This window comes from Peromyscus eremicus, chromosome 15 (genome assembly GCF_949786415.1).
Source record: "Peromyscus eremicus chromosome 15, PerEre_H2_v1, whole genome shotgun sequence".
In the NCBI taxonomy this organism is placed as follows: Eukaryota; Metazoa; Chordata; class Mammalia; order Rodentia; family Cricetidae; genus Peromyscus; species Peromyscus eremicus.
In genome coordinates this window covers 28,504,593-28,573,973 of record NC_081431.1, presented here as the reverse complement: position 1 = coordinate 28,573,973, position 69,381 = coordinate 28,504,593, and the positions used below count along the sequence as shown (strand labels likewise).

Here is a 69,381-nt window from a genome sequence, read left to right as displayed (position 1 = left end):
GGGACTTCGGGGTGAGCCAGGCCAGAGGCCGCTGTAACTTAGCCTGTCAGCCCAGACCCGTCCAGTGCCTTGCCGGTTCCAGCCTGGGTTTGGGGCAGAAAACGAGCAAGACCATGTTGGCGAAGGTGGGACCTGTGCTGTGGATGCTCTGTACAAGTGAGTAAGCCCCCTCCTGCCAGCTCCTGGGGGACAGGTGAGATGTATCATCGCTGAGGGAGCGGTGCCCTAGTGTCCCTCACCTCCCCTGGTCCCACTGAGCAGAACTGTGCATTCTGTTGTTTGGGGGCAGTTTCCAGGCCTGTTCCAAGATTAACACGGTTCTTATCTCAATTAGTTAGTAAACAACCCTCATCCCGTTGCTGGAGCAAGTAGCTCCAAGGGTCGGAAATATCTGACTAGGGAGACACAGTATTTGTAATCGGGGATTTTTCTAAAAAGTCCAGGATGTGGCTCTAGATATATTCATTATCTGGGGCAGTGGTTCTCAACCTTCCTAATGCTTCGACCCTTTACTAGAGTTCAGATACTCCCTACCCTGCCCCCTCTGAACACTGAAGTCTCAAGCAGAGGAGCGCCCCGCCCCCCACAAATCAGCGATCTGTGGGTTTGCAGCTGAATCTAAACTAAGTGCTAAATAGCAAAGTGGTTGTGTGGAGATGGGCGGGCTGGGTGAGGTTTGGCACAGAAGTTCCAGCATCGGGGTGTCTAGGCACTGAGAGCAGCAGACAGGGGATGGGGAGATGAGACGTTTAGTTCGGAGACCCCTTAGTCCCTTGTGTTTGGCCATCAGCTTGCAACCCAGAAACTGTTGCTGGCTTCCAGGATCCAGGAACCATGGGAGGAAGTGAAAGCTGACAGAGAGAGACCCAGAAGCCCCAAGGAGCCTGGGACACAGAGCCCAGGGGACGTTGGTTTAGCTCTCTCTCTTCAGAACTTCCTGGCAAGCCCGGAACCACCAGGGACACCACCCAGCACAGTCCTTTCAGGCCTCCAGGCTTCCTCTCCTGTCTGTTACTAAACCAGGCTTTGGGGCAAAGGACAGACTGCTAGGAAGGATCAGATCAAGGGTTGGTTTGAGGGAGAGTTAATCAGTCTAGTTGGTTCACGTTCTTTGGGCAGGTCCATTTTCCTGAGGCAGATGGCACCTTATCATCAACCTAGATGGTCTGGCCACTCACTCCCTCATCCACTCTGCTGTTTTCTGGGCACAGGGGTTGGGTAGGTGCCCTAGGGATGGGGAGTCTGGATTCACCAGCCTCGGCCACCAGCTCTGAGTAGAGGATGTTAGCCTTAGGGGAGGGATGCTGAAAGGAAATGGCCACCCACCCCTACCTGGCTCAGGGATTCTCTGACCCTCTCCCGAGCCAGGACTTTCCTCTATACCCTGCACACACACACACACACACACACACACACACACTTTCCTCTATACCCTGCACACACACACACACACACACACACACACACACACACACACCAGCATAAAACCCTGTGTTCTGTAGCCTGGCACTAATCCATGTGTGCATAAAAAGAATTAATATTGGCTGAGGGGAAAACCGAAAACCGAGAACACAGTCACTTACCCAGCTTAGCAATGAGAGGTGTCCTTAATTCTAAACTGCCTGGAGCAGGCTGGTGGCCGCCTCCTGGAGTGTGAGGCATGTGACCCCTGGGTGAACCCAGCCAGCAGAACTAGTTCTGGGGGGTGTTTCCTGACACATTGATAAAGTATATACTCTGTCCTCACCCCCTTCCCCTCTCCCTCCTGCCAGCTCAGCTCCGAATCACATGCCCACCACATTTTTCTCCTCCACGACTCTAGAGGAAAGGTTGGTATGATGGGGCAGAGGATGCCAAGAGCCGGAATAGTCATTGCCAATCCCCAGTACCATTACAGATGAAACCAAAAAGCCATCAGGCAGTGCTCTCGACTGGGCCTTGAGGGAGGGCATCACTTCCTGCTTTGTGTAAGGGGAAGCCTAGGCAGGAATCACAGAGGACCCTCTTCTTCCCTCCTCTCCCTGATTGTGCCCATCATAGATTGTGCTGGTGGTTGGGAGAGACACTGAGCTGATGAGGTAGCCCCAGGCTCACCAGGGAAGTGGAAGACACCACATAAGGTTATATGGAGGTGGTATAAGTTGGCACCTTAGAATTCTTTTCAGATTTATTTTACTTTTTTTTTTTTTTTTTTTTTTTTTTTTTTTTTTTTTTTTTTTTTTTGGTTTTTCGAGACAGGGTTTCTCTGTGTAGCTTTGCGCCTTTTCCTGGAACTCACTTGGTAGCCCAGGCTGGCCTCGAACTCACAGAGATCCACCTGGCTCTGCCTCCCGAGTGCTGGGATTAAAGGTGTGCGCCACCACCGCCCCGGCGATTTATTTTACTTTTATGTATATGAATGTTTGCCTGCATCTATCTATATGTACCACATGCACGTCTGCTGGATCCCCTGGAATTCCAGTTATAGACAGCTGTGAGCTACCAGGGGGGTGCTGGGAATCTAACTTGGGTCCTCTGCAAGAGCAACGAGTGCTCTTAACTTCTGAGCCCCAGAGGGTTTGGGTTTTTTTTATGACTAAAGAGGCAGGACGGTGACTCAGTAAGTCAGAGTGCTTGCTGTGAAGGCGAGAGGACCTGAGTTCAAATCTTTAGCACCCACATAAAAAAAGGTTGGGACGGGTATCATCACACATGCCTGTAGCCCCAGCATTGAAGAGCGGAGACAGGCAGATCCTGGAGCTTAATAGGCAGCCAGCCTAGCTGAGACAGGGGGCTTCGGATCCAGTAAGTGGCGCACGCCTTTAATCCCAGCATTCGGGAGCAGAGGCAGGTGGATCTCTGCGAGTTCCAGGACAGTCAGGGCTACACAGAGACACCCTGTTGCAAAAAAAAGAAAGAAAGAAAGAAAGAAAGAAAGAAAGAAACCCTGTCGCAAAAAAAGCCAAGTGATAGGGGAGATATTCACCATCTTCCCCAGGCCTTTGCATGGGCATACACATCTATGTACACATGTGTTCACACACACACACACACACACACACACACACACACACACACACACACAACTAAAATTGGCCTGTTTTCATTATCATGTGCTGATTTTCCTAAATAGAGTCACTGATAAACTACAGCTTCCCATCAGGTAGATGTCCCTCCGCATCTTAACGCTATCACAGCTGGGGACCTGTTTTGTCTGGCTGTAGCATGGGCAGCAGGGGCAAACTGCCTCACCTTGTGACATCTCAGTGTTGTAGTCTGTAAAACACAGAGGCTAATTTACGATTCAGATGCCCACCGTACCTGCCCCAGGGTTCACACAGGCAGAGACCTGAGAACCCAGGCCTGCATGGAATCACTGGATGGACGCGGTACTGTTATTGTTGATATTATTAGAGAGAACAAATGCAGGAACAGAAGTCAATGAGACGCTAGTGGCCCATCATCTAAGAGCTCTGATCTGACCAAAACGAGCCAGGAAATGACTCAAAAGTCACTGTGGATGAATTCTAAGTTACCACCCAAATAGCCACCCTGTGCCTGTTCATATTACTGCCCCCTTCAGGCTGCTAGAAAAAACCTCTATTTTGTGCACAAAATTGAGGCTCTTCCAGAAAAGATGTGTAAGAAGGATTCCAGCAGGAACTCTCCAGAGGGAGACGTCACTGGTCAATTCTGCCAGGAGCCAAGACCTGGCAGTATAAAAACATATGCACAAACGCGCGTGCACGCACATGCACAGACACACACAGACACACACACACACACACAGAGAGATACACACATAGAAACAGACACATATACAGACACACACAGAGAAACATACACACACTGAAACACATAGACACACAGACACCCCCTCCTGCACAAACACATCAACACACACAGACTCCACAGAGACACACATAGGCATACACACAGAAACACACACTCAGATACACATACCACACAGACACACACATACAGATATACACACATACACAAACACAGACACATACAGACAGACACACACATATAGACCACACACACAGACACATACACATAGAGACCACATACACAGACACACACCTTCCCAAAGTACAGTGAATATCTTTGTTGTTTCTATGTTAAATTAGACCAATACTGTTTTTCATAGAGAAATAAAGAAATCTGTTATTGCAAACTATCATACCAGATGAGAAAAAATGTTCTCTGTGTCTCTCTCCCCTGACATTAAAAGGTTTCAATAACCCTCTGGGTGCTGGGCCACAGTGGGATTTTGGGAAGTCTGTTTTCAAGTTGCTGGTTCATTGAGGCTGTTCTCCATGTTAGAATCTTTTCGGGGTATGGCCAGGAGTGATACAGTCCCCAGCAGGGTGAGTTTTCCTAACGGTGCTGCTTTCTGCTTGCCACTCTGAAGCGCCACGTTCTGGATGACTCCACAGGCTGGGAACTCCTTGGTGTCTGTTCTGATGGTGCTGAGTCTGAGTTCTGTGTGGTTGCCTAACCCAGGATGGGCAGGTAGAGGGCACAGCCTCAGGCATGAATATCTGTTAACAGTCAAATCAGAGAGCACCCTTTTTGTGTGCAGCAACTCTTGACCCCAAGAGCATGCATGTGGGCCAGAGCCAGGGCAGTGCAAGCGAGAGGCTGGAATCCTGTCTTCCATCTGCTCAGGGTCCTGGGTCTAATCCTTAAGGTCCACCTCCCACCTGATGCCTGGGCATCACCCGCTGGCGCGAGGCAGAAGCCAGTGCTCACAGGTGGAGCACAAAGCTGCCTGTCAGAGATGCAATCGGAATTACAATGTCTCAACTAGGCTCAGTCTCAGCACCAGAGGGGACCTGTGAGGTATGGCCAGCTAAGAGGGATGTGTTCTGCGGTGGAGAGTGGCAGGGTAATGGCCATCAACTCTGACCCATTTGCATCCACCAGGTTCCTTTGTATTTTCCATAGCAGAATCCAGGCAGACTGGCTGTGTGCTTCTCCATCTGTTGACAAATCACCCACATGGTTCTGAGATACAGCCTGGGTTTACAGCTACAAACTGCAGCGTAAGGAGTATATTTCATGATCAGTGGCCCCGGTACCCCGAGTGTGAATTTACTCTCAATTTTCATCATCTGGCATTATCCCTGAGAGTTGCTGTCCAGTTCCTGGTTTGGTGTCTTGACTCAGGGAGGCCCAGCTGCCTGCATCCTTACACTCCAGTGTGCACGCCGGGTACCTGGGATCTTATTAAATGCGTACTGATCTGGAAGGCAAGGGTGGGGTATGAGGCTCTGTATTTCTAACAAGCTCCCAGGTGGGGGTGAGGTGGGGAACTGTTCGGGGACCACGGTTTGAGAAGCAGAACTCTTCAGATTCCAGACCAGGGCTTCTCGAAACCCAGCTGTGATGCTGGTCACCGGAAGGCCAGTGAGCCTGGCCCCGTGCATGTGAGCATGCCTGTACCCTAAGCAGTGTGTCACGCTGCCAATCTCTCCCTCCTTCCTAAGAGGCTGGGTTCTGAGACACATCCCCGCCAGCTTTCCTCCACATGGGGCCTTGGCCATCATCTCACGCTTCTTCTGGAGCCTTATCCTCCTCTGCCCCTCGAGTGTCAGAGGTCCCCACACTCAGTTCCCCCAGCATCCTTCTGTGACTGCATGCGTACCCAAAGCTTTAGCTGTTCCTCGATGCCAGCTGACTTCAAAATGCCAGCCTTCAACCCCACCTCTCCCCAAGCTAGCGTCCTGTAAGACCAACAGGCGTATAACTTCCTGACTTACATATCTCAAAAGACTTGTGACTCGCGGGCTAAAACCAGACTCCTGATGTGAGCCCGCTAGCCTAAATCCTTAGTGATCTCTGTGTCCGAATGTGACACTCTGTCCATCCAGGAACAGAAGGCAGAGACCTAGCAGTGGTCTGCTACATTCTCTACTGCAATATAAAAAAAAAAATCACCTCAGATTTACTGCTTAAACCATGCTGATATTTCATTTGCTCGCAGACCTGGACTTGAGACGGGGCTTAGCAGGTCTTTGCGATGCGCAGCTTGGCTGGGGTGACTTCGCTGGCGGTGGAAGGCCTCTTTTCATGACGGGACCCCTGAGGCAGGCAGGCTGCTTCTGTTCCCTGTGCCTTTCCACAGTGCACAGCCGGAGCTTCCCAAAAGCTGAGGCAGGAGGCCAAGGAAGTGGGAGTACCTAGGACCCCAAATTTGCCACAGCAAACCTGCCACACTCTGCTTCTCAGGTGGGCATAGAGTCCAACTTAAGGGAGAGAGGAGCCCAATTTCTTCTTGTTGTTGTTGATGGCTGATGTTTTTCAAACAGGCCCTTGCTGTGTAGCCCAGGCTGACCTGGAACTTCTAATCTCTATGCCTCTCTCTGTCCCCAAAATGCTGGGATCACAGACATGTGCCACCACCCCTGGGAAATCATTTCCTTTCCCTTTCCTTATTTTCTCCTCTCTCTTTGTCCCTCCCTCTCTCCCTCTCTATTGTGGTGCTGGAGGGCCTTGTGAGTGCTAGTGAGTGTTCAACCACTGAGCCACACCTCAGCCAAACCTTGATTTTTTTTCTTTTTTTCCTTATTATTATTAAGACATTTTCTACTTATCTCACATACCAACCATAGACCCTCCAAACCTTGATTCTTGATGAGAGCGGCTTCTAAGAATTTTGGGACTATTATTAACTGCCAAGTCACCCTTGACGGCCACTGCCCTTTTACCTAAAACCAAGTCTGCACTCACGCTGACAATGTTAGTTCTCTTCCACCATAGCCTGAATCTGTTCATTTTGCTTGATCTCCTTTACCCACTGGGGTCATGGCCGTCTAGGCTTGGACTTGACTCACGGTTATGTCGATGGTGACCCTAGAGTTGCTTTGTAGTGGCTATTTGTGGGGTGGCCACAGGCAATTGGCTGAAAGGAAGCTGCCCTCATGGACCCAGTATTTGTTGGCTTCTGGGTTTAACTTGAGTGATAGTGTGTGTGTTGGGGGGAGGGGGCAGTCTACAGAAGGATTATCCCCAAAGTCTCACCCTTCGGTCATGTTGCTACCCCCTGGCTAGTTCTCTGACCCTGACCACCTCACACACATCCTCCCTTCTCCCATTTCTTCTTGTTGGTGCTGCTTATCCTCTAGGCTCCGTTCAAGACAATGGCTTGTGCTCCTGAGGCCTTACTCCTTACTCCATTCTTTCACTCTGTGTGTGTGTGTGTGTGTGTGTGTGTGTGTGTGTGTGTGTGTGTGTATGGAGGGGGGCCTTGTCAGCATGGTGGTTTCACATTTGTTTTGAGATTATTTATTTATTGCCCTCTGACTCACCCAGAGAACTGAACCCTGAAAGAGCAGAACTGTGCCTGTCTCTGCCACCACCGTCTTCCCGCCCCTGGCAGGAAGCCTGCAGCCCTGCTGGATGCTGTTAATGAATGCACATCTGCCCTCTTGCCCCTTTCCAGCCAACAAGCCCAATGGCCTTCACTGTCTCCTCCGCCTCACCAAGCTTCACTTCTTTCTTTTTCTTTCATGTACATTGGGGTTTTGCCTGCATGTATCTGTGTGAGGGTGTCAGAGTCCCTGGAACTGGAGTTACAGGCAGTTGTGAGCTGCCCTGTGGGTGCTTGGGAATTGAACCCGGGTCCTCTGGACACGCAGTCAGTGCTCTCAACCTCTGAGCCATCTCACCAGCCCCAAGCTTCGCTTTTCTAAGTTTACTCCATCCTCTCCAGAACTGCCTGTCTTGAGTCTGTCCAGAGTCTGATGCCCGAGAGGGACTAGCTAGAGAGCCGTGCTCCTCTTGCTGCTGAAGCGTGGCTCGGTGTCTGCACCTCCCACAGCACCTGCATTTCAGCTGAGTTTTGCCCCTCTGCTCAGAGTAGGAATTCCAGTTTTCAGATGCGTGGTTTATGGAGACATACTGGACTTGGAGGTGAACGCAGTTCCCAAGCTGTCTTGTGTTGGCAATGCTCGGCTTTGCTCCCCTGCTGTCTTCTCCCTGCGTTCAGTGCCACTTTCCCAGGTCTCCCTGTCCTCAGAGCAGCCCTCTGGGAACCTGCCTCCCTCCTCAGAGGCTTCCTCTCTTTGCCACCCGCCCAGTGACCTTTGGGACACTTCCTTGTCTTCTGCCTTGGTGAGTCAGGCATGCCCCAGACATCTGACATGGGCAGACACAGACATGATTCTAGGCAGGCACTTCCGGTTAGGACAGTCCCCCAGTTCACGGGAGGAGATGTGTGAAAGCCCACCAGCTTGCTAATATGTGCCCCGTGAGGGAGTGGGTAACACACCTGAGTGAGCTTCATCCTCGTGTGTGTCCTGATCCATTCCCACAATCCTGTGCTTTCCCAAGCCGGCTTGCTGCCTCTGGTCTCTCCTCTCTATCTCCAGTCTCTTCCTTTCTTGAAGCTCATTTCCTGCAACCCGTAGGCTGCCCGAGCCTCCCCACCCTCGGTCTGGAGGTGACTACAGAAACCTTCTCCAGATTCTTTGTCTGGCTTCAGTCTCCTGGGTCGGGCGAGCTCTCGGACACAGTAGCTGCCTGGACTGCCTCCATCTCCTCACCTCCACTTGGCTTTGCAGCTGGAACAGTGTCCCGACGGTTCACTGCAGGAAGCTTAGATGGAAGCACACATAGGCAGAACCCCCGACTGCCCTGCGACACCCAAAGTCCAAAGACAACTGTTACTGATGTCGTTTTTCTGCTTTGCTTCCTTTGAGAATTCACCCCGTGTCTGTGGTCATGTGGGATGGGGATGGTGTGGTGTCTACAATTTTCCTCCCGCTTCTTCTCCTTATGCGCATGAGTCCAACACAGTGAACGGCATCCCTGGAGGGCTGTATCCAGTTTCACCTCCTCAATAAGCTTTCCCATTAAAATCATTTTCCTGATTCCCCTCTCCCCCCTCCCCACTCTCTCTTTCACACTTACGCTTGACACTCTATTAGGCTCCATTAGGGTACTGGTTGACAGTGACATCTACTTGCTTCTTATTAGGGATTATGCCACAAGCCACTCAATCAACAAGGTCCTAATTAGTACCCGGCTCTGCGCAGACCTCTTGGGCACTGAGCCAGTGAATGGCGGTACTAGAACAGTCTGAAACAGAGAGTCTGCTCAGAGGAGAAAGCCACCTGGTAAAGAAGGCGCTTACACACAGACTTTTACCAACATGTGGATTGTGCTCAGAAAAATGTAGCAATAAGGGCTGGATGTAGTACAGGGGCCTCCAGAGATGATGGTCTGTGGACAAGCCTGGGGGTTCTGCAGGGCCTGGCATTGGACTAGGGTTTTAGAAGAAATGTATTCAGTTGACGTGAATTTATAGGTTCCTAAGGGTCTGTGCTGATCCAACAGTTCAACAAGCACGCTAGAGCTCTAAACAACGTCCCGGATGTGGCCTCTCTGTCCTCTGTCCCCAGCTGAGCACTTGGGCTGCGGCTATGGAGCGGGTAGGACAAACTTTCCTGCCTGTGGGAATTGCCTCCTTCTCTTCAGAGACCCTCTCATTCTCCTCTCCAGAACATGTCTGCCCGGGCTGGACGGGTCCCTTCCAGCCTTCAGCATCCTCTCTCCCTACGAGACTATGTGGTTTGTCTGAGCAAATGGATTTTTTTCTAAGTGGCCACGTTCCTGGCGGTTTCCCCAGGGCTCCCATAGTGCACCGCGTGCGCCTCCGGCAGCCAGCTCCATCAAGCATTTCATTATCTTCCTGGGATGTATCACTTTCCGTTTAGTTCTCCAGAGACAGCTTGTTATCTTCTTAACAAACCTTAATTATTTACAAGCAATCATTGAGGCCTCAAGCTGGGTCTCCACACCCTGGCTCCGCAGGGAGACCTCTCTCCACTTAGGGCATCTTTGCTGCCTGGACTTTCCTTCTTTGCGGGGGAGGGACTCACTGGGTCCTTCATTTTATATTCATGCAGTTCCTTTTTCTTTAAACAGATGCCTTTTCTATTTATAATTTTTTTAAAACTGAATGGTAGCATGAATTGAGTCATGTGTTTATTACTTTATACTGCTGGGGATCCTGCCTGTGGCATGGTAGGCAAGATTACCACCAAAGTGTGTCTCTAGTTTTATTTGGGGACAGTTTCTAGTAACGTAGGGACAGGTCCTTCCACCAAGTGTCTCGAGTTATGAACCCACCCTTTTCTTTCTTTCCTTTTTTTTTTTTTATTTTTTCGAGACAGGGTTTCTCTGTGTAGCTTTGCGCCTCTCCTGAAACTCACTAGGTAGCCCAGGCTGGCCTTGAACTCACAGAGATCCGCCTGCCTCTGCCTCCCGAGTGCTGGGATTAAAGGCGTGCGCCACCACCACCCAAACCCACCCCTCTTATGTGAAAGTTATCTATGACTCATCCACCACTGTCAAAGGACACTTGCTGGAGCTTGGCCTGTGCCTTGGGGCCTTTGCCGAGCCCTGGGGATCTGAAGTGAAGGCAATCCCAGACAATGAGAGTTCTCCAGTTCTTGCTTTGCATCGGGGTAAAGGATGGAAATTCCCTGGCTGGCCCGCAGTCCTCATGTGTGCCTCAGGAGAACCAGCAGGACTTTTGTGTGGCAGGCGACAGAAAGGCAACATCTCTGCTTAGGAGAGTTAGGACATTTTCTTCAAGGCGATGCCCGTTTTCCAAACCTTTTCCATGAACTGCTGTAATGCAGGAAAAGTCTCGTGAGTCTCTCCTTGCAGATAAAAACACTTTTTCAACCCCTGTCAACTTGGATGTCCCTGGGGGTTAACACATTAACGGATTATTAGTTCTAACACCTTACAACAACCGTGTTAGTTGGCCTCTGTCAGTGTAACAAAATGTCCAGGGGAAAAAAAATCTACTTAAAAGGAGGAAAGATGTATTTTGGCTCAAGGTTTTTAGTCCATGGTTGATTGGATCCATTCCCTTTGGGCTCAAAGTGAGGCAGAGTATCATTGTGTGTACACACAGTAAGAGCAGGGTGGCTGACCTCATGGTAGATGATGAAGGGAGGGAGGGAGGGAGGGAGGGAGAGAGGAAAAGAGAGAGGGAAACAGGACAAGATGGACAAACTCCAGTCTTTAGGAGCATGGCCTCAAGGACCCAGTCTCCCACCTCTGACATTTCCTATCATCCCCCAATAGAACGTCAAATTATGCCCTTATCAATAAATTAATCTATCCATCAATGAGGTCAGAGCCCTCATGATCCAATAGCTTCCCCAAGGCCCCACCTCCGAACACAGCTGCACTGGAGACCAAGCTTTTGATACATGCATGAGTCATTGCGGGAGATTTCAGATCTGAGTCACAACAGCAACGTACTCTATCGGAGAGGTGTGCTCCTTGAGCAAGGCAGGAAGGGAAGTACAATGGGAAGGAAGACAACGTCTGGAGGCAGGAATCGGTGAGGAGCTGTCACTTTTTGGGAAGTGTGGGCTCTTGGCAACTGAAAGGGTGATATTAATGTCAAGGAGGGGGTTGGAAGCGTCTAGAAATTACTTCTTGCCCAGTTTTCTAGTCAAGGGTTAGACGTCTCACCTGCCTTTTTTTGTTTAATCTCCTGAGTGAGGGTGCAAAGACCCACAGAAATGAAGAGTTGAAGAACTAATAAGAACAAGGTCAACAGGAGGGAGAGAAAGGGCCAGGGTTTATTAAATTATGACAAGGCCAGTAAGATGTTTTGTTGCCGATTATGTCAGAATGGAGAACACTGACTGTATCAGCAGAAAGGATAAAGCTGGTTATGGTGAAGCCCACAATGGCAAAAAGTTCTGGAACACAGGGGAGCGTCGCACCCAGAATTATGGAAAATGTAAGCACGCCCCAGGGCACACAGTCTTTAAAAACTCTTCTCAGGTTTACAGCTAACATCCAAATTATGCTGTACACTAGCCAAAGGGTTTTATTATTATTATTATTCTTTATGAGCCTTTCCTTATTCATTTCTATCTCTTCCCTCATACATCTATTAACATGCAATGATTTTAACTCCCTGCTAAAATGATTGCTAAAATCGATCTCTTCCTTAGCTTCAATCATTAGCGATGACTGCTGCTTTCTGTCAGCTAACTTGTGATGGTGGGTGGTTGTCTCTTGTGAGGAACTTCTAACAAAGATGCATCCCAGCAGCAGACTAGGAGATGACAGCGTACAAGTGGTTCAATAAGGAAAAAAGTCCGTAACAGTCGCTATCACGTATGGAGCACTGATTATGACTTAGGAGCCATTAAACCAAAGACCCGTTTCCCATCCCTTAAGGCTCACACAATCCATCTGTCAAGCGAGGGCTCTGGTACAGGTGGCTTCCATAAGCTGCTCGGGGCTACACCTTGGGTGGAGGAAGGAATTCTGAGATACCACAGCTTTGGAAGCTGTGTCTTTAAGCTGTCTACTGCTGCCTAGCATGGACGCGGAGAGTTGTGTTGTGAGAACAAAGTGGTGAGCTGTACCAGGCTTTTTCTTTTGGGCCACCAACCAGCTCCCAAATCACGACACAGAGACTTGGTAGTTTTGAATGCTTGGCTTTGCTTAGGCTCGTTTCTGGCTATCTCTTTTAACTTAACTTAAAGATAAACTTCTCTTTATCTACCTTTTACCTCAGGGCTTATTACCTTTCTTCTGTATATCTTCCTTTCACTGCTTCTCTGTGTCTGTCTGTCTGGTGTCTGCCTGGCTTCTCGCCCTGGGCATGTCCCTCATTCTCTCCTCCTTCTCTCGTTCTTCCTTTTTTCTTTCCTTCCTTCTCCCAAGCCTAGATTTCTCCTATTTATTCTCTCTGCCTGCCAGCCCCACCTATCCTTTCTCTGCCTAGCTATTGGTCGTTCAGCTCTTTATTGGACCAATCAGGTGCCTTAGGCAGGCAAAGTGAAACAAATGCAACGCATCTTTACATAGTTAAACAAATGCAGCAAACACAAAAGTGACACACCTTTACACAGTTAAAGGAACATTCTGCATAAACAATTGTAACACGTCTGACCTAGTTAAAACAATATTCCACAACTGTGAACAAACAAGAATAATCAAAGGGGTGTTACTGAGTTAGAAAATAAAAGGGGGAGCTGGGAGAGGAAAGATATTTGTCTTGTTGGGAGGAGGATGCACAGAGTCCCTGATTAGCCAGGATGCTCTGTTCTGATGAACAGGCCTCACCCCTGTCAAGGATGTGGAATACCTCAGAGCTGTAAGGTATTTTCCAACGGCAGGTTTGGTTTCCAGGCCTGGTTCTTCTCCTACATAAAGCTCAAGTTCATTTCTCTTCTGCTGGAAAATGTTCTGCCTGGAGTTTGACTAAGTGGATTGCATGGAGGCTGGAGAGGTGACTGGGCAGTGAGGAATGCTTGCTGCTCTGCCACAGGACTTGAGTTTAATTCCCAGCATCCACATAGGGTGGCTCACAACGGCCTGTAACTCCAGCTCCAGAGGATCCAACACCTTCCTCTGAGATCCATGGTCATTCGGTCCCATACACAACACCCCATCACACACACAGAGAACTAAGTGTATGTATGCATCTAGTATATGCCCATAAACCCTGTCCTAGTAAGAAGGCCTTCATGCATTTCTGGCTTGCCTCCCACAAAAGAGCGGGCTTCTGGTTCACCTGGTTCACCTGGTAGACACATACTAGACTGTAGACTGAAGAAAGGATGTAAGAGTTTCATTTACAAGGAACAGGATGAAGGAAAGGATTCTGTTGGAGGTTGGGGCAAACAGTATCCCTGCCACCTCGGGCCTAGGCAATGTGATCATTTTGCCCTGACAGTTGGGCAGGCAGAAGCACCAGACAAGTGCTGACATTTGTCAACTACATCTAGGTAGAACAAATTGCTTAACTCCTCTGAACTGCATGTTCAATTTTGTCATCTGAATACTAGAGACAACATCAAAGAGAATATAAGAATAAATGAGCCGGGCGGTGGTGGCGCATGCCTTTAATCCCAGCACGTGGGAGGCAGAAGCAGGCGGATCTCTGTGAGTTCGAGGCCAGCCTGGGCTACAGAGTGAGTTCCAGGAAAGTCTCCAAAGCTACACAGAGAAACCCTGTCTCGAAAAACAAACAAAGTAACTAACTAACTAACTAACTAAAGAGTAAATGAAAAATACTTATACCTGTGCCACCAAGCTGTAGTTAATGTAATGTAGGATGGATAGGAGCTGGGAATTACCAATTATTCTCCTCTTCCTGACTGTTGGCTTACTGTCCCATTCATGACTTAGCCATGAGTGAGTGGACAACTCGATGCTGAAGGAATAGCTTAATGATTTGGCTCTCTTTGATTGGTGGGGAGACAGAGTGTGCTACCTGGACTCCACCAGTGCTAGCAGTTGCGACATGCAGCTCATGTATAAGACAAGAAAGAATCATTATGCAGGCCATGAAGAGGCCCGAGAAGTCACCTTGAGGACAAGGCTCCAGGGAAATGGGTCCAGGCAAGAGGTGAGGTGAAGATCAATGGCAGTTGCCATGACTACCACCAGCCACCCAGGGAATGGCATATAATCATGCTCTCTGAACAGGATGTAGAGCGGCAGCTGGGACCTGGTGGGTAGAATCAGAAGTCTTTTCCAGCAAACAGTCTCCTGGTGCAGGATGCATTGCTAGTAACGACAACGAATGTGTTTTCTGATAGATGAGGGTAGGGGGAGAGACTTCTGGGGACATGGAGGAGCAGTTGGTGAGACATGGCCATGTGGGAGACTGCTCAGGAGCAGGCTTCAGATGCCCAGGAAGCCAGGGTTTAAATGACTTCTCAGTGGCATCTAGCACTGGTGCCTCCTTGCTCCGACTACGTCAGGAATTTACAAATGCCAAGGAGGATGAGGCTGGCTTTTGGAAGCTTCTTTCCTCCCCTTCCCCAGTATCTGTTTCTCTGATTTTACAAAATGACCCCAGGAGTTCTTATCGTCCACCTCCCTTGTTGGGCAGTGCCCACTCTGTAAAAGCAGTTGACTCTCACTTTAAGTACAGTACTTTGAGTGAAACCTGCATACCAAAGTATGGACAGCCCCATTCCCTGGAGGTGTTTGAATTTTCAAGAAAATCTTGTGTTCTTGCGTTATTTCTGTTGCTCTAACTAGTATCCCGACAAAAAGCAACTGAAGAACAGGTTTACTTGACTTTACAATACCTAGCTACAGTCTATCATTTTGAAGAAGTCAAGGCAGGACTCAAGCAACTAGTCACAGCATATCTGCATTCACGGGCAGAGAGAGAATAAATGTGTTCTTGTACAGCTTGCTTGCACAGCTTACCGCCTCTGCTTCTACAGTTCCAGGACCCCAGCCTAGGGAATGGTGCTGCTTATAATGGGCTTGGTCTTCCTACCTCAATGAACAATCAAGACAGTTCCCCCTAGATCTACCACAGTCAAAATGGATCTGGAGCATTTCTCAATGATGACTCTTCCCGGGTGATTCTAGGTTATGTCAAATTGACAGTTAATAACCAGCACACCCTGTTAATCTGAGAACAAGACTTCACAGTGGTGTCTTCAGAACTAGGCAATGGAAGGCTATCTTAGCGGAATATTTTCTTTCCTTATGGGGCAACCTCATCCCAGGAACCCTCAGAGGAGACTTGTTCATACTGCTACCTTCAAGCCCACCAACCCACCTGTGCCTTTAGCCACATCTTGTCACAGCAGGTGGATGGCTTGGGGTGGTTTCTAAGGTCTGTTTCTCTTCCCACCTTACTCTTTTGGCTCTTTTTTTTTTTCAATAAACATCCTCAAAATATTTTTAAATTGTCAGATACACCATTTCCTCCCCGAAGACACAAACCTGACTTGGTCCTAATGCTTATTTTTGCTGTCATGGGCTCCTGTCCTTTCCGGAAAATTTGTCTACTTACCCTTGTCCTGTTGGCTCCGGATCTTCTTCCATTTAAACTGCTCATGCCAAGTTCATCTTCACGTTGCCACATCCAACTGCTGGCCTCTGGAGCTCCCTGTATAAACAGATCATTGACATTTGAGCAATTGACCCCCTGTCTTAGTCACTGTCCTATTGCTGTGAAGAGACACCATGACCAAGGCAACTCTTATGAAAGAAAGAGTTTACCTGGGGGCTTGCTTACAGTTTCAGAGGCTTAGTTCACGGTCATCATGGCAGGGAGCATGGCGTCATGGTGTCATGGCAGCATGGCAGCAGGCACTGGAGCAATTACTGAGAGCTACATTCTGATTCATAAGGAGGGAGGGAGGGAAGGAGAGAGAGAGAGGGGAGAGAGAGAGAGAGAGAGAGAGAGAGAGAGAGAGAGAGAGAGAGAGAGAGAGAGCGCACCGGGCCTGGCTTCGGCTTTTTGAAACCTCAAAGCCCACCCCCAGTGGTACACTTCTTCCAACAAGGCCTCCTAATCCTTCTAATTCTATCAAAGAGTTCCACTCCCTGGTGACTAAGCATTCAAATATATGAGCCTATGAGGCCGTTCTTATTCCAACTGTTTGGGTGGGAGCTCCACCTCAACCCCTGGCACCCTGGCATCCCTATACCCAAAGAGTCTGGAATATTCTGGTGGAAGATCCACCTCAATTCCCCTCCCCCATCTCTTTTCCTAAACCTGCCCCCCTCAAAGCCTGCCAAACACAGCTCCTCCCCCAGAGAGGCTCAAGACCACTCCTACAGGGTATATAAGCTGCATCCTAGAAAACAGACATGTGGTCTCTCATCCTGTCCCCTCTCTTCAGGGCTGGGAATCGCCCAGGAACGCTTTACCCATTAAACCAGGCCTTTTCCTAATTTGGTCTGATTTGGATTGCTGCATCGGCAGAGACGCCTGTCAGGGTGCAAAAAAAAAAAAAAAAAAAAAAAAAAAAACTTATCACAAACCATCACAACCGGCTTCATGTTCAGGAGACACCCTTTTCTACTTGACCTAGGAGAAACTTCTTCTTGTGTGTCTGCTGAGCTTGCTCACCAAGTATTAGCCAGGTCCCTAGAGTAGCATCCCAAAAGAACCAGGCAAAGCTTATTCCGTTACATAATTTAGCTTGGGAGCCATGGAATGTCCCCACACCAAAGTCAGAGACCACCCAGATTCAAAAGCAGAGACTCCACCTCACAATGGAGGAAACGCACCATCACTAAGTAAGAAGAGTGTGTGTGAGAGGAAACGGTGGTGCGGCCATGCTGGTTTTTTTGTTTTTTGTTTTTTTTTTTTTTTTTTTTTATTAGCTTTTTTCTGATAAACAAAATGTTCCCAGGAATACTCTCTTTTACCTTGATTTAATCTTGCTCAGAAAGTGCTTCATGACATGCGAATGTTCCATTAATATTTGTTAAGTAAGTAAAAACACAAGTCATGGTTACAACAAAAAAGTGTTTATCAAGAGCTTTCGGTGCTCGGCACGAAGTAAAACTTTTCAGCCCTCAGCAGCTGAGGAGAAACCCGAGGCTAAGGGCAGTCCACACAACTAACAAGGGCTATGTCTGAGACTGGAAGCCTGGCAGTCACCAGATGCAGGGAACTTCTTCAGGACACTTCAGGGTAGGGAGAAGGCAGACCAAGGCACTGGAGTTCCCCCCTGTCCTGGTCTTAGGGATAGCAGCTAGCATGCCCTGACCAAGGTAACTGCCGTAGCAGCTTTCCTGGGCCACAGAACTTCTCTGAACATCCTTGCAGGGGTCTGGAGACAGCAAGTGTGTACGTATGCCTGTGTCATTTGCTTTCCCCTTGCATTCCAGTCTGGGTAGCTGTCGATGCTATTTCTGTGGAAACCACGCAGGATATTCTTCAGGCTGCTCGAGGAAGTAGTGTCACCCTTCCGTGTACCTACGGCACTTCCGCTGCAGACCGTGAAGGATTTATTCAATGGGATAAGCTTCTCCGGAGTGAAACGGTAAGGCTCCAGGATGAACTGGGGCATTGCGGGTCATGATTATCGTCTGACTGTGACTGACCTCTTGACAGGCACAGACCTTAAATCCTTCCTTCCATCACTCCCTCTTCTCTGCTCTCTGGGTTGAGATTCAAATTTAGAGTATATGCATCTGTTCCTGCACTCTACCACTGAGCTGTGGACTCCATATCTTATTTCAAAAATATTTTATGAAGATTACACATGTGTGTATATATATATATGTATGTATATATAATTGTTTTTTTCCAATATTTTGCCACCACAATAAATATTGTTATAGGTGATATATATCATCTGATAGATTATCCTAATGAATTTGCAAAGCCATCAGACAGCTAATTTAAGGAAGCCATGCAGACATTTGCCCAATCCCAAACTCTATACATCTCAGTGAACTTCTATACAGTCAGAATGGCCATGGACCTTCGCTTAGGGTTTTAAACTTTAACTATCAATTACATTTGCATTTATTTATTACCCTAGTTAGTATTCTATTGCTTTGATAAAGCGCTAGGACCAAAAAGCAACTTGGAGAGGAAAGGTTTATTTCGCATACACTTCTGCACCTCAGTCCGTCATCAAAGGAAGTCAGGGCAGGAACTCAAGACAGGAACCTGGGGGAGGGGGTTGGGCAGGAACTCAAGATAGGAACCTGGGGGAGGGGGTTGGGCAGGAACTCAAGACAGGAACCTGGGGGAGGGGGTGGGCAGGCACTCAAGGTAGGAACCTGGGGTGAGGAACTGAACCAGAGGCCATGGAGGAGAACTGCTTGCTGTTTGCTCCTCTTGACTTGCTCAGTCTTCATTCTTATAGTCCCCAGGGCTACCTACCAGCTCGGGGGACGGGGCATCATCCACAGGGAGGGGCCCTCCCACATCGGTCATCAATCAGGAAAATGCACTACAGAATTTTATGGAGGAATTGTCTCAGTTGAGAGCCCCTCTTCCCAATGACTCTGTCTTGTGTCAAGCTGACAGAAAACTGACCAACACACTTATCTACCACAGATAAAGAAAAAAAAAAGGAGTTGAAACTAAAAAAAAAAAAAAAATTAGCTTTACCTCTTCTTGTGTGACTTATATGTCCTTTTGCCTGAATTCTGTCCTTCCTTATCACCTACTGCTACTCCCCTTAGTCCCCTTCCTGTAGTCTAACCTTTAGGGAAAAAAACTTTTAATAACATATCTGCCAGAGATAATCATCGGGTCCCCAGCCACCCAGAGAAAGAGGCTTTAGCCTTGTCCCTGACAGAATCCCAGGACACCTGCGTCCTGGATGACAAGATGGACAAGGAGGGAGTCAGTCTTATCTCTAGGTACCAAGGGCCCTGATGAGCCACAGGCCCCCCAGCCGCCCCCTCTCCTGTCTGCTCCAGAGTGAAAAGAGCAATGTCCTTGTTGCTGTCTTGAGCTTCAGGAACTGAAGGGCACTGTGCCTCCCACCCGATACATCTAGCGAGCTGGGTGTAGTGTCTATGGCTAACTTATTCGGAATACTGACATAGACATTGAGGTTATTTATTAGCTACTGGATACTCTACTTCCGAAAGGATTTGAGGCAGCTCCTTCAGGACCAATGACCAATGCAGAGAAAGGGATTATTATCTGTGAGTCCTAGGAAGTGGTGTGGTCAGGAAGAGGCCTAGGGACAACCTTAGGATGTCTTGGATAAGAAGATGTTATGGGGTGGAAAATCCAGTGCTAGCCAGGGTCAGGAAAGAGCTGAGCATCCACAGACTTCATAGGCCTAGACACCACCTCATCCTCGCCCTTCCTTTTGCCTCCCTGTCTCAGGCGGCCATTCTAAGACGGTTGTCAACCCTATCAGGGCTATCAGGTGTGGTTGGACAACTTGTGTCTTGCACAAGGGTATCCAGCTGAAGGCACTTGTGCCCCAACAGCTAAGCCATGTGCCCTGACTTAGGCTGTGTCTGTTGGAAAGCTGGAGTGCCTTGTTCTAATTGGGAAGGCTCAGCTTGTTCAGGATTAAGATGTGGCGCAGCATCCTTACAGCCCCCTCCCTGCCCACTGCTGCCCATTGTCTCTCCTACTCCTGAAGTCACCAGCATTTCACACTAGCAACTACTTTCCATTCTCAGAGACCCTCCTCCCTTGGCTTTTGGGGGCTCTTGGCTTGGTGACCTCTTTATCTCTCTGAGCCCCACTTGACTCTTGGAGTGACTTGGGGACTTGCCATGTGTTTCAGGCCATGTCTCGCCCATGTGTCAGTGAACACCTGAATGCCACTGGCTCCCAAACTTTCATCCCCAGATGTATTACCAGCTGAAAGTTTCTCCTGAGTTCTGTTCTCAAAAGAAAGAATTCAGCCAAGAAACATACACAGTTAAAGCAGAAGTTTATTTAGCAAGGCAAAGCATGCACCCCAGACAGAGACTGGAGTGGGCTGACCTGGTGGGGAGAGGGTAGAAGCCACTGGGTTCTGCATATAGAAATGTAGCGGTTTTATGAATATATATGAGGTTGGCCACCTATTCATTGTGAGACAACATGACCCCCTTTTCCTCTCAAATCACAGTGGACTGGATTTTGCTTTTGAGGTATTTCTTCTTATGATTCTTTTGAAAGGTCCACTAAGTGTGGGGGGGGGAGGGGTCAAATCCACAGCGCAAAGGATGTGATAACGACGCTCGGGTCATTTGAGGATGCAGACCCTTTATAGGTGTACATGGGTGGCGGAGAAAGGTCTGGGGCCTTGGCTTCTGGGACATCAGGAGGAACTAACTGCATCCTCCAGTTTGTTTAGCCACAAAGAGGCATTCTAACAGCAGGAGACACAACTAACCATCATATCACGTGGTTTCCTTGCTTCCCCACATCTGACTCCTTACCTATCTAGTTTCAGTGACATTCAGCCGACCCATCTAGCCATATTGAATTCCTCCCCTTGGGTGTCCTACAGACACCGTAGGCATCCCACATGTAAGCAGAACACATACTTTGGGCTTAAACACTCTCTTTGCGTGGGTTGCTTCTGTTGGGGAAGATACCACCAAACGGGCATGCCTAAACCCTTATATCCGGGATTAGCTGCTCTCTACCTCTGTATCCCAGGCCCATCCCCAAATTTCAGGTGCCCCTTCTTCTCACTCCTCTGCCTCATTCTACTCTCTGTCTGTGTTGCCACAACCCAATGGGACAATAATCAAAGTTTGTCACCACGGTCACTCAGCTGATCTCCTTCCTGGCTCCTTCTGAACCTGTTCCCTTTCTCCTTCCAATCATTTGTACTCAGTATTAAGAGCTAACCTTATAATAAACAGAATTCTCCAGCGAGGGATATAGCTCAGTGGTAGAGTATGTGGGAGACCCCTAGGTTCAATCCACATATACACTGGAAAACAAAACAAAACAAAAACCAACAAATTCATTATTGCTCAAATACATTATTGCCACCAGGATGAACTGTGAACTATCTGGTGTCACACAGTGTCTCAGATGTGACTTAATCTGCAGACTTCAGGCTCTGAGCCACAATGCCCAGGGTCATCTCAGCTCTGCCATTCACTTAACGCATGTGAACTTGGGGAACACGCTGAATCTGCCTCTTAGCGCCTTGGTTTCCCCCTGTGGAAGATGGATATGATCATAGTGTCTTCTGCACAGGAGTGTTGTGAGATCTAGTATTTGGAACGGTTCGCAGCATATAACATACATTAAGTAGCAGCTATGGCCTTTATTGCCCAGGCTCAGCTCTTCGTAATCTGTCACTCACTCACACTGTGCCACTCGGGGTTGAGAACATTGCCTCTACTGTCTAACGCATTTACCCTACGCCCACACACACTGCTTCACTCTCCCAGCTGTTTACCTGGTTAATTCACAGCTGCTTTTCAAGCTTCAATGCAATTATCACCCGTTTTAGGAGTCCTCCCCCAACTGGCCGGTCTCGAATCTCATAATCATAAGACACCGTGGTTGGTTGTTTCTCAAACTCATTCGTCTCTGAGGACAGAATTCATGAATGGTATGCCAGGGACATGGTAGATTGTAATAATGGCTAGTAGCGGTAGACGCCACACCAGGCAGACCCCAACTGCTCTGCTTGTATTACCAGCTTTGGTCTTACCACAGTACGATGAGATGTGTCGTCAACATCTCCGTTTTGTAGGTGAGGAAGCAGAGACTCAGCGCAGTCAAGCACGTTGTTGAGGACATTCAGCTAGCAGCAGCCGGGTTAGGATTTGATTGAAGCAGACTGGCTTGGCCGTCTGTGGTATGAGCCACGAATGTGCCGCCTTGTAAACGTCGACGAACAAATAAGTGAATAAACAAATTCCAAGGGCAAGAGTCAAAATCAAGTGAGCTTGTAGTTCGAGCATGGTGGCCTGGGGCCTGGTGCAGGGTGGTGCTCAGAAGTGCTGGGCGAGGGAAGGCATGAATGAGGGATGCGGGCTACAAACACAAGCGCCTCTCCGAGACAGCCTCGTCTGCTCTCCGGTATTCCAGGGTGTGCGCTTCCGTGTGGTTTCTGCTTTGACTCAGGGCTTCATGTTGGCTTAGAACTTGCTCATAGCCAAGGGTGGCTTTGAACTTCTTCCCGTCTCCACCCCTGGACTGCTGGGATGATTGGCATGCACTGCAAGTGTAGCCACGTGGTGCTGGGGATCAAACCTAGGCCTTTATAACTTACCTACTAGGCTAGTACTTACGTACTACCAACTAAACTACAACTTCAGACCCCAACATTTCCATTTAAAGCTTTAAAATCTAGAGCTAGCTACTTAGGAATCTACCAGTGGGCACTGCACATCTGTTTGAGACACTGTTGGTCCACACATCTGGGCTCTGGGGGGTGAAAGACTGGGCGAGGGCAGGCCTACGCCAGGGCCTGGCAGCATTTCTCCTTTCTCTTAGGAAAGAGTGGTCACTTGGAATTTTTTGAAGAAAAGCTACATCTACGGGACCCGTTACGAGAACCGTGTGAAAGTGTCTGACGATGCTGACCGGTCCGACGCCTCCATCACCATTGACCAGCTGACCATGGATGACAACGGTACCTACGAATGCTCCGTCTCACTTTTGTCAGACCTGCAGGGCACCTCCAAGTCGCGAGTGCGCCTCCTGGTCCTCGGTGAGTGTCTCCATCTTTCCCTCTAGGAAGAGGGTGGGCGGAGGAGCCCTGGCAGCAGAGTACCGCCATAAATCCAGACGCAGCAGGGGCTGATCGTTAGCCCTGCACTCTACGTGGCCTGGCCTATTTCAGAGCAGAGTCAGGGTTCCTTTTCTCCCTGTGGAGCCAAATACTGTCAGGGGTCTCGGTGAACAGCAGGCTGTTTCTGAGGGCAGAGGCGGTGTCTTTGGAGTCGCCCCCTTGCTCCCTCTGCCTTTTACCCTCCACACCAACTCTTCTTTTTCCCTGACACATTCATTTCTGAAGAGAAGGAAAGGAAACTCCCAAATAATATTCAGATTCTCGGCTTACCTTAATCAGTACCTGCTCCTCAGAGGCCGATTGTGACTCCCATAGGTTATGGGTCTTTCCAGTCGCCAACTCAGCTTCACACTGTAGTCTTCCCATACCTCTAACAAAGGTACCATCACCAACGGGAAATAAATGTGTCCCAAGATACCTTCCCTTTCATGGGAGAATTGGTTTGAATTTATAGTTTTGGAAGGACCAGGAAACTCATCTGCTTTAGTTTCTGAGTAAATGAGGCTCAGAGAAAGGAAGTAATTGCCTCAAAACCAGTTACTGGGGCTCACATTTTAGTGAGCACCTTGTCTATGTCCAGTATTACGAAATGCCCCCCATCCTGGGAGGTAGCCACTCTGTGCAGGAAAACAATGGATCCTTTCTTTCTCTTTTCCCTTTACACTACTTGGCAGAATTTCTTTTAAATTGTATGTGGTAGTTGCTGGACTTATAGAAAGCACTCTAGTGTGTCAGAATATACAGCAGCACACACTAACGCTGCATGGAGAATAATCGAGACCTCTTCCCACCCTGCCACTCTGAGGCAGCCAGTGGTAATGCAGACAGGCGTCCTTCCAGCCATCTCCCCGCATTCTCTCGCTGTACACCACGCACTCATATGCTTTGCTCTTCCCGTTGAAGAAGTGAGGTAGTATAAAGCACTTAGCGATTTGCTTCTAGACAATGCTCCGTGGCACACCTCTCCAGGCCAACACACGCAGACCTGCTGCGAGAGAGCTCATTCTGTCTCTTGGTTGCACAATGGCTTACTCAAGTGTTTCATACTGGTGGATATCGAGACTGGTTTTGTTTTTGTTGTTGGTTTTTTTTTTGTTTTTTTTTTTTTGCACAAACAATACTCAATATACCCTCTCTACCTCACTTTGTGTGCATGCATATATAAAAATCGTAAATGCATATACATATAAGGATTATGTATACACAGACACATAAAGTGTGGCTTCTTTAAATACCTGCCTGGCCTGTTTTTTGGGCAGAGGATTTCAGCGAGTCGAAAGGGAAGTGGCAGGAACCCTTATAAATCTGAAGCCTGATTCTGCTGGTCCTCCAACCACACTTCTGTCCTTACACCAAGGGCCAGCTACTTCTAAAGAGGAACAAATTAACCTGAAGAATGAAGGACACAAGTTTAACCTGGGAATATGGAATTCACTGAAACTAATCTTTCGCTTTTAAAAAAAGAGACCATTTTTTTTGTCCTACATGCTAATAAACCCAGCGAGATTTTTTTTTTTTGTGAAAAGTTTTCTTTCTCCGTGTTTTTATAGCCAGATGCTTTTTAAAGGAGAAAGGCTTTGATTATACGGGGCGGCTTATTTTGGGCAGGCTAGCAGGAAACTCCCCAGCCTTAGCCTCTAGGAGCTAGCCTTGTCTAGCTCACCTCCACGAAGTTGCGAAGCTGAAGACTTCGAGGCCTGTGTGCCAGGTGGGATCTTTGCTCTGGCCTCTGGCGCCCCCTGATGTCTTTAGAACGAACAGCCGGCATCGAAGAGGCTTGGGAGCCCCGCGTTCACCTCCATCCTCTATCGCCCCTCTCCCAGTAAATGCACAGGTAACATCTACAGGTTACTTGTAAAACAGGCCGTGTGAGGACAAGACCCCCTCTCCCACCAATACGCTTAGCCCCCGCACGTGGGACTCTTGGAACTAGATGTGATTCGAGGGCCCAACTGTTTGTGATTGGCGCGCAGGAGATCTGGAGACGGAGGGCAGGGGTGCGCCTGGGATGGGGTCAGGTAGGAAGTTTAGGGCCTGTGGTCAAGAACCTGAAAAGCAGGTCTCCCTTGCTGGCCATCACCCCCCCCCCCCCCCCCCCCGCTTCCTCCCGTGGGCAGTTTCTGGAGTTCCTTGCCTTCCTTGCCAAGGAGTGGAGGAGTAAGCCGCCTAGTCTTTCACCGTGTCCATTTGCTTTTTATGCTTCAGTAGCTGGTCTCCAGAACTCTCCTTCCTGCTTCTGTCCCGTGTCCCCGCCCCGCTCCTTGCAAAGAAACCCTAGCTCAGAGAGTCCCACTGCACTCCACCACTTAATCTAATAGGGGATGTGGGATCTTGCCGCCGAGCCTCCTGCTAAAGGCATGCCTGAGGATGAGGCTGGCTAGGTAAGGGCACCGCAGGGTACCACATTTGGGCCCAGAAGAGAAAGTGAAGCCCAGCAGGAGTACCCAGAGGGTAAGTCCACCTCCCCTGCACCCCCGGGGCTGCTTGCTGGCCCAGCAGGATGCGCAGGAGGTTGACAATTAGCCAGCTGCTGGCAGGGCTTCTGCCCACCTGCTCATGCCGGCCTGTCTTTGATCCTCAGAAGCCTGGGTTTTGTTTGGCAATAAGGGAGTGCCTCTAATGTGTCTGGTTCCCTACCTGCCTGGCCCAGCTGTGTTAGCAGATGTCAGGCACTCCTAATAATAGCCTGCCTGTCTCCAAAAAGAAAATCTGCAGCTGCTGGACTGGAAGAGAAAGGAGAGTTAGGGACCGTTCTTCCAGCAACTTCCAGGTGGGCTAAGGCTGGCAGGAACCCCCGGGATGGGTGGCCGAAGCAAGCCATCCCAGCGGGCATGCCATGAACGTAGAGGGACAGGCCCTCTACCCAAGGACATCAGTGACAACTTTCCTCTGTGTGTGTTCCCTTCCTCGCCCCTAAAGATGCTTCCTGAAGTCTCGTGGATCCTTCCTGCTTCCCCTGCCTAGCGTGCTCATCTCTGCTCTAATTCCTGCCTCCGCCTTCACCATGGTGACCTCCAGGCCACGCCCATATGAGGTGTTGGGTCACCATCCTCTGCTCCAGCCGTTTTGTCCCCTGTTCTCTCACTGTTTCATTGTCCTTTGATCCTCCATTGGATTCCTTGACTCTCTCACAGCGTCACCCCAGTGCCCAGCGTCGGGAGGCAGAACCCGGCTACCTGATAACATTTATAGAACCACCCACTTCACCCAATGTGACGTTAACAAGGCTGAGGGAAAGACCCAGGCTTGGGGTATTAAGGAGCCAGGGGACCAAGGACAGATGGTTGGCAGTGCCTGCTGGGGCTTATAAACATTTTCTATGGCCTTCCTTGATCACCTCTGCCCACTCCATCTCTTCAGTCACATTCGCCACCCACCCTGCACTGCCCGGGGTCTGTCTTGCTATCTAGCCACTTGTGCTGATTCCATTTTATTAGCAAAGCAGGGGGAGAGGGCGGTGGTAGGCCCACAGAGAACATTCTGAAAGAGCTGCAGCTGAAGGCTGCAAAGACCATCTAACCTAGTGTGAGGAAACCCTGGCCCGCTCCAGCTCACAGCCCACCCTGCCCTTATGGTTCTAAAGCTTTATTAAAACCAGAAAATAGAAGGGGGAGGGAGAAGGTCTCCAGAAGGAGGGACTGGGGGGGGTAAACATGATCAAAATATATTGCATCCATGTATTCATATATGAAGTTTTCAAAGAGTAAAAAATATTACACCACCCCCCCCCCAAAAGAAAAAAAACAGCATTGGAGATAATATTGTGGTCTACAGACCCTACAATTCCCCTGTGGCCCTTTACAGGACAGAATTGCTGTCCCCTAACGTTAGAGGTCAGGAACACTGTGATCTGTGCCGAGTCAATAGCAGAGAGAGCTCTCATGGGTCTGCAGAGCAAGTCCTGGGTCTGGAGTCAGGAACCTGGGTTCTAGTCCCACCTCCGCTAGGACCCAAGCACAAGCATCCCTTCTGTGCTCCATGGCCCCCCATTTGTGGAATGGCTGTGTTGACCATGTTTAAACTCCCACAATTCCAGAGAGCACAAGAAGCCACTACCAACCAGCCTGTCAAGGGGACTCTTTCCCTGAGTGGTTTGTTTGCAAACAAGCTCTTCGTGACACCAGTGACAAACCAAAGCGATTCTCCCGAAGCTCAGCTTGGGGAGCTCATGATACCGCTGAGTTACATGCAAAGTGTGGGTGAGCCCATGGCAGCCACAGCGCTGGAATCACACCTCAGCCCGGACAGCTTCTCCATGGCTGTAGAGATGGACAATGCCCCCTTCAGTGAGATCGAGACAAGATCATAAACGATTAGGGCAGAATCACTTACACATGGCCACCGGTGCAGGACAGCGTGGCTGCAGCTGGGGGGAGAGTTTGACAGCCCTCCTGAGCCCCTCCTTCCGTGAGGACGTGTTAGCAGCCCACAAGCCCCGCCTGAGGGTCTCTGAGAAGCAGTCACCGCTTCTCGGAGATGAGGTTGACACTGTTATGCTGGGAAGGGGGCGCTAGACCACACAGCCTCCAGGGCTGTGTTTGAGAGGGTGAGATGACAGTGGATATTTTGAGGGTGAGTTAACTTTATAATGCTGAATCTTACCACCAAGCTATGAGCTTCTCTGCCTGCATGCCTCTCTGTGTGTGTGATGGGAGCGATGGGTTGATGGATAGAAATCAGGGCGGGCAGTAGTTGTCCCCATGCAACTCACGACTCTCTTTCTTTCCCAGTGGCACCCTCCAAGCCAGACTGCGGCATCACAGGGGAGCCGGTGATTGGGAACAACATCAATCTGACATGCCTGTCTGCAGAGGGCTCCCCCACCCCACAGTACAGCTGGTCGAGCTACGACACCCAGAACCAGCCGCGGCCAGTCGCCCAACCAGGTGACAGGGGCATCAGGGAAGGCGGGTGTGCCCCCACATACAGGTGTACCCGACTGGCGAGGGCTACCAGAGGAGACAGAGGCTGACCAAGCAATCAAAGCCCCCTCTCCCCAGTCCCGTCCTTGGGCTGATCGTCCCTCAGAGCATTACCCGTGCACCTCACAGCTGCCAAAGACAGAAGTGGCTCCGGAGAACAGATGATGTCTGTCCTCTCCCCCCACCCACCCCATCCCGCCATTCTCTAGAGGAAGTGTGTCCCTCTAAGCCTGCTGAGTCTTCTGTGCAGAAACACTGGGGCTTGCTTGTTCTTTGAAGCATTATTATGGCCTAAAGCCCACTTTTGAGGTAGGGAATCTCCTAGTCCCCTTTCCCATCCAGACCAGTCCCTCCCAGACACCACCACAAACACACCATGGACTATTAGGGTCCTCGTTCTCAGAGCAGGCTGTGGCAGATCTAGCCCTAGTTGCCCGGAGACCCATTTTGTACTGGGCAGCCGATATTTGACCTTTAGGTCAGGAAACAAACTAGAAGGAGGAAAAGGAAGAGATGTAGGTAGGAGAGGAAGAAAAGGGGGTGGTGGGGGAGGAGAGACGGGGCGGAGCTGGGACTGTGCAAACACTCTGCTGCCATTGTGTCCACCTGTGTGGAAATCCCCTGGGCTGCCGGAGTCCACCAGCTGCCATGGCAGCACCAGAGAGCTGAGACCGGAACCGAAAGGTTCGAAAGATGCCTACCAGGTTTAGCCTTGAGGTCTTGCAATCCTGTGTGTGTGTGTGGAAATGGAACAGAGAGGTGAGCGCAAAGCCTGTGGGTGAGCACTGTAGTCTGATATTTCTTTGGGCCACCAGTTTAATGATAGACTCATTATTAAAAATATGAAAGCTCCACCTTAGCTTAGGCTTGTTCTCAGCTAGCTCTTATAGTTTAAATTAACCTATTTATATTAATCTGCGTTCTGCTACATGGCGTTACCTTCCTCCAAGTACAGCATGTTTGACTAGCTTGAGTCTGCTGGCAAAATTCACACGTCTAGATTCCTCCACCTCTTCCTCTCCCTCCCCAGAAATCCCACCTGTCTCTCCTGCCTAGCTCTTGGACGTTCAGCTCGTTATTAAACCAATTAGAAGATGCCTTAGGCAGAGACACATCTTTATAGTGTAAACAAATACTCCACAACAGGACACACCTATTTTGAGAAGCTGACCTGAGGGAGGAAGAACATCCCGAACCCTGAGGAAGGCCGATGGATGAACGCCCCACTCCTTAGGTTTCCATCAAACCAGAATGGATTTTATCACACTATTACCCATTTGGAGGCCAAACAATAACTTCTTAAAAACAAAGTTAGTAGCCAGCCAGCCAGGCGGTGGTAGCGCACGCCTTTAATCCCAGCACTCGGGAGACAGAGGCAGGCAGATCTCTGTGAGTTCGAGGCCAGCCTGGTCTACAGAGCGAGATCCAGGACAGCCAGGGCTACAGAGAGAAGCCCTGTCTTAAAACAACAACCACAACAACAACTCCACAAAGCAAACAACAATAACAAAAAACAAATAACAAAATCAAACTTAGTAGAACTCACTTGACTCGATGTAAAAGGGATGATGCAGTGTGAATTTCCACAACCTTCTAGCTTTGCTGGCATGTTTCTGGTTTGCTGATTTTAAAAACATTTTAAAAATTGCATTTGTTTAGTGTGCACATATGTGCAAGCGCACCACAGTGAGAGGTCAGAGGGCAACGTGTGGGAGTCGCTTCTCTCCCATCACGTGAATCCCAGGGACTGAACATGGACTCAGGTTGTCCGAACTGGCCGCAGGCGCTCTCACTGGCCCCTGGATTGCCAGTTTTTGAATGTCTGGGATTTTTGTTGAAATCATCTGGCAGTTGTCCTCAAACACTGTGGTCTTCTGTCTCTACCCTCTATTCTGTATTCATGGTCCGAGGACACAGTGATGTGTGACTGTCATCTATCCAAGTGTGCACAGTGGGGTCCAGGGCCGGAGGTCGTGAGGTCATGAACCACAGTAGCTGACATACAGTGGTGTGTGAGAATGTGTGAGGGATCCGGGAAGTTTTCTTCACGAAGAGGAGGTCTGAGTTGCCGTGTGACCTGGTGCTTAAGAGCAGCCAGGGGTTTGAATCCTGGCCGTGTTGCTTGTTACTTTGCTGTCTGTGCCTTTATCTCTACATCTGTCAAATGGGCACAGTACCAGTGCTCCTCTCAGGCTGTTGCTGTGAAAGGGGAGCCAAAATACGTAAAGTGCCAAGATCAGTGCGTGGGCAGCGCAGGACTCAGTCAGCTCTAGGCGTCGTTAGCTATGTGCAGCAGGCCCTTCAGAGAGCAGAACAGCATGGGAACCACAGCATCAGTGTGGCTGAGGGGTCGGATGCCTGTCCACGCAGGAATGATGGGAGAGGCTGCTGATGGGAAAGATAGGAGAGATGGAGAGGCCTGTGTGTCAGCCTAGGAGGTTGGACTTTCCCTGTAAGCACTGGACTCCTCCCAGAGGCCCCACAAATGGGCACCCTAATCACAGCTCCCCACCTCCATCACAAGAGGTTGTCAGGGGCCACAACTTAGTTTCTTTACCGACTAAAAGTGGGTGAATCCTGAGGGCGTGAGAGGAGGTTAAAGTGAGATTTGCTTCTCTGCTTTATCCAGCCCTGAGTTCAGATTTTCTCGTCGGAATTCAGGCCCAGAGTGACAGAAAAGATGGCCACTGTGGTAAGACGTCTTGATGAGAGCAGCTGGTCACACTGCATCTGCAGTCGGGAAGGAGAGAGAGAGAGAGAGAGAGAGAGAGAGAGAGAGAGAGAGAGAGAGAGGAAGAGAGAGAGAGAGAGAGAGAGAGACAGAGAGACAGAGAGACAGAGAGACAGAGACAGAGACAGAGACAGAGAGACAGAGAGAGAGACAGAGAGAGAGACAGAGAGAGAGACAGAGAGAGACAGAGACAGAGAGACAGAGACAGAGAGAGAGAGACAGAGAGAGAGAGACAGAGAGAGACAGAGAGAGAGAGAGAGAGAGAGAGAGAGAGAGAGAGAGAAAAGAGGAGAAGAGAGGAGAGGAGAGGAGAGGAGAGGAGAGGAGAGAGGCAGGCAGGCAGACAGACAGACAGATACACACACACACACACACACACACAGACAGGCAGACAGACAGACAGATACACACACACACACACACACACAGACAGGCAGACAGACAGACAGATACACACACACACACACACACAGACAGGCAGACAGACAGACAGATACACACGCACACAGAGACAGACAGACAGATACACACACACACACACACACACACACACACACACAGGGGATTGCTGCCACACAGCTCACTCTCCCCTTTTTATTTTGCCTAGGATTCCAGCCCAAGGGATGGCACTGCCCACGGCAAAGGCAGGTCTTCCCACCTTAATCAATCTGGACCGCCCCACACAACCATGCCCAAGGCTGACTTGATCTGGAATGCCTCACAGGCATGCCCAGAAGCTTATCCGCTAGGTGATTTTGATGCAGATTGGCAGTATTAGCGATGGACGTGATGATCACCATGCAGCCATGTGTCTGGACAATGTGATGGAGGCAGGGCACCCTTCCCCAGGCCTCGTGTTCCTAGAGTGCCCTTCAGAGAGAGCCTAGAGTCCTGTTTTAACTTTGTAGCTGTAAGTCACTCACAAGTTCCCCGGTCCTGAAAAACAAACAAAACCACAAAAACAACAACAACAGCAACAACAACAACAACAACAACAAAATAATAAAAGCTGAGATGGTGCCTTTACTTTCATTGAAGTAAGAGACAATTTCCCACAGGAGGGCTTTGAAATGCTTTAAGAACTGTGTTCCAGCAAGTGAGTGTCAGGAGTGGAAGGAACAGGAATTTGGATATCAAGGAAGGAGACTTGAAGTGAAGGGTCCACCCCCTTAGCCTGGGATGAGAGGCTAGCATCCAGAGCTTACTGACAAGCCTTGGTGGGAGGGGACAGAAAGAGTAGATCCTGTTAATTCAACATCAATGTCTTGGGGTGGTCACCGGCTTCTTGGCTTCTTAGCGCTTCAGCAGGAGACAGACGATTGTCATGCATTCCCTATACTGACCACAAGGTGTCGCCATAACAACAGGAAACTGGGTTTCTGACACTAGTGGGCTCTTTCAAGGAAAGAGAGCCTGGGATCCCCAGTTCAACCAAAGCCAATTGACGGCATGGGGTGAGCACTGTTTCATCCAGAGACATTTCCAGCACCCATTGTTTGCTCCAGAGACTAGAGAAAGGATGGTGCTGGCTCATGCATCAGGAACCCCTGTGATCCCACCCCTAAGCAAGGCCTAGAGCTGCCCTGGGGTGCTGTGGACACCCGATTCTCACTGAGCAGCAAGCACACTTTCCAGGGGACTCTGGTGCCAGCACAAGGCCTCCTAAGCACACCTGGGGTCACTGAGCACTCTGTAGAGTGTTCCTTCAAAATCCTCTTAAGAATAACCAACTCCACCGGGCGGTGGTGGCGCACGCCTTTAATCCCAGCACTCGGGAGGCAGAGCTAGGTGGATCTCTGTGAGTTCGAGGCCAGCCTGGACTACCAAGTGAGTTCCAGGAAAGGCGCAAAGCTACACAGAGAAACCCTGTCTCGAAAAACCAAAAAAAAAAAAAAAAAAAAAAAAAAAAGAATAACCAACTCCATCAGGGCTAGAGAACGGGAACGTTAATACTCTGAATCCCAATCAGGGGTTCCCATTGCTCTCTGGCATAGCAAAAACCTGCAGGCCACACCCCCAAACTTCACAACCGTAGTGATTTCTACACTTGCTTTACTTGCGGACAACTCTTCAGTATCCTATACAAATATCACATGCGTGTATACCAGAAAGCACGCAGGAGCGGGGCTCTGGAATCCAAGGGTGTCACGGCTTACAGGAAATACTGTTTTGAGCTTTAAGGGAAGAATACGAAGAAAGTGGTGTGTCTGTGAGAAGAAGAGGAGAAAATAGTGTCAGTGAGCTGCGATTAAGGGGGATTTTATCTTATCCTCTCTTCTTTTAGCGGCTTCCTCTGACCCCCAGACAAGGGTAAAACCCTTCATCGTGAGTTCAGATACAACCTCCACTTTGAACCATAACCACTCATAAAATCACCATTGTCTCATGTGTGTCTTCCTTGGTGGATTGGAAATGCCGGAAGGGCAGGGACTCTCCTCATTGTGTCCAGAGCCGTGAGGGGGACGTAGGTGTTTTCAGTTGGAAGTGAGTTGACGCAATAGTTTTATGTCATGCACGAATCCTTGCCATTGGCATGCATTGTTTTTACAGTGCACGAGTGTTTTTTAAGCGTTTATTTACTTATTATTAGTGTGCATGCACATGTGTGTGCACATGTACATACCAGTATGAAGGTCAGAGGGCACCTTGCAGAAGCCAGTTCTCTCCTATGGAGTTGGAGTGGGGGATACTTGCTTGACAATACTTCCGCACAAGAATGGCGAAAGAATGAGACAATTGTGATGTGGAGAGACGGTAGAACATAAAGAACTGCAGAGCATGGAGGTCGGACCTTGTGTGGGCCGCTCCTTGGCTTTGCACATGGGAAGCAGCAAGAGAGGACACTGGCAGGATTGCAGGACCAGATCTGAAGTTTGCCACCACACTAAAAGCCCAGAACGCAGGGCCGGGGTGGGGGGTAGTGCAGTCAGTAACGCTTGCCACAAAATCATGAGGACCTTGGTTTGATCTTCAGCAACCCATATAAGAGCTGGGCACGGCAGCGCCCGCCTGTGATCCCAGCCCTGGGGAGGCAGAGACAGTGCTCCCCAGGGCTCCATGAACATCCACCGAGCAGCCGAATCAGTGCGCTCCAGGTTTATCGAGAGGCCCGATCACAAGAAGTCAGATAGAAGAGAGACTGAAGACACCTGATGTTAACTTCTGGCCTCCACATGTGTATACATATGTGCACGTATACTTACATGCATGCGCACGCGTGCATGCACACACACACACACACACACACACACACACACAGAGTTGGTTAGTGAAGATTAGAGACAGCCTCTGAAATGTCTACGGGGCTGAAACCGTTCCCTCTTGGTGACTTAGACCGTACCCTGTGGGGGATGGCAACACCTGATGGTAGCAAGGTCCCGATGTGGCTGGCTCTGCTGTCATGACCAAAGGTCTCTGAGAACAGGACACACACATAGGCTGTCTAGGTTCAAACCCACGGGATCATGGATTCAGGGCGAGGCCTCTTGTGAGGACACCTGTTCCCTGCGCTCGACATTGGCTGTTTTCACTCTCACTTCCCAGACGAGGCAGCCACAGCTGAAGAACTACACAGCTAGAGGGGTGATGGGGGAGGTGGAAGAGTTTAAACGGGCACTGTCCCCCAACTCGAGCAACACCCCCCAATAACTATCCATACCCTACACCACACACATCACATACACATTTGCCCGTAATACATATATTTGCTTCCCAAGTACTTACTGCACATCAGGCATCCTGCTGGGCACTTATATTTATTACTATCACCTCATTTTAGGCTCACAAGTACCTTGCCAGGCAGGTATTATCGTTTCTAATTAGAGATGAAGAAATAGGTTTAAAGTAGGCCAAGTTACTTGCCAAACACATCACCAAGTAAGTGGACAAAGCCAGACACTTGCCATGTTGACCCCCTAGTAACCTCAGAGGTAATTTTCCCTGCATCACGGATTGGAGTGACTAGCTCGGAGGGGCTCAGTGATGAGTCTGTGGCTCCCGGGGCCCAGGCCTCCCAGCCCCGGGCTGTGCCTCCACCACACCACCGTCTCTTCACCAGCTGCTCTTTCTTCAGTCTCAGGCCAGCCCTTGATTCTGAAAAACATCAGCACGGAAATGGCGGGTTACTACATCTGCACCTCCAGGAACGACGTGGGGGTGCAGTCCTGCAACATCACCTTGACTCCCAGACTTCGTAAGAGCAGGGTGGGGAGGGGGGGTACCAGGCCCAGAGATGGCTGCTGAGGCCCATTGGAGGCGAATGAGGAGGTTGCTGTGACCCTGGAGAGATGACTCCTGGCTCAGACTTTCCTCTGGGTCAGCCCAGCTCCTCCAGTTCTTTGGAAATTGAGCCTGGGACAGACTCCTGGAGACCTCTTCAGCCATGCCTGCCTCGTGGGCCACTCAGAGAGTGTGAGAGAAGTGCCTAGAACCAATGGCCTTGGTCTAAACCCTAGTCTCTTTTTGTGGAGAGAAGGGAGGACCACAGTTATCTCAAGCATAAGCCAGAAGCTGGCAAAGCTTACAGTTAGGGAGCCCAGTATCAGAACGCTCCCTCTGTCTCTCCTTGCTTGCTCCTCTGTCCTTAAGAGGGTCCTCAGATCTGTCTAGTCACAATCTTCCAGGGCCATGACCGAGTGTTACCCGAGGTCTGCAGCCATGGCTCCCTAGGCTGGCAAAAGAACTGGAGTGGCCCAGAGCCTGGGAGGGACCAGCCTGCTGTGCCCTGCACCGGTGCTGTGGCTCCTCACCTCCAGCCTGGCTTTCCCCTCTGTGGCCAAGGGTTGAGTCCGGGGCGGTGGTGGATAGAGTTGGGGCTCAGGAGGTACAGCTGCCCCACCCTCTTGCAGCTTCCATGAACATTGCGCTGTATGCGGGCATCGCGGGGGGTGTGTTTGCGGCCCTCATCATCATTGGCATCATCGTCTACTGCTGCTGCTGCCGGGAAGGGGAGGACAAAGCTGAGGCCGTGGAGGAGGCAAGGCCGTAAGTGCGCTGGGACGGGCGGCCCCTTGGGAGGAAGCGGGTTCCCGGGAAGACGCACCCCAACTCCTCAGGCACCTCGGCCCACAGTGCGGTTTCAGTCTTCCTCGGTTGCAGCTGAGGACTGAGCAACCCCCCCCCCCAAATCAAGGGCGGGACTGTAGTCCTGCGCTTGTCCCCAGGGCCTGCGGTTTGCATCTCGGGACAGGCCGTCTCGTGGCAAGCTGAGGGTCAGGTAGAGGCTGACACACACATGCTGCTTCCCCAGGCTCCTCAGCCCACGAGTGGAGTGTTCTTCTGAGATCTCACTGCACACTTGTAAACCAGCGCTGCAGCAGAGTCCCATGGCAGCCCAGGGGTGGGATGGTGGTTGGACCAGTGAACTCCCCTACCCCATCACCCTACCCCACTTCTCTTCTTTCTCTATTGCCCTGTAGAAACCGAGCCGCTTACCAAGAGCCTCAAGCGAAGCGGACAGAAATTTCCAGAGGGAGGGACGAGGAAGCCGACTACAGGCATGGGGACCAGCGGAGCTCAGGGCGTAGCTCTCCGGAGCAGCCCTTCCAGTGAAGGGGGCCTGTTGCCCAGTGGGAGAGGAGGGCTCGGGCCCAGCCTCCCCCTTCTGGCCTCTTTCCTCTCTAGCCCCATAGTCCCGCCCCTGCCCCTACCCAGCCATCGGTGAAGTTCATCTTCCCGTGTGTGTGTGTGTGTGTGTGTGTGTGTGTGTGTGTGTGTGTGTGTGTGTGTGTGTGTTTCTGGGGAGCATCACTGGCCTGGCTACATGGGTCCTACCTGTTACCCTGGCAACCACACTGAAAGAACCCCTCCTTATTGCTCTAGCTGACTCAGGGCCGGTCCTTCCTCCCAGATCAGACAGCACTCCCCCCTCCCTCCACCCCCCACTCCCCACTCCGCCTCTCTCTCACCGCTGGGCCCCACCAGCATTGAGCAGGGGCTGCTTCTATACAGATCTCCCCATGCAGACAGTGCCAACTTCAGAAGTGTGGGAGTCTGCCCTGCCCACCACGCCCAGCACTCAGGGGAGAACCTGTGGATGGGCTTGCACTCAATACTTTTTGTTGAATGAAGGAAAGAAATCAAGGATATGGTGGAGCCCCTGTGATTTACCCAGCTTAATTGTGCCCTCCATGCTTGGGGGCCACGGTGGCCTCCAGCTTCTCCCTTGGCCTCATCTCCCTCCATACGGCTCCTGCTCCCAGACACACACACCTTCTCAGGACTTCCCCCAACACAGTTCCATCCCTGCCTGTCAAAATCTTGCCTGTCCTGATAGCCCACCACTCTTGGACCCCAATGTTTTTCTTAATCCTGTTGTGACTGCTCACATGCAGGGAAGCAGGGAAGTCCCTTTGTCCTGCATCCAGACCTGGGCAACATGCAAGGCCACCAGGGCGCTGCTTCCTGCTGTATTAGGGTGGGTGCCCCTGGAGCAGGGTCTGGGCAGCTTCAGCTGGGGGCTTGCCCTCCTAGGCAGGGCTTTGCCTCCTGGTTGTGACTTGGTAACCCCACCCAAGCCCTGTGCTAGTCTGGTAAGGGGAGCAGACTGATTTAAAATGAGCCGCACACACACAAGCTTTCTTGCCTCCCACCCCTGCCTGGCCATTGGCCGCTGAATGACAGCCGAGCCTCACTGCCCTGCCCTCAGCCCCCCGACCCCGACCCCCACCCCTTTGGTAAGTTCTTTCACTTTCCAGGGCTCAGGCCAGACGGGTGACTCCAAATGTTTCACTGTCTGGATCACCAGAAAAAGCAAATGTATAAATCCCCTGCCCCTTCTGATTTTATTTACATGTATATTTTTATATAATTTGCTGAACTCTGTTTCCTTCAAAAGGTTTCCTTATCAATAAAGTTACCAGAAGAAATTCACTTTTCTTGGTTCACTTATCTTTTGTTCATGCCAAGTATACCTACTGTCTAGCAGGCTGGGAGGCAAGGCGACCAGGTGGAGAATCTTTGGGTTCCATTACTTGTGGCCAAGGTAAGGGCAGGCACTAACTCTTAAGACTGTTGGGGACAGGCTAGAGCTCAGCCTGGTGGGAGAGGTGTGCTCTGAGAGCCTGCGGGGTCAGAAGACCTAGCAGGCCTGGGAGTCGTTCGTGCCCCCAGGATGGTGACAGAGATGCCCTTGCCTGTGACATCCTACAGTGCCCCTTCTGAGGAGATGGACAGAGAACTCTGGTGCCTCTCCCGCAAAGCTTGGATCCATACTCAGTGGTCAGCTTGACCACAGACTCGTGAGACACTTTCAGGGTCGAGATCTCCTTCATGGCCCTTTCTGTGGAGCCCTGTGCTTTTCCTGTGCCAGCATCTGTCCTATGGTGCTGCCATGACCTGGGTATATGTCTTCACCTCTGTCTCTGCCTACAAGACTCATGAGCATAGGAATGGGTCCAGGTAGGCATTTGGTAAGGGCTAGTTAAATAGGTAATGGTTACTGTCACAGTGTCTTGCTCAAGGGCTGCTTTGGGGAGCCACTATCCCTCATGGCTCATGGCTCCACAAGCATGTCTGGAAGCTACTCGGTCCTCAGTGGTCCTGTCACCTGTCCTCCAAAGCCCTCCATCTCAGCTTGGGTTTAGGGAAGAGCACAGGGGAGAACAGCTCTACTTCAGCACGGATTTTCTGAGTACCTGTTATACTCTGTGCTGCCCCCAGGGGTACTGGAGAGCTGGCATCTATGGCAGGAAGCAGACACAGGAACAGTTCCGTGAGACTGGGAAGGACTGGGACAAGGCGGGTGTGTGCTGGGGTGTGGGGAGAGTGCGCCTCAGGGACTAGGGATGATTCGAAGCGGAGGTGACACTTGACTGCATCTTGACAAAACAGAGCGGGTGCCGACACTCAGTGGTCCTCCAGTGCAGGGCTCTGTTACTTGGGTGTCAACTTTCATTATCAGTTGGCAACACTACAGATTCTTGCTGAAGTCATTTCAGTCCAGAAACTGAGGCAATTAGATTGTTGTAGGTTCCCACACAGCCATGGCTAGCCCGGCGCAGGTGCTCTGAGGCTCTGGGTGGGTGCGCAGACAGGCCTCCGGAAGATGAAATGCAGTTGATAAATTAGCTACTCTTCAGGGGCTTATAATGAAGTTGCTTTTGTGGATGATAAAGCGCCATGTCTCCAAGGCAGGGTTCATAGAGCCTGGCACACACCAATGGCAAGCACTAAGGCCGCACTTGCCCTGGACCAGCAACTGTTCTATGCATTTCCCACATCTCCTCTATGCTCCTCACAGCGGCAGTATGAGACTGGTACTGTCTCAGTCAGTGTTCTATTGCTGTGAGGAGACACCATGTCCACAGCAACTCTTATAAAGAAAAGCACTTAATTGGGGGCTGGCTTACAGGTTCAGAGGTTTAGTCCATTATCATCATGATGAGGAGCATGACAATATGCAGGCAAACATGGTGCTGGAGAAGGAGCTGAGAGTTCTACATCTGGATCATCAGGCAGCAGGAGAAGAACAACCCTGGGCCTGGTTTGGGCCGTTTAGACCTCAAAGCCCACCCCCAATGACACACTTCCTCCAACAAGGTCACACCTCCTAATCCCTCCCAAGTAAGGCCACTCCCTAATGACCAAACATTCAAATCTATGAACCCATGGCTGGGGGCAGCATTCCTATTCAAACCACCATAGGTACTTCTAGTATTCCACAGTGTCGAAATTGAGGCATGGCAGCATGTCAAGCATTTAAAACACAGAGTGTCAAGTTGCTATTTCCGGCTATAAACTCTTTGTCCACCTGACGGGCCGTGTTCTCAACTGCTTACTGAGTATGGAATCAGAACAAGAGAAGCTGGCTGCCTTCAAGGAACTCTCATCGTCTGTCTATACCAGTGCTTACAAGCAGACATTATATCACCGGTGGAGATTCTAGAAGCTTCTCTGGTCTTGGTTCTATCCCTGTATATTATTTCAGGGCCCTGATCGTCTTCACAGGTGATCTTGCCGAGGAGCTGGGTCCTATAGGCAGAAGCTGGGTCCTGTAGGTGGAGCCTCTTTGGCCCCGCCCCCTGTGTTTGCATACAGGGAATGTCTCCCTTCAGGTCTCAGGTACATTTGCAGGGGATCCAAGCTGGTGTCTGTGATGGCCCATGTGTACTGAGCAGCCCCAGCTGACCACGTTAGCATCCTCTTCCCTTTCTTCCTAGTCACACACTTTCTTCAGACTTGAGAAAACCTTCCTCCAGTTCCAATGAAGTCAGCCTGGCCTGGGAGCTTCTTTTTATGGGTAGATTTCTGCTGTGATCAGGGATGTATTGGTTTTCAAGGTCATCTCAAGTGGGCACTCTTTCCCTGATTGCCAGGCTGTTGAAAGGATTTTTGTTTCAATTAACATAAACCAAACTGCTACAGAGATGGACTTGAAAATTGTAATGACTGAAAAATCAACAGAAGTTACTTTCTCGCACACTAACAATTTTTGAGGCCCTCAAGGTCTCTGTCTCCTGTTTGTCTTTAAAAATCATTTTATTACATATTTATTTAGTTATTTTTTATATGTAGGGCAGAAGTGTGGAGGACAGAGGACTACTTTCAGGAGTTGGTTCTCTCCTTGTATCATGTGGGATCCAACGCAGGTCATCACACACCTTTACTCACTCAGCCGTCCACTGACCCTCCTGTCTGCCTAAGGGGTGGGATAGTCCACCCTCAGGGCCCAGGGAGTTGTTTGCTGCCGGCCAGCAGAGGAGACAAAACACACAGTAAAGGTCCAGTGGCCTCTTTCGACTTTGGTGCTGAGGTGACCACAGAGATTCTGCTCAGGCCACACATGAGTCACTACGTTACACAGCACGTCAGGAGGCAGCAAGATGCCAACTTGTAACCTTGACATGGGCAGAACAAGAACTGGCTGTGGGTTTCTGCCACCATCGCTTTATTCCAACCTCCTCAAACTCTTCATTTCACAGAGGAGACTAGGATGTCTGGGGGTTAATGTCATCAGGGGTGACATTAGGTGGTAGGGTGAGGACGAGACTCAGATCTGATGATGAAGGTCTTGCTTGCTCTTGCCACCTGATCACATCTTCTCCTGGCCTCATGCACAGGCAGAGGGTGGGCACAGAGGCCGAATTAGGGCTGCTCGATTTAAATTTGTATATATGAGCTACATAATGAGATCTTACTCAGAAAGCAATCAACTTGTGTAATGAGTTTTCTGTGTCATCAGGTATGATTCATCCCTTGCACCTTTTGAAGGGACAGGGTGACTCATTCAGCTTTGTGAAAATGTTAAAGCTTATTCACTAAAAATTTCACTTACCGAAGTATGAGTTCCCCCCAAAGGGATCTCAGAGATATTCAGATCCTATTTGGAGAGGACAAGTGTTATTCTTTGCCTCTCGAGATGCAGAAGAAGGTGGAGAGGGTGTGGGGGTCAGCAGTAATCTAGATTGCAAAAGAGGAGAAAGGAGGGGGACCTACATACACGCACAGCATGCGGGAAAGTGGCATGATTCTGCGGGACTTCTGCCCTACACGTATTCATCTTAAACTATTCTATTTTTCAATCTCAAACTTAAAGAAAGGTCTAAGTACGATACAAAGACCTATGCCTGAACGATGAGAAGTAAGTGGCTGACACGTTGTTCACTTTAGTGTGACACACTAAACACTTTAGTGTGTTTTCTTTGTGAAAGGATACTCTCCTGTAAAACTACAATATATCCACCCACACCAGGAAAGGGCACCATCACCATCACATTACAGCTCCATCCCCAGAACTTGTCAAGTCCACAAGCTTTCCAGGAACGCCCATGGAAGCAAGAAGGCCCAGGTTAGATTTGCTCACTGGGTTTACACCTCATATATATTTATTCTTCTTTAGGTTAGACCAATTCTTTCTTCCTTCCTTCCTTCCTTCCTCCCTCCATCCTCTCTCTCTCCCTCTCTCCTTCCTTTTCTCCCTTCCTTCCTTCCTTCCTTCCTTCCTTCCTTCCTTCCTTCCTAGATTTTTGTGACTTCAACACTCCCGATGACTACAAGCCAGCTTTGTGAAATACCTTTGAGTTGCCTGATGGTTCCCAGTGACTCAATCTGTGCCCCTCTGATGAGGAAGCCACACAAGTGAAGCTGTGCTCTTGTCCCTTAATCCCATCAGTTGAGGCAGGCCTTACAGGATGTCAGCTTCCCTGTTGTGGGGATGTCAACTTCATTCACTGGGTCAAGATGGTGTCTGCAAGATTTCCCTATGCACTTCCCATTGCAAACACTTGTAAGTATTAGAAGGATCTCAGGTAAACATTTTCTCCTCAAACTTTATTCACATATATAATGTCTCTGTAGAATTTTGTGCTTCTATTTCATTCTCCAGGTTATAGTCCACCACTGACTTTTTTTTCCTGGTATTTGAATCGTTCCCTATTGGCTGGGGAGCTTTTCCTTGGCCATTGACATGTCTCTAGCATTCTACATGCACCGTCGTACTGTGAGCTTGCTTCATATCATTTCCATCCCAGCTCTGACATCAGCTGTTTCTCCATGGATCGTCTGTTAGTTTAGGATAATGGTTTCCAGAAAGTGAGATGTGTATATCGCTCCTAAGGAATCACTGCTCTCAGGCCTTCTTAGCAGCGGACATGTCGATCTACTGAGAGAAAGGCACGTGCTCTTGAACTTACATCTAGGTTTTAGAGGTGAAGATCAATGTTCTTATCCGTGTCTCTGTTTCCCATCCAACAAGCCTCAGGGTTCATTTGAGTTCCTTTTGGCTGCAAGAAGCTGAATCCCCATTTTCTTTCATCTATTTACTTATTTGAGCAGTTTCTCTGTGCTGTAAACCACTTTCTACCCACTGCCTTTCCCTCTCTGCCATGTGTGACCTAGTGGAGCCCAGGCTCTTCCTTCCTTGGTGAGGAGCCTGGCTTGTGAAGACAGCCACCCACCCTTCTTCTAGAAGCATGCAGCTTCTGGTTGCATATTCAGTTACCCTACTCATGTCAACTTCTGGGTGTAGTGTGAAGGGTTCAAACACGAGTTGAAGGTATTTTTGTCTATGCAACTGCATATATAATTGTGTCAGTAACATTTAATGAAAGACTTATTTCTCCCATGAACCTGTCTTGGTATCTTGGCAAAAAAATCAGTTGAGGCTCTAGGTGTGAGTCTGTTTCTGGACTCTCTCTCCCTTGAGATGTTTGTTTGTCCTCATGCCAATACTGGCCTGCCTTGGCTGCAAGAAACCAGTTAAAATCTCCGTAGCACTTTTTAAGGGTTCTTTTTGACCATTCTAGATTCTTTGATTTTTGGTATCATATGAGAATGAATTTTTACATCTATAAAATAAACTCTTGGAATTTCAGTTAATACATCAAGCTGAGGAGTGCCATCAGAAATGCTGACTCCTTCTAGCTTATGAAAAAGCCCATTCCTCCTGTTACTTAGATCGCTTTAATTTCTCACAGGGATACTCGGCAGTTCAAGGACAGAGATTCTGCAGGCATTGTGTTCCACTTAAAAATGCTTGATGGCTTTGATACTATTATAAATGGAATTGGTTTTTTTACATTTCCATTTACTTTGCTTAATTGATTTTGCATCTCTATTATTAGATACATACATTGAAAATAATTATGTCTTCCCATTTAACTGATCCTTTTGTCAGTAGCAAAAAGTGTTATTACCTAGCTATGGCAATACTCTGTCTTGAAGTTTATATTAATTAACAAATGTTAAACATAAACTAATGTTTATAGATTATAAGCTATTTGCTATCATTGCTTGTTCTGACATTAATAAAATTTATGAAGATGTTATAGATATGTGAGATAAATCATTATGATGAGGGAGTGGGAACTATGATTGACACAAAATCTTTACTTTTTAAAATTTATGTGTATGTTTGCATGTCTATGTGTGTTTGCCCTTGTGCATAAGAGCCTGTGGAGGCCAGAAGGAGTTTTGAGCCTCCCCAAGTGAGTGCTAGGAACTGAACTCAGGGCCTCTGTACGAGCAGCAAACATTCTTAATCCCTGAGCCATTGTTCCAGCCCATAAAAACATTTCATGCTTCCTGTTCTTAATGATACATCTGTTTTCATAATTTTACATTTAATGTACTTATATCACTATATTTAAACTAGATTTCCCTTTTCTAGTCTATGCTGACAAGAGACAAGATCTTGCTATTCGGCCCACATTGGCCTTTAACTCAGGATCTGTTTACCTCTGCCTCCAGGGTGCTGGGATTAGAGACATAGACCACAGTTCCTGGCTTCAATCTCTTCCTTTTTGAGAGTTTGTTTACGTGTCACACAGTTAGTGGCATCACCTTTATTTTGTCATTTGTTCTTTCTTGATTTTCTCTTAATCCTTTCCTTTGTACTAATTAAATATTTGAGAACATTTAAACGCCTCTACTGGGTTAGAGGTAATGTGTGTGTGTGTGTGTGTGTGTGTGTGTGTGTGTGTGTGTGTGTGTTAGTATGTACTCAGCACATCATTAGATATGCCCAGTTTTTTTTTCTATCAGGGAAGCAGAACATATTAACATCACAAAGACTCCACTGAGAGACTTAGTAATATTGGCAGGAAAAACCATGAGGTCTTTACCTTGGATGTGAGGAGATTCATGGTTCCTTCTCCGACCAAATACCCTAGTGAGGTAACGTGAAATGAAAGGTTGATTTCAGTTCATGGTTTCCTAGGTTTCAATCTGTTGTCACCTGACTCCACTGTTTCTGGGCTCACACACAGTGAAACAGAGCATCAATCTAGGGAACATGTGCAGAGGGTAAAGGACTCACATCATAGAGGACAGGAGGCAGACAACAAGAGAGAATGGAGTTCAGGACATAGAGAATAAGACAGAATGGAGTTCAGGACACGATACTGTCCCCATGGACATGCACATCCAGTACCCTACTAGAGCCAGGCTATCCATCCTGAAGTTTACACACCTCCCCAAATAGTGTGTCTAGCTGGAGACTAAGCTTTTAATACACAAGCCTTTTGCAGGGACAGCTCATATCCAAACTGTAACAGCCCCACCTAAAGGCCTATGCAGCACTTACAACTAAGGAACTGTCCAGGGCTAAAAGGGGTGCAGAAACAATCTGCCACAGTGCATGCAAGGAAAGTAGAATGTCCCTGAACTGATTTTTCAGCAATCTTCCCCCTGACTCTTCTCTGAACCCAGAAGAAAAGAGGAGAGGGATGGAGGGAAGGAGGAATGGGAGAGGGAGGGAGGGAGGAAGGGAGAGGAAGGAAGAGGAGAGAAAAAAGAAAAAAGAAGAGACATTCTCTGCTTGGTTCTCAGTAGCCATGAAGTCACTTGGCATTTTATGCTAGGGAGCACTCCCTCAGAGCTGCAGAGAGAGCTATGGCATTGGGAAGAGGAGGAGAAGACGGAGAGGGATGGGATGCGATGCTGGGTCAGTCTAAGAGCTACCAGGGTGAGAGCTGGACTCTCTAGACCCATTTTGCTGCTGTATCCCTGAGCAGCATGACATAATCATGATCCTAACAGCCAGTGTTGTCCTCCCTGATCTTTCAGGGGTCACAGGTAGGTGAAACATGTAGCCCACAGTAGCGCCTCTTCCTTTCATGGATGGAGTCCACCCAGTTTTCATCCTTACTGTCAGAAAGGCATCCCTCACGATGACTAGAAGTTATTAAGAAGAGTTACAAGTCCAGGTCCTAATAAAGATCTTGGGCTGGTGATATATGGCAGTAGAGTTGCTTGCTGAGACTGAACCAGGCCCTGGGTTCTATCCTCAGTACTGCCAAAAGAAAAGTCTTGGCAAATAGACCAGTGACCTAAGGAAAGGATAGGCTGGAAGCCATTAGAACAGGAGGCGACCAGTTCAGATCGAGGCCTGACTGCCTCTTAGGCTTTGGAAATGAGGCATCCCCTAAAATGCTTATGAAGAACCATCGGAGCTGATAGGCTTGGGGAAGTGACTGGATCATGAGGGTTCTGACTAACCAGTGGGTTCTCCTATTGGTGGACTCAAATTTGGAACTCTTGGAACACGATGGAAACTGTAGGAGGTGAGACTCAGCTGGAGGGAGCAGCTTACTGGGAGCATGCCCCTGCAGGAAATACCTTCCCCACGGCCCTTCCCACCCCCTGCTTCCTGCCCACCACAAGATGAGCAGATGCTTTTTTCTCCACTGTGTCTATCCGTTACACTATTCTTACCACAGGCCTGAGAGCAACGGAGCCAGCCAGCCATGAACCCAAACTTCTCAAACTATGAGCCAAGACAATTCTTTGTTCCTTCTAAATTGCTTCTCTCCGGTGTTTGTCAGATAGCCAAAAGTCTGAGCAGCATCTGCCTGTGCTCAATGGACAACAAGGATAGTGATCCAATGCCAGGTGACCCCCACACCCCCTGAGCTCCCTTTCCTGAAGGGAGAAGTTAAAAAGGCTATAAAAAGGCAATGAGGATCTTCATAAAGTTCAACAGAGACAATATGATTCAACCATTGCAACGATCTCCTGTGTCCTTCTGTTACTAGGCTACTGACCATCTAGCACCCAGATCTTCTGTATTTCCCATTGCTTTATTCCTTTATGGAATAGTTCCTTAACACCATCTTCTAGTTCACCAACTCTAGGACAGGGACTGGCTTAGTTCAGGCTCCTCTGAAGGCAGAGCCTAGCATCAAGGTGCTCATCTTCAGTGGTATCAGGGAGCAGGAGGGATGGAGCAAGGTGGGTGGGGTAGAGAGAAAGACAACAGTCTGTCCTGGCACTGGCCATTGCTACCGACAAAGGGTCCAACCCCACAGGGGACCCATTGGGAAACTTAGAATTGTCTCGGGCTGTTGGTCCCACTGCCATTCCAATAACAAGGATTCTGCAGGAATTCTACTGGTTACAGACTATAGTCGGACATTTTTTGGACCACCATTTCCCAAATAATGACACAGAGACTTCTTATTAAGTATGAAAGCTTGGCCTTAGCTTAGGCTTGTTCCCAACTAGCTCTGAAAACTTAAATTAACCTGTTTATATTAGTCTACGTTCTGCTATGTGGCTCCTTACCTCTCCTCAGTACCCCATGTCCGACTTCCTCCATGGTTGTCTTCCCATCTCAGATCCTTTCCCAGAGTTCCTTTCCCTGCCCAGAAATCCCGCCTATCCTCTCCTGCCTAGCTATTGGTTCAGTTCTTTATTAAACCAATCAGAAGGCACCTTAGGCAGGTGAAGTAAAACAGAGACACATCTTTACGTAGTGTACAAAAAGATTATCCCAACAACAGACCAAGTTAAACTAAACTTGGCCTAAGTCTTTATATAAGGAGCTACAATCTAACTCAACAAATAAACAAATGGAAAACCTAACAACTGAGGAACTGGTCTTTATAAGGAATAGTTGGACCCCAACCATCCACAGCCACAAGTGTCAGCCAGTCACAGGTGGCGAACTGTTCAAACTACAGATAAAGCAAACAGCTCTGACCAATCCAACTGTCTTTGTACCTGCTTCCGTTTTCTGTGTGTCATTTCCTTTTCTCTTGCTATAAATGTAATCTGCAAATGTGTTGAGTTGGAACATTCTGTTGTGCGGGCAGATTTTAGAGTTGCAAATAAAACCCAATTAAGACTGCAAAACTGGATTTGTTGTGATTGTCTCTCTAATAGGGTTTTTCTGAGGCTGTCATTTCCCTAATACTTGCTACATGCTCCCATGTAGGTAGGTGGCATTCTCAGGCAAAAACGAGAGTGCAGTATGCACTCCAGTAGCTCTAGAGGGATAATTCCTGGACCTGTCTATTACAGCTGCCCTGAAGTCAGGGTGCCAAGGGAGTGAGGTCTGGAGACCCACAAATGTTTGCTTAGCCCCTGAGACTACAAGTCTGCTCTACCCCCAGGAAACCCTGATCCCCAGAGAGACCCTTCCTGGCAAAAAATTCTGAAGTTCCTCTTCAGGAGCCCCCCTCTCCCGACTGCAATGGAAACCTCCAGGGAGCAGAGGCTGGAAACCCGGTCAAGGGCCCTTTCTTACTACTCAGCAGCCCCTAGATGCCTCTGGACACTGTGCCATGCACCCATGTCCAGAAGAGACCGATGATCGTGCCTTTCCACCATGTCGGAACACACTGAATAATAAAAATCCCACCAGCACTATCAGTTTGTTAGCTGCAGCTTGTCAGTTAATCTTGATTTTGCTTGGTAGCTGGCTGTTGGCAATCACAGGTTCGTTTATTTCAGGTACTAATATTAACTCTCAGATCACATACTGTACTTAACACAATTTCAGCACACACTTGCAGGTGACAGGGTGGCTAAGAAGGGGATAAAGGGCTGCAGAGTTGAGAAGCTGTCCTGAAGTTGGAGGCAAAGGGTTGACACAGGCTTAAGAAAGAGTCTTTTGGGGACAAGGTAGGAATTTATTATTATTATTATTGTTATTATTGTTATTATTATTTTATATATTTTTTCTATTATTAGCTTGATACAGTACAAATTCTTATCCTAATAGTGAAATGTTTCACTGAGGCTTGCCCAGTGATTGAGTAAAACCAAAACTTAATATAAGCCACAGTCATCCTAGCGTCCCCCCTGCTGTGTAGCCTCCCTGGTTCTGTGGGTTGCAGTCTGATTTTTCTTTGCTTTATAACTACTATCCACTTGTGAGTGAGTACATACTATGGTTGTCCTTCTGGGTTTGGGACAAGGTAGGAAGTCTTAGATTCATATGCAGGTGTCATATGTGGGTCGGGGTACAGGCCACTTTGATGGTCAGTTTGATATTCACTGGCTGTCACACTGGGAGAAACTATGCTGAAACTGGAACTTGGGGACAAAGGCAGGGGTCCTTTTCTGGGACAGTCTTCCTGGAAGAGGCTCATGGCAAATGCCTGGGTGACTAGTCAGTCTGCTTGTCAAATCTCAGCCTTGGGGTGCTCCTCAGCGAGGGCGGGGTTACATCTGTGTGACTGATAAGCCCATGTATCTGGCGTTTCTGACTTGGCATATTTACAGGTATCATCATTTATTCGTACAGATAATGATCAGTTTGTGCCTCCTGGTGTGCTGGCAGATGGTAGTTGTTTATGTAAACAAAGTGCAGTCTTTCTTTTGTGGTACTTAGGCTCGAAATGGAGTAACTTGGGTGGAAGCCCTTGCTTTACAAAATGGGATAATTATTCAATGCAACACAGAGTAACCCAGAGCAGGCCTAGCTTGGCCTCACAGGCCTGCAGTATTAGGCTGTAGCAGCCTACTTTCTCAGTTGTGACTGGCTAGGGAATGATTTGCCCAAGGTAGCACATGGAGGAGAAAGGGTACAAAGTGAAATGCTTTTCCAGCCCCAGAGGCCTAGGTCTCAGTCTCTCCAGGTCAGTCAGCAGCCGGTTCTGAAGCCTCCAACTGGTTCACGTCTCTCCACTCTCCTGGCTACAGCAGCACTGTTTTCCCTTTGCATGCTGACCTGGGGCTGCACCTGCTCATGTCACTGCCCTGCAGAAAACCTTGGATTGGGTTCTGCTTATCAGCGGTCCCTCAGGCCAACTCCACAGAGCCACAGGTGGAGTGGCCTCTACTTGGGCAGTGTTTACATCAGGCATTTTAGCTTCCATTAAAGGGTACCCTCTTACCTCCTTCCTGCCTTGGCTGGACTTTCCAGAAAGAACACCTAAACTAGGCAAAGAGTATTTGTGGTCCCCAAACTTGAAGAGACTAACTTTGGGCTCAGTGCCAAACAATAAGTCCAAAACCCAGTTGAAGAAATTCTACTTAGAGTGAACTGAATGAAGAGGGCCATAGTTACTCTACCCTGTTCTCAGGGCAAGCTCTCGGATCTATGTGCTTGCCTGTACCATTTTGACGTGGGAATTATTTTACATAAATACTTGGCTCAATTCCACTGGGTGTTGTAGGAAGTTGTCAGAAATAGCCTTAAGCCTCCACCTTTGTATTTATAGTTAGGATGCCGCTGAAGACAGGGCTTAGTACACTGCAAGTTATTTGTTGAAAAGAATCCACCTGAGATTTTTCTCTCAAATCTGCTCACTAGGAAGGCCATTGCTCCTCATAAACAATGGATTTGCCAGGCATTATTTTAATTTAAAGACACCTCACACCACGGTTTGTCTTTTCTTTGCAATGGTTGCTAGGAAACTCAGGGTGAAAGTTGAACTATATAGAATTTTTCAAAATGGAGCTGGTGAACAAATTTTGTCTACAGTTTCATCTCTTTTCCTTTCTTTTCTTCCCTTTGATGTTATGTTTCCTCAGTTTTCACCTTTTGTTCATTTAGTGAATCTACCTTACAATCTTTGGAAAACAAGGCCGGGTTGAATTAGCGATGAAGAGGAATAGTAACAACAGTTTTGGGGAACGAAGTTTAATGCGTGGGGCTCTGAAGAGTTGTGGCTGATTTGGGGCTTTGGGGTCACAGGTGTCAGAGAGGGGAGGAGCCAGGCCTGGTGGCATCCTGGGATCTAGAACTCGAGAGGCAGAAGCAGGAAAAATTGTCAAAAGTTCTAGTCTACTGTATCAGTTAGTGCTCTCCAGAGTCACAGCACTTATGAGATCTCTCTCTCTCTCTCTCTCTCTCTCTCTCTCTCTCTCTCTCTCTCTCTCCCCTCTCTCTTTCTCTCTCTGGAATTTATTGGAATGACTTACAAGCTTCAGTCCAACAATGGCTAGCTGTGAATGGAAAGCCCAAGAATCCGGAAGACGCAGGCTCCAGTCCCAGTGAAGGATGGATGTGCTGACGGGAGGGTGGGGGTAGGGTGGGGGAAGCAGGCAAAGAACGAAGCCTTCCTTCTTCCATGTCCTTACACAGGCTTCCGGCAGAAGGTGAGGCCCAGATTAAAGGTGTGTCATCCTGCCGCAAGATCAGGAGCAAAGGCGTATTGTCTTCCTGCCTCAAGACTGGGATCACAAGTGTGTCCCCCATTTCTGGATTGTAGCTCATTCCAGATAAAGTCAAGTTGGCAACCAAGAATAGTCATCACAGAGCAGTCTAGACTACAGGGTGAGACCCTGTTTCAGAAAAAGAAGCCAGTCTCCCCCTGTCCGAGACAGAAATCAAACCAAAGAAGAAGAAGGCTGAAGTAGTCCTGGGTGCGGAAGAAGTGTCTGGGATTAGGGTGTGTGGTGAGAAAGGTGCTGAGGACCCATTCTTAGGACATGTTTAACAGCAGATGGAGGGACAGAATCAGCAGAGGAGATGGCAAAGGCCTGCAGAAAGGCTTGAGGAAAGCCCAAGGCAAGGTGGTCCACAAAGCAATAGAATACAGTACTCTCTTCCTTCAAGTTACTTTTAAAAGCCTTCGTGTTTCTGTTCTGTTCTTCATAAAACCAACCAGAGGGATTTCACATTTGAAAGGCTCAACCAAGCACAGCTTACTCAGGGTGTGACAATCTTCTGACCGCCCCCCTCCCCTCCAATAAGTCAATGTTAGGCTATCCACAGCAATAGGCTTTTCTCTTCCCCCACGTTCCCATCAGCCTTGATGTCAGTATTGTGTGCAGCCCGGGTGAGGCAAGTCTTCCAGCACGTTCAGGCTGAGAGTGTGCCCTGGACCACAGGTGTATTATGATCAACCCACGTGAGTCTATTAAGTGGGTAACAGAATTTATTAAGATATAAATTGAGGAAATACACTCACGATTACAGAATGGAGTAAACAGCAGAAGTTGTCTTCTGTTCTGAACAGGAGTGAATCCACCTCACAGGCAGGAGCAGGAAGAAAGGGCTTGTGACCCTTCTCCAACTCCTTATAAGGGGTCACGTACAACGGCAGGAAGCACCGCCTCTTTTGGGACATAAAGTCCAAGGTCATGGACGGAGCAAATACCACTACACAGGTGGATGACCTTCCAATGAGAGACGTCCCAGTGCTCTCAAAGCATCGGATGCCCAAAGTGACACCACTGTCCACTTAGCATCTCTGGAACAGCAGGGAGGCAGACAGAGTTTCTGCAGGGAGACACCTGGACTCTTAATTTAGTCTGCTTACTCTCCCTGCCTCACTTAGCAATCAAACTCCGAGAAGCAAGACGTTCCTTTAGCGGCCAGAGAGAAGGTGGGCTCTCGTGCTGATGGGCAATCACTTCAGAGGGCTCTAGAAGGAGCAGAGGCAGCAGCTGTGTTAGAGCAGGGGCTTTGTGGCGTGGATTCTGAGTATCTCATCTTGCTGAGCATCTAGAAAGCGGCTCCGGACTCCCTCGTGAAACACTAACAAGCAAATTTCTGGAGAAACCAGACGCAGCACACCCCAGCTTGTCGCCCCACCCCCATCCCCATCTCTTGCACATGCGCACTCGCTTCATGCTGCCGAAGGTGGGGACTGTGCAGGGAAATGGCCGCCAGGAGACAGAAGGAACGGGGAACATCACAAAGCAAAGCGAAAAAACCAGACCCATTCCAACCTTCTAATAATGCCATTTTCTTTTCAAACTGTAGATAAACTGAGGCTCAGAATACTGAAATGACTTCTCAGGAGCCACCCAGGGGTTTGTGACAGGTCTAACTAAGTTCTGGGGTTTACTATTGAACTCTTCTTTCTCGGGGTAGTGGTGGGGGAGCAGAAGCCTTAAATGTCAGTTGCTTACATATATTTTTGTATCACTAGCCTTAGCTTTCCCTTGGTAAGGAACAACTGACATCACTTATCAGCTCACAGCAGCCTTCCTGCCCCTCCCCAGCACGCGACTTTCATCTCCTTTCTCCCACTCTTCTCTGAGTGGCTTTCATTGTCTCGTTTTCACCGTCACACTGAAAACATCCTGTAGTCCCTTTGAACCCATTCCATGACCCCGTAGAGTTCTGTGACTTGGCCCAGGAACAGTCAAACAGAAACAATGCCCCCAAACACGGCTTGTGCAGCGCTGGTCAGGCTGGGCTGGGGGTCCAGCTGAGGGCCAGGGTCGCAGCTGCAAGGCTTCACCCTCAAAGGCTGACCCTGTAGAAACAGCTCAGGAAGACCCGAAAACTAGATGCCACGAGCCTTGGATAAGTGGCAAGATCTCTGGAATTTTTTCCCCTTTATTGGTAATGAGAAAAAATGAGGCGGAAGATCCTCTTCCAGGGCAGTCAGTCATTTTTATGATCGGAATCAGGACTATTACCGCATCTTTTGACTCTCTCATGCCGATTGTTCCAGTAATGGATAACTAACCCTACTGAAGAAAACAGAAACAGAGGGGATGGAATATGAGTATATTCTTTTAGGCTTTATGTTTCAGCTCATGTTAGAAGTATTGCTCCTTGAGAAAAGAGAGTACGTTTATTGTTGTATTTCTAGTGTCCCCAAGAGTGCTCGGACATCATAGGCACACAGTAATTACTACATGAATGAATTAATGAATGAAATGAACCTGAATACCCAAGATATCTAACCTCTGCTGTTACTGTCTTGAGATAGGGTCTCACATGTAGCTCATCCTGGCCTTGAACTTTTGATTCTCTTGTAAATTTGTCCGCCGGTGTTGAGAGTACATACATACACCATCATGCCTCGCTTCCAGTATTTCTTGTCTTATAATTTAAAGCTATAATAAATGAAAACTACTTTCGCTCTTGTGCATGTTCTAGAGTCCTACGATACTCCATGATACAACTCTCTCAACCCAATTTTAATAGGTCCTGAGGTCTTTTTGACATATCCTATACTTGCTATAATTTGAGCCTGTCTTAATTTATACAAAAATAATTTGAAGCATAAAGAAAAGCCTCATATGAGATGTGAACTGACAATTCACAAGGAAAATGTGAAAATTAGCCTTACTCCTGGGAAATAACACTTACTAACATTCATTTATCTTACTGCAAAAGGAATTTAAATTGAACCATTTCTCACCAATGAGGCTAGAAAAACTCTAAAATCTGACCACATATTTATTGGTGCTGCTATGATACAAGAAGAACGCGCCCCAGATTATTGGCAGAAACGAAAAATACATAATTTAGAGAAGTTTTTGCAAAATTTAGAGATATTTTATAAGCATTTACCATCTGATCCAGAAATCACACCAGATGTTTGTCGTTAAGGGATCTAGATTCAGTTAAGGGATCTAGATTCAGTTAAGGGATCTAGATTCAGAGACATAGCTGCAAAAATAGGGTCAAGACAAATGCACGAAGTACTGTTATGGCATTGTGTGTAGCAGCAAAGGACTAACAAAGCCTGAGTCAACAGAATCCGACTTCCAAAAGCAGTAGCCTAAAAGGGTCAGCCAGTTACCCAAATGACAAGTTATTTTAACAATGAAATGATGTCTAGAGTACAGTGACAGAATTCAAAAACTGGCTGCTCTTCCAGTTACAGTTCACACAACGAAGTCAAGTCAGCAGTAGAAAATGACAAACAGGACGGAACCTAAGAGCCAGATGCACATTTCCAGGTATCCTCTCCGAGCACGGTCACCGAATTTTCCAGACAATAATGGGTGGCAATATGCATGAAGAATGGTTACCACAGGTTTGGTGTCAGCTTTTTCTTTTCTTTTTTTTTTTTTTGGTTTTTCGAGACAGGGTTTCTCTGTGTAGCTTTGCGCCTTTCCTGGAACTCACTTGGTAGCCCAGGCTGGCCTCGAACTCACAGAGATCCGCCTGGCTCTGCCTCCCGAGTGCTGGGATTAAAGGCATGCGCCACCAACCGCCCAGCCATTCTTTTGTTTTTTATTGGTCACGTAGGCATGACCTTCGCTCTATAGGTCAACCAACACCAAGTGTGCTCTAGACTCCTACCATATAGACTACTACTACTAGCATAGACTACCCAGAATGGTCCAAGATTCCACATAAAGGACTTACTTCCTGGCAAGATACCTCTAAGACTTAGAGGTATCTCCCAAGAGTTGGTCAAGGGTAAGAATTTTCTTTGAAATGTGCAGGGTTTGGAAACCCAGGCCATTTGGATTATTCCTTTACTACAAACTGACCTAGAAGCAATGTGGTTCACTAGTATGCATGCATAAACTTTTTAAAAATGTATATTTATGATCGTACAAAAATAACCATCGCAATGCTGGGCCAGGCGGTGGTGGTGCACGCCTTTAATCCCAGCACTCGGGAGGCAGAGCCAGGCGGATCTCTGTGAGTTCGAGGCCAGCCTGGGCTACCAAGTGAGTTCCAGGAAAGGTGCAAAGCTACACAGAGAAACCTTGTCTCGAAAAACCAAAAAAAAAACAAAAAAAAAAAACAAAAAAAAACAACAAAAAAAAAAAAACCAAAAATAACCATAGCAATTCATTGGTGTCTTTTGAAAAGATGCTACAACAATCCACATGATTAACTTAAAAACTGGTAAATTAAGTGCTCATCCTCTTTTTCCCTAATGACTAAAGAATGAAATGATGATGTAGGGTGGAGGCAGAGGGACTTCTCTTTGTAAAAGTACCTTAGCTTGGAAAAAGAAAGAAAATGGAAAGAACAGGCTATTAGTTTTCCGAAGTACTACTACAGTAATCCCTGTGGCCAAGGATCACCATTCTTTAGGAAGAGAAGCAACAGAATATTCATCTCATCACATACACAAATGCCACACGATGAAACAAGGTTGAAAAAAATATGATCCAGCATCTGGGTATAACTCTCAGTTTATGGGCACCACAGTGAATAATTATGTTAAATGATCCATGAAGGCAGTCAGCAAAATCAATATTATGCTGAACTACAAGACCTTGTTTTTCAACTAAAACCTTAAATTTAGATGGTAAATTGGCAACCTACAGACTAAAAGAGATATCAACAAATTAGTGTCTCACATTTAGTTATATCCCAATTTGGACTACCAAGTTATAAAACAAAAAGCAAGACCAAAACATTTCCAAGACAACTAAGTATAAAGTACATTATATGGATAACTTGTCATGTGCTGCTTAAGCTAATTAAAAGTGGGCTGTGGGTTGAGGAGGCCCTCCCTTGTTTCCTCCAAAACCCTCTGTCTTGGGACAGCCTGTCCCCTAACTCTAACAAACAACAGAAAATAGCAAGTAGTTAAGGACATTAAAACATTGTGAGCCGGGCTGATGTATTGTGTCCTCCAATATACTGTGTCCCCCAATAAAATTTGTCTGAGGATTGGATGAAAAGGTCAGCCACTATAGTAAACACAGAAGTCAGGCAATGGTAGCACATGCCTTTAATCCTATCACTTGGGAGGCAGAGATCTGTCTGGATCTCTGTGAGTTCAAGGCCATACTGGGAACAGAGCCAGGCATGGTGATACATGCCTTTAATCCCAGCACTAACCATAGAGGTCTGGAGGTCTGTACAGACAGACAGGAAGTGACAGAGCTGGGCAGGAAGAGGAAGTGATGTAGCTGGTTTGAGAGAGCAAATGAGTGAGCAGAACAGAAAGGCACATAGGCATGGGTATACAGGAAGTAGCTCTTTTTTGGAGACTGAGGTGTTGGTGAGGTGAGGTTAGCTAGTGGCTTTTCCTATTTCTCTGATCTCTCAGGTTTTCACCCCTATATCTGGCTCCGTGGTATTTAATAAGATCATTTAGCAATTTGTCTACACCAGGCATGGTGGTGCATGCCTTTAACCCCAGCACTTGGGAGGCAAAGGCAGGTGGATCTCTGTGAGTTCAAGGCCAGCCTCGTCTACAAAGCTAATTCCAGGACCGCCAGGACTCTATTACACAGAGAAACCCCTGTCTCAAAAACAAAACAAAAAAAACCAAGTCCAAACAAAAATACATTGTGGGGTTCAGAACAACTAGAACGTAATGCATTTCCAACTGAAGTTACTATTGTTTATCCAATGAGGAAAAAAAACCTGTCTATGTAAGGATTGTGTCCTTATTACATCATCAGCCTGCGACAGCATCCCAGCCTAAAAAGCAGGCGTGCCCTCCCACAGGCTCTCTTTCCATATTTTCTCTGTGCCCCCTCTCTGTGCAGTCCCCCGTCCCATCCCGTCCCCTCCTTCCTCCTAATAAAGATCTAAAAAGGTAACCATGGCTCGTGATTCTTCTGCCACCACAGCATCCAGTGCTCTCTTCCACCGTGATAGCCGCGGCCAGCCACAAGCGCCCCATTAACCCGTCAGTCTACAGTGAAAATGAGAAGCCAAGCTCATCCATGGACATGTCCTCTCCACCTGGGACTCTCATTTGGGATCTCGAGCTGAATGTCTCAGCCTCCCCAGTGTTGAGTTTAGCAAAACTGTGCTGTGTCAAGCAATTAAACAAAGAAAATGACATGACGAGTAAGGGGGTAGGAATTATGCAAGGGGGTGATGGTACTGCTCCTTTTGGACTTCTAACATGGTAAGAATCACAGTGAGTACACAGAAAGACACAGGATTGTTGATGAAGTCAGCAGGCTGCAGATCCCATGTGCAATAAAAGAATATTTGGAACTTGGGATGCTAAAAGAAATAAGCTCAAAAATGGTGGTTGAGGCCTGGCATGGTGGTGCATGCCTTTAATTCTAGCACTCAGGAGGCAGAGGCAGGAGGATCTCTGTGGTGATATATTGTGCACCCCAATAAAACTTATCTGGGGATCAGAGGACAGAGCCAGCCACTAGATTAGACATAGAGGTCAGGCAGTGGTGGCACACACCCTCTGGATCTCTGAATTCAAGGCCACACTGGAAACAGAGCCAGGCAGTGGTGGCGCACACCTTTAATCTCAGTACTGGGAAGCACATATGCCTTTAATTCCAGGAAGTGATGTCTGGGCAGAGAAAGGTATATAAGGCATGAGGGATCAGGAAGTCACTCTCTTGAGGCTGAGCATTTTGTAGAGGTAAGAACGTGACTGGCTTGTTCTGCTTCTCTGATCTTTCAGCTTTCACTCCAATATCTGGCTCTGGGTTTTTTATTAATAAGACCATTTAGCAATTCATGTTACAGATCTCTTTGAGTTTAAGGTCAACCTGGTCTACATAGTGGGCTATAGACCAGCCAAGGCTGCATAGTGAGACCCTGTCTCAAAAATACAAGACAAAAAATAAAACAAAAAACCCGAGGTGCTTAGCAGAGTGTATCCTGCTTGCAATGGAGTGCATGGGGAGATGTGCTATGGATAATGAAGACGAGTGTATATGAATAAGACTGTGGACAGGAGAAGTGGGGTGACTGACAGGGTCACTGAGAGGAGTCATCAGGATTGGAGACGATCGTCTCCATGGAGACTGAGGCCACCACAGTAGAGGTAGCATTAGACAGAGCAACTGTGAGCCGAGTCACAATCTAAATGAGTGGGAAAGATGGACGGTTGGATGACAGCAACAGGGACAGCTTGTGTTAAGGGCAAAACTTAATGGAGGGGAGGATTATTCATGAGCTAAAGGGAGGAACCCTTGGAATGAACTGAGACCTTCTTTGGAACAGAGTTTACACTCCTTTTCTATTTTTATGTGAGGTTTTCAAATGTGGCAAAAATATCAGATGCCTGAGAGAAACAGGCAATTTCGCAAGGCTAATAGTATAGAGGTGACATTTTAATGAGGCAAAAGACAGTTAGTAGTAGCCTGGGTTGGCCATGTTGATCCCTGTCAGCTTCAGATAGTCGTACTGTGATACAGCCTTGTGATGGCATTGGTCTCTAGCCACCATGCAACATCCCCAAGCCTATCTAGTCTACCCTTCAGGTAGTCATTAAAAAGAACAAGAGTATGAATGATACGGAACGAGGTCCCAGGTCCATCATGCAAAACCAGCCGTGCTGGCTCAAAGCAGTGTACACATGGTATGGGCAGAGATGGGGCTGAAGACACGCTCTCAAATATGGCGCTTCCACACACTGGTTATTCTAAGCTGAGGGAGATGAGGAAAGCAGGCGAAATTGGAAGGCTTCTCTGATCTCCCCTAGAGGAGGCCATATTTTCTGACTTACTCTGAAGCAGGTCATGAGACTATCCTGTGAGAACTGAATTCTTGTTTCCCGGGGGAAAGGAACATCCTCATCTCCAAAGCCTGAAAGACCAGGAGGACTCTGAGTAACAGTTCTTGTTAAGTTCCCCAGGTCACCACCACTTGATTGTACCCTGTTCTGTCTTGTCACAGTCCCTGGAACTGTTCATTCCTCGCCAAGCTAAAACACAGCACACGCCATTGTTCCCTTGGAAGTTTCCCAACTATGCAGAACTTACCATTTGTAAGCTAATCACCCGTTAATCTGTTTATTGTCCCAGGATCTTAGACCCGAATTCCAAGAGCATTAGGAAATGCTCTCCTGGTGTTTGAAAGGGAAAATCAAATGTATGACTGTGCATAATGGCAGATACACAAGAAGCTGAGCACCCTGACTGCCCGGGGTAAAGAACCGCATATATGGGACAATGGTATCATGCCTAGGGATTGGGTAGCTTTTGAGTCCCAACTACACTACGTGTAGTGTGTACTCCAAATAGTAGTGACAGGGATACTGCAGGGAGAGAGAGGGAAAAAAGAGTCCTCTGCAGCCTTTGCTTCTCAGACAGGCAATGCATGAGACACGTGACTACGTCAGTTTCTTCTGAGACAAGTGGCAGGTGGATCAGTGGTCGGGAACATTCTGCCAATTCACTCAGAGAGCCGAGGTAGGATCACAAGCTCATATGAGTCACAAAGCGAGACCTACTAAAAAATCAAACCAGGCCTGTTGGAAATTAACAAAATTAAAGAAGAGGTGTATTTCAAATGTATAACTAATGCTATAAGCTGCTTGTGACTCACTTTTGAAGTGCTGGCCTTCTGCAGGTCAATAAAGAGCCAGCACTGGCCTTTCTGTGGTGAAGACCCAGGAAGTGCTTACAACTAACTGCAAGGCTCAAAATGAACCAATGGTAGGAGTTTTACATTAATCACAGTGCTAAAGGGTAAACCGAGAACAGCAAATACAACTAGCTACTCCTTTCTGGCCTCGAGCTAAAAAACTAAAAGGTAAATTGATGGCAATAAGTACAGTTGTTATTCCTATCTTAAACACTTCTTGAATTTTAGACCACACAAAGTAACTCTTGGCTGACCACAAGCTTAAACCAAGGAATATCAAGATTAAATATGTCTGCTCTGTTTTGGTCTAAGGGGTGGAGCACTGCTTTCATGCTCAAGGCACACACCACCCAGGGGTGTGTGACCTCATCCACAGACTACAAAGAGCAAAGGCCTAGGTGCCCAGGGCTTTCCTGCCCATCATGCCCCATTTGTCCTCCCAGGTGTCATTGTTTTATTTCAACTCTCTTAAGACCTTGCCTTTCTACATCTTCCTCTTCTGTCTCCTCCCCCTGACACTCAGGGTACTGTCCCCCTGTCCCTAACCCTAATGGATGGCCCTTCAGTTCCTTTCTGAGCCTGTATTTAAACTCTATCAATGAGGCCAGGAATCTGCAAAGGGGACTCTACCCCCCCCCACCCCCCACCCCCCCCCCGTGACCGTAGTTGTGATACTAAATGTAAAAACCCTTTGTCCTTAAATTGGGAGACAAAATAAACTACTTTACTACAGGGCGAGACGTGTTCCATGACACTGGCCAGGAAGAGATGAACTGTGTTCTGGATGTGACAGGACGGGGCTGCCGGCTTGAGGGTGAATGTGTAGATGCGATTTCAGTGGAACCAGAGAGAGCACTCTCATCTCCAAGTTAGGTATGCACAGCAGTGCTTTGGTTTCTGACAAGGCTTTTGGTTAAAAGCAGTACTGAGAAAATTTGAAGAATTCAGAAAGGGCATTGATTGCACTTGGTAGAAGTCAAGGGTCTAATGTTACTAGTTAAAGGCTTTTAAAGTGCTCATCGGTCTCCTTTACGACCAGCTCCATCATTAAAGCAGTTGTGGCTAACAGCATGGTGTGCTGGCAGGAGACAGAAAATGCGTATTATTTTTAGCAACTTCTAGTACAAATGGTAGATGCTCCTTGGACTCTGCTGGCAGATTTGCCTTCCAGCTCCCCGGAAGCCCAATTTATTTAAATTGTCACCCCTGTCAATTTAAATGGTGAAATGGACATTTTAGTATCGTCTAGCAGTGATGTGGTGGGTGAATAAAATCCCAAGGTGGCATACAACTTGGGCCAAACTCAAAGTTTCAGGGTATTTTTTTTCCAAAAATTATTAAGTAAGGACAAAGTTCCAACTCAGCAACCGAGGGCACCTCATTTCCTGAGAAAGCACACAAAGTGCTCCCCTACGTCTACTTCTTAAGGCTCGGGTAACTCATTAACTGTAGCCCTTAGCATGTCAAGTAGGAGAAACTGTGTTTAGGATAGCATAATTTTGACTGGTTGTGGTGAACATGCCTATAATTATAATCCTCATATTCTCTCCAGTTAGAAAACTTTAACTGAATGCAATTTCTTAACTCTAATATAGATATAGATAGCAGTAGTTTCTTTGGTAGGGAACTCTTGAGGTATTACATATTTTCAAAATATTTCAAAATCCTCATGGCCTGAGAATTAGAAGGTGTCATTTTCTTTTAAAGGTTGTAATTACTTTATTTTATTTTTTGCATACAAAGTCCCTAAACAAACTGGGACTGTTCTCAAATAGTGTGGAGAAGTGAAATCAGGCTTTCCCTGCAGGGACTCACCCTGCAGGCACTCACTGATTGCTCCTGACAATCACCTGAACAGTCACATTGTTCTGCTCCATAAGTGGGTGGGCCTTTTGATTCTGTTTCTGTGGTTAATTTGTCTGTCTTCAGTAATTCAGAATCTTAATATCATCATAAATTTTCTAACACATCAATGAAAATCTGGTGAGCTGAGTCCCTCCTTTCGCCATATTACTTCCCTATGGGGGCTCTTCTAGCTTTTCTTCACCTTTAGTCTTCGTGGAATTGACGTATGTCTCATGAGAATAAAACTGGCATTTCGATTGGCGTTGTACTAAATTAATCAGCTAAGGGAAAATTAAAATATTTATAATAGTGTGTCTATCCATAAATATGAGAATTTCCAATTATGTCCTTATGGTTTTCCATTAAAATTTTACTATTTTCTGCATGACCAAATTTAGTATTAGGTAGCTCACAGATTTTCTATTACAAATGCTGCAGGGTATTTGTAATGTTTCCTAAATGTTTATAAGGAAATATATTTGAATTTTGGTGCTGATCTTACAGTTGACTGCATCTTGTTTTATAGATACATAAATTATTTTGACTATTTATGTAAACAATTGTATGTGTACAAATATAATCTTAATATTTCCTAAATGTGGTGGGATTGTTTTTTATTCGTTTTATGTCTGTGTGTGTGCTTGAGTGTCTATATGTGTGCCACATGCATGCAGTGCCCATGGAGGTCAAAAGAGGGTGTTGGATCCTTTGGAGCTAGAGTTACAGGTTGTTGTGAGCTATTGATGTAGGGAATTGCACCCAACTCTTCTGGAAGAGAAGCAGGTTCTTTTAATTGCTGAGTCATCTCTCCAACCTAAATACTCCTTTCATTTTCTTTCTTGTCATATTTTACTCAGTCCAAACTTCAGTACAATGTTGAGAAGCAGCACTAAAAGGTTTTCTAATCTTGTTCTTGATTTTAAAGGAAATGCTTTTAATGTTTCCCTGTTATGAATAATACTTGCTGGGGCTGAGGAATGGCTCACTCAGTAGATAAAGTACACGCTATGTAAGCATGAAGATCCATGTTTGGAACCCTAGCACCCACATAGCAGTTGGGTGTGGTGGCTCACCTGTAACCCCACCCCTGGGAGCAGGGGATGGTGTACCAGGCTTATTACCTTTCTTACTTCTACATATCTTACTTAAACTGTTTCCCTATGGCTGGCTGGTGGCTGCCTGTCTTCTGGCCCTGGGCACCTCCCCTGTTCTCTTCTCTCTTCTCTCATTCTTTTTTTGAGCCCAGATTTCTCCTTCTATATATTCACTCTGCCTGCCAACCATGCCTATCCTTTCTCTGCCTAGCTATTGGCCATTCAGTTCTTTATTAGACCAATCAGGTGCCTTAGGTAGGCAAGGTGAAATAGCAACACATCTTTACATAATTAAAAAAATACAGCAAAACAAATGTAATATACCTCTATGCAGTTAAAGTAATATTCTGTGGTATAAACAAATGTAACACATCTTTACATAGTTAAAATAATATTCTACAACAGGATGGAGGCTGGATTATCCTGGGTTCTTGCTGGCCAGGTGACCAGCCAGTCTAGCTGTAACGGTGAGTGAAATTTCACTGGAATCTGTTTTAACATCCTTTGCATATCCCTTTTACTCATCTGTGTTTTCTCTTTTTTTCCTTTCATTAGTTTGGATAGGAGTTCATCAGTATCTTTTAAAATAACCTTTTGTTTGATTCCATTTATGACTTATTCTCTATTTCTTAAATTTCTGCTCTGATCTTTCTCACCAGCTTCTGCTTTTGGGTTTGGATTGTCCTTATTTTTCTAAGATCTTCAGGTGCATCATTAGGTTACTGGAGATTTGAATTTTTTTAAAGTCAGTAGCAATAAACTTTCCATTTAGAACTGCTTAGCTACATTCCAAAGGTTCTGATAAATTGTACTATCATTTTCATTTGATTATATGACCCTTTAAATCCTCTGGTGTCACCAATGACTGCCAATTCAATGGTGTACTATCCAGTCTCCCAAATATTTGTAGCCTCTGTGATCTATACTGCAAATTTTTAAATTTATTTTTAGTTTATTCCATAAATGGTAAGATACAAAGAATGAGTTTCTTTTGTGCTTATTATGGCTTTGTTTACAGACAATGTGATTCATTAGAGAAAGTTCATGGGCTGCTGAGAATAATATATGTTCTGTATCCTGTGAACAGAATATTCCACAGGTGTCTATGAAGTCTACTGATCCCTGGTGTAGTTTATCTCTGAATTATCTTTGCCAACTTAGTTTGGATGACCTATACGTCAAAATGAGATATACTGGCCACTATTACCAGAACAGAACCATCTGCCTGCCCATGTCATTTGGTGTTTTATGAAATTAGGACCCCTAACATTTAGTGCATATATATTTACGATTGTTCAATCTTTACGATGAATTGCACTGTTATTAATATGAAGTGTCCTCATTTCTGTTTAAAAATCGACTTATTTTGGAATATCTATGTCAGACTGTTTCCAGCTTCCATTTGATAGGTTGACTTTTGTCCTTTGACTCCATGGGCCATGAGGTATGTTTCTTGTAGACAACAGATAGTTGAATTTTTAAAATCCAGACATCCAGTTAGCATCTTTTAAATAGTGGATTGAAGCAATTTACATTTCTGGATATTATTGAGCGTTTTCTAATTTATATGTTATGTGTTTCTTTTGTTTGGGTGGATTTATTGGTTTACTCTGTAGGACATGTTGTATTCCTCTCATGTAATATATCTTTTACTGTGCCCTCATGGTGGAGACTGCCATTGTTCCTCCTTTGTGTAGAGTATTACTTTGAACATCTTCTGTGGCACTGGCTTGGTTGTCATGAATTGTCTTAGTTTGTGCTTGTGTTAAAATGTTGATTTTTTTCAATTTTAAAAGACAGTTTTTCAGGATAAAAATTTTTGATTAGGCAGTTTACTTTTAGAGACTGATACACATCATGCCATAATTTCATGGCTGCAGATGAGAGACTCAATGTTCTGAAGTCTTTGTCTTTGTGAGTTGACATCTTCCTCTTACATTTTTTACAGTTTCTGTTTTTCACATCTTTGATATATCATGGAAATGTTCTTTTCTGGTCTATTTAAGGGTTTTAAATGCCTCTTTTGTTTTGTTCATGTTGTTTTCTAGATTTAGGGAATTTCCTGCTATAATTTCAGTGAACAGACTGTCTGTCCAAATGCTTAGATTTTATCTTCTTCTATCTCATGGATCCTTATGTTTGGTCCTTTGACTTCATCTTGGTGTTCTTGAAGTTTGCGGTATACTCTTTTTTCTTTATATATTTCAGTGTACATTCCCTTGACTTTGTCCTCTATTCCTAATAGACTTTCTTCTGCTTGTTCTTGTCTTCTTGGTGATGATTTCTGCTGTGTTTATAGTTGAATGATTAATTTCTACTCTTTCTATTTGTTCACCTAGAACCTCAGTTTCCTCACTAGTTTGTTCTCCACATTGCTGACCTTTCCCACAACATTGTTAACTTTTTATCTAGGTGCCAAATTGATCATCTTACTCCACTCACACACTTGAGTCCAGCAGGTAGTCCTTGATCCTTTAAACAGCAGGAAGCTAACATAATTTTTCTGGTATCTTCTTATAAATGATCTTTGCCTTTCCAGTGCTGAAGAATGTCACAGTGGCTTGTTTTTCATTTTTTGTTTCCATTTTATGCCTCTGTTCAGAGGAATGGTGTACTAGATTACTTTCTGTTGCTGTGAGAAACACCAGGAGCACCCTGAGAGTGAAGGCTCATTACAGCTTACAGTACAGTATGAGAGGAAGCCAGGGCAAGAACTCCTGTGGAACCCGGTGAAGGAGAAATCACGGAGGATTATTGCTTACTGGCTTTCTCAGCCTGCTTTCTCATGCAGCTCAGGACTGCCTGCACAGTGGTGGCACCACCCACAGTGGGCTGGGCTCTCCCACATCAACGATCAATCAAGAAAAGGACCCACAGACTAGCCTACAGGTCAAGCTGATGAAGGCATTTTCTCGAGTTGCCTTTCTCAAGGTGACTAGTTTTGTCAAGTTGATGAACCGCCACAAATGTGGAGTTCTCCCCACTTTGCAACTCTTTTTATTTTGTGAGTCTTCCTGGTGGGTTGTCTTTTCTTGAGGTCTTGTGTGTTCCACTGTTATTTAAAAGACCCAGACTTTGCAGCTGATTTTTCTTTTCCTACCCATATCCTGAACTTTTCATCAAGCACAGTTCTTGAGAATTTTTGTGTCTACAGGTGAGACTGTGACAAGTTCAGCACTTTTCATGCTCCTGTGTTGTTGATCACCTAAGCAGTGTCAGGGTGGTGCCTCCCATACAATCCTTAGATTTCTGTGCCATACGTCTACGATAGTCTTTGTAGCTAGCATTGTATCTCTTCTCATGGAGTGTCTAGCATCTAGTTATGTCTCTCTAGCCTTCTCAATATTTTTTTTTAAATTATAGTTTTCTAGAATCTTCATGACCTTATCTTTATCTTTAGTAAAATAAAACCAGAGAGTACATTTCTTTGGTATAGTTTCCTCTATGACATTTGTCCTTCAGGATTGTTCTATCAGTTCTTCCTTAATTTCCAATTTTTTAAAATAGGATGGACCATATTGTTTTTATTCCCTGTTATTTTAGGGGAGGGAAGGGGAGGTAGACAGGTGCTTAGTGCTCTAACATGAATCATAGTTCCTAACTTCTCATGACCAAAGCAAATTATTTAGCATGGCATACCACATTCTTTTTTACTTTTCTTCAAAATGATCCCTACATCCTACACCAGCTTAGACCTCTGTCCACTGGACTCTATCCAGTGGAAACCAATGCCATATCTATTCCCCCAGCCTAGAACAGCCCATACTGTGCTCTGGACCAACCTGGTGAGTCCTCACTCTTAACCCCAACACATACTCAGATGGAGCTTGGATACCATACCTAGTGATCCAGTACAATGTGAGGAGGCCCATGTACACCAATCCAACCTCCAAACTTAGGCCAGGATATACAGCCCAGTCATCTGTATCCATATCAGCCACATAACCAGCAAATAAGTCCACATGCCCAGGTCTCATAGAAAAAACAAACAATATGAAAGGCCAGAGAGTGTATCTCTCCCCACTCTAAATCTGCCAGACCTATGTTTTCTAATGAGAATTACCTATTGAACCCCAGGACACAAATCTTAAAAGAACAATCATAAACTTCATCAAATAATTCAAGGAATTTTTTAAAAAGCACAAAGAAACAGCTCAATGAGAATAAACATATGGGTGATGGCTAAGAAAACACAACCATAAGGTTGACTGAAATGATTAAGGCAATCCAGAATTTGAAAATACAATTCAATAAAGGGATAGAAATACTGACAAGAACTCAAGCTGAAATGAAGTTGGAATTGAAATCTTAATAACCCAATTAGAATATTCAGGGAAAGCCTCACAGGTAGAATGGATTAAAGAAAAGATAGAGTATCAGGTCTCAGAAACAAAGTAGAGGAATTAGAGCATTCAGCAAAGAATATTAAAATATTCTAAAAATTCTAAAGGAAATGGGCAATTTTCTAAATTCATCCAAACCACTAAAATTAAACCAAGATCAACAACTTAAACAGACTCACAACAAACAAGGATATCAAAACAGTAACATAAAATCGTGTAGCTAAAGAAAGGCTCAGGCTCAAATGGAGTCAGCAGAATTCTGCCAGACTTTCAAAGATGCTCTCCAATTGATACTTAAATTACTTCAAAAGTAAGAAAGAAAGAAAAAAGAAACAGAAGGAACTCTTCCAAACCTCTTCCATGAAGCCAGTACCACTCTAATACCAAAACCCAATAAGTAACAATAATAAAACCCCAAAACTACAGTCCAACTGGCCTGCTGAATATAGATGCAAAAATCCAAATACAGGCATATATAAATAGATCTGCCATGATCAAGTTGGCTTTATCTTAAAGATGCAGGGATGGTTCAACATAAGTCAATAAATATAGTAAGTCATATAAATGGGCTTTAGGGCAAAAATCACATGATCATCAATAGCTGCAGAGAAAGCCTTTGACAAAATCCAATATGATTTCATAATAAAAAGTCCTAGAGAGAATAAGACTAGAGAGAACATACCTCAGCATAATAAAGGTCAGATATGACAAACCCACAGCTAACATTATCCTAAATGGAGGGAAACTCAAAGCAATCCTATTAAAATCACAAATGAGACAGGGGTGTCCACTATCCCCACTCCTTTTCAATATAGTGCTTGAAGCACTAGCTAGAGCAATAAGGTAAGAAAAGAAAATTAAAGGGCTACAAGTAAGAAAATGAGAAGTACAATAATCCCTCTTTTCAGATGTATGATATTATACATAAGAGATCTCAAAAATTCCACCAGAAGACTTTTGAAAACAACAATTTCAGCAGAGTGGCAGGACACAAAATCAACTTACAAAAGCTAGCTCTAACAACTAGCAACTAACAACCAACACTCCAAGAAAAAGATCATGGACACACTCCCATTTACAACAGCTTCTAAGAAATAAAACATCTAAAAATAAACCTAACTCAGGAGGTAAAAAACCTCTATAATCTGAAGAAAGAGAAACACACTAGAAAATCTAAAGACTGGATTGGTAGAATTAATATGAAAATGATCATTCTACCAAAAGCAATTACAGATTCACTGCAATACAAATCAAAATCCCCACAACAAAAATAAGCTGAAAACTCGTATGAAACCACAAAAGACCTGATAGCCAAAGCAACTCTGAGCAAAAATAACAACACTGGAGGGATTACTATTCCAGACCTCAAGATGTAGTACAGTGCCAGAGTAATAAAAACAGTATCAAATCCATACAAAATTACATGTTGACCAATGGAACAAAATAGAAGACCCAAACATGAAGAACCACAGCCATTTAAGATTTGGAAAAGACGACAAAAACATACAGAGGAAAGACAACATCTTCAACATATGGTACTGGGAAAACTGGATGCTCACATGCAGAAGAATGAAATTAGATCAGTATCTATAACCCTGAACATAAATTAACTTCCACTGTATCAAAGACCTAAATATGAAACCTGAAACTGCTAGAAGAAAACCTAGGCAGTACCCTATAGGATACAGGTGTAAGAAGGGATTTTCTGAATAGAACTCCATTTGCTCAGGAATCAAAACCACTAATTTAAAAATTGGCTGTGGATTTGAACAGAGGGTTTTCAAATGAAATAAATATGTCTAAGAAGTATCTTTAAACATGGTCATCATTCTCAGCATTAGAAAAATGCAAATTAAAACAAATTCGAAAATGCATCTCACCCCAGTCAGAATGACTTAGATCAAGAAAGCCAACAACAAATGTTGACGGGAATGAGGGCAAGCAGAGCCTTTATTCATCATCAGGGTATTGCAAACTGCTGCAGCCACTCTGGAAATCACTATGGAGACTTCTCAAAAAGCTAAAACTAAACTACCATATGATACAGTCATACCACTCCTTAGCATGTGCCCAAAGGACTCTATAGCTTACTCCAAAATACTTGCTTTGCCATGTTTATGGCCAGCATGGCATACTATCCCTAAAGGTGTAAAAGCAGCACATACATCTTTGCAGTAACAAAGAGCTATCTAATTGTATTTAAGACCCCCTTAGCAGGAGGGAAATCATGTCTGTAGTGCAAAAAAAGCATGTCTGTACTTGCTTGTGGGAGTCTGCCAGAGTTCAGCTATGACCTGTCCCCACCTATCGAAGGGTTCTTAGGTGGAGGAGAAAGGAATGAGAAAATAAAAGAAATAAAATAAAATAAAATAAAAATAAAAGAAAGATAGAGATGATAAAGACAGAGACACAGGATAGCTTTGTGAGGGCCTTGGTGTAGCAGGGTCCTGTGCTGTTGTTCCCTTTTGGGGAGGGGACCAAGTAGGCATGGAGTCAATGACACAGACTCTGGGAGAATGTTGAAACAACAAGCTCAGTTTATTCAGGAAGAGGCAAGCCTTATATACCCTCCACACCACCCTGGGGGAAGGTCTGATGAATATGCATCTGCTAGTGTGACATGGCTGCCTCTCATTGGTCCAGGTCATCTCCAGATCATGTCTCAGCTGCTGTTGCTAAGGCCCTTAGGCAGACCCAGGTTGGATCTCAGAAAGTATCTTTTTTACTCGTTTGGGCCTCCTGGCACTCAAGCCTGTTAGGGATGAGTCATCCCATACCCTGGGTCAATACCCAGTCATCCAGAGCTTTATTCAAAAGGGCTTTTTATAATATGCCAAGGG

At 46.9% G+C, this 69,381-nt stretch overlaps 1 protein-coding gene across 1 annotated transcript; it reads left to right on the top strand.

The window, feature by feature from the left end:
* Window positions 1-9,361: 9,361 nt before the first annotated feature.
* Gpa33 (glycoprotein A33) lies at window positions 9,362-36,363 on the top strand. The gene is made up of 7 exons (XM_059281084.1): window positions 9,362-9,419; window positions 17,632-17,786; window positions 22,682-22,898; window positions 27,710-27,865; window positions 34,705-34,824; window positions 35,480-35,615; window positions 36,050-36,363. The coding sequence occupies exons 1-7, from the start codon at window positions 9,362-9,364 to the stop codon at window positions 36,180-36,182; spliced, it is 975 nt and encodes a 324-aa protein (XP_059137067.1). The 3' UTR covers window positions 36,183-36,363.
* Window positions 36,364-69,381: the final 33,018 nt, after the last annotated feature.

Bases quoted from the DNA above. Each gene is read 5' to 3' on its own strand.
- Gpa33 (XM_059281084.1), top strand. From the start codon at position 9,362: ATGTGGCCTCTCTGTCCTCTGTCCCCAGCTGAGCACTTGGGCTGCGGC. The intron at 17,787-22,681 runs GTAAGGCTCCAG...CCTTTCTCTTAG, and splicing joins AGCTTCTCCGGAGTGAAACG to GAAAGAGTGGTCACTTGGAA. The intron at 22,899-27,709 runs GTGAGTGTCTCC...TTTCTTTCCCAG, and splicing joins AGTGCGCCTCCTGGTCCTCG to TGGCACCCTCCAAGCCAGAC.